This window comes from Triticum urartu, chromosome 7A (genome assembly GCF_056163025.1).
Source record: "Triticum urartu cultivar PI428250 chromosome 7A, HENAU_Tu73, whole genome shotgun sequence".
Lineage (NCBI taxonomy): Eukaryota > Viridiplantae > Streptophyta > Magnoliopsida > Poales > Poaceae > Triticum > Triticum urartu.
In genome coordinates, this window is record NC_141879.1 from 158,231,566 (window position 1) to 158,300,647 (window position 69,082).

Consider the following 69,082-nt stretch of genomic DNA (forward strand, 5'->3'; position numbering starts at 1 on the left):
GCAGGATCATCCTCATCGATCTCCACATCAGCAAAGTCATCATTGTTCAAATCCAACTATTCGAGGAAGTCACCCAGATCCGAACATGCAGCCGCGACATCGCCGCCGCCACTCGTGGCGGAGTGGGCGTCAGAAAGAGTCGCCATCACCGGTCCTGTCACATTACGGGAACAACAGAGACAAGGTTGGCGAGGGCGGATGTATCTCAGAGATGATCGGGGGAAGAGGTTGTGGGCAAGACTCAGAGGTGATCAGGATCTCCTAAGAGGAGAGAAACCCTAGCTGCCAGGCATAGGGGAAACTTCGCATAAAGCAGTTATATAGTTAACTAAGGGCATTTTTAACCGATCCTCTAAAAGGCCATAAGGGAGTAAAATTTCCGGTTTACTCCCTTATGGCGGATCTAGCCGATCCCTTAAAACTGTTAAGGGAGTAAATTTTACTCATTTCCCTAAAAATCCCCCTATATTTACTCTGTCTTTTGGCGGTTGAGTAAAAGTTTCCTTCGCGTGAAGGCCTCCTTGTGGTCGGTCGGCGACTCACGTGAAGCTTCCATGACCTCGCTGAGATGCCTCGTGCTGGACTGCGGCACGCCTGTAGGCTGCAGCGGCCAGGGCACGGCAGGGCGAGCAACTGTGTCGGCAGCGCTGTAGCGACCCGACCTCAAACGGTCAAGTCTCTATGCTTTAGTGTCATCCCTGGATCGGTAATGCTGACACACACAGTACTCAAAGGATTTATAACAGAGTAGCAATCACACACTTATTACATCGAATGTCTCAAAAGAGAACTTATTACAATAAATATGGCTTAAGGTCATCTAATACGAGAATAGTGGAAGGCTTGGAAAATAAAGTGAGTCCATCAACTCCAACGGCATAGCTGAGCGACACGGCAACGACCTAACGAACCTTACTCGTATGAAAAGTCTGCAACATAATACGTTGCAGCCCAAAACGGGTCAGCACATGGAATATGCTGGCAAAGTAACACAGTAGAGCAAAAACAGAATAATTCTATCACTATATGCATATATGGCTGGTGGAAAACTCTATGGTTATAGTTTTGCAAAAAGCCAATTTTTCCCTACAACAAAGGAATAGATTTTATTTAACTATCATGGTAGTTGAAACATCATTGAGAAGGTTCCTCCAACTCAATCCCAATTAAAAGTAATTATCAACCCAACAATATTAATTTTAGAGTGATGAGATACATATGATAATCCAAGTTCTAGATACTCAAGATTTGTCCATAACCGGTGACACGGCTAACCATGATTAGTTTATACACTCTGCAGAGGTTTGTGCACTTTTCCCCACAAGACTCGATCTCCTCCATTGGATTTCTCACACTACATGATGTTTGAGAAACGGATGACCGAGACACAGTCTTTAAGAAGCATTAACTCTCTACTCCGGATAGACTATACCACCTACAACCCACTACCTGCTAGTCTATCTCTTCAAGAGCTTCACGCAACTTACTCAACTATGCTAGAGCCCATAATAGCTTGTGGCTGCACACGGAAGTTTCTAGCATGAAATATCTCACTTCCCTTTGAGCCTAGGTGGTGGACCGTAGGATTATCACACGAGTACTCCGGGATATCCTAGGACAACACTGGATTCTCCAGGTGCCCGACAAGCAATCCACCCATATGTGTATTTAAGTTGCCACCTTAAGTTGAACCAATAATTAACAATCTCACATCTGTCATGGTTTCACTCAAACCCAATCCACGTCTACGAGCATAGCATAGCAATATAAGCAATATGTAGAAGTAACTCCCAAGGGTTTGATAATAACAGGGCAATAGGTTCTACCTCATCAACTACTTCCTAATCCCACATGTTATCAAATCCTAACCATGCAATGTTTGAGGGTTGAAACTAATGCATAAAAACTGGGTGATAAAGGGTATGATCAAAGTGTTACTTGCCTTGCTGATGATCCGCAAAACCTAGAGACTCGTAGTACCACGCTTCGCACTCCAGGTGTTCTATCGCAAACAAACAATAGCATACATAAGCAGTCAAGCAAAGAAGCACGGGTAAATCTCAAATAAGAAGATCTAAACAGAAATTTCAACTTAAGAACTCCGGTTTGCAAAAAGAATCAAATCAAACGGAGCAACGAAACTCAAACTGCGAGAGAAACAAGATCTGTTTACTAATCTGTACTAAAGTCAAATTTTATAGTACCAAAATCTTGTTTAAGTTGATAAAACAGAAAGAGGGTTTCGAGACGAAGATCTAGGCGCTTGAATCGCCTGATTCCGATAAACGAGCGAAAAGATAAACTAAAACGAAAATTGGATCAGAAATCACGATCGAAAATAATCGCGGAAAATCCGAGAAAAAGAAAAACCAATGAGCAGGCTAACGAACGAACGTTCGCTATCTGCGGCTAACGAAAGAACACCGTTCGTTAAAACGAACGTACGGACGAACGTCCTCGAAATAAACTAAACCGGAAAAAATAAAACCGATCTATTATAAAAAAACGAACCTAGGGTTTTTCTAAAAAACGGATCGGTTTTTTCCTAATAAAAAACCGGATCGGTTTTTTCCTAATAAAAAACCGGCGGCGGTGAGGCGACTACCTCGGCGGGGCTCCGGCGAGGTCCGGCGGCTCCGGCAGGGTCCAGGTGGTGGCGGGGCGGCGACGGCAGGCGGCGGCGACGCTAGGCGGTGGGGTGGCAACGGCGCTAGGCGGCAGCGGCGGCAAGCGGCGGCGGGGTTGGCGGGGCGGCTCGAGTGGTGGGGGGGGGGGGGGGGGTCGGGGCGGTGTATATAAGTAGGGGGAGGGGCGGCTTGGGGGAGGGGGCAAGGCGGCGACGCGGGGCAGAGTCCTGGTCGGACTCGGCGTGCGGCGGCGGCGGTCTCCCGCGTCGGGGACGAGGCAGACGGGGCGGCTAGGTTAGCTGGCTGGGCTTCGGCCCAGTCGGCGGAGAGAAGTTTTTTTAAAAAAATTCGCCGAAATTTATATAAATCCTAGAAAAATAAATAAATATCTAAAAATGCCAAAACAAATTTTCACCATCTAAATAAAATATTTAGAACAAGATGAACATTTTCTTGGCCCTAAAATGCAATTTTGAAAAACGTGCAAATTTTCTAATTCAAATAAAATAGCAATAAGCTCCGAATAAATTCAAATATTTGATTTTAATATTTTCCTCCAATATTTCATTTATTTTGGAGCAGTCATATTATCTCCTCTCATATATTTTAATATGAAATACTTTCGAAGAGAAAAATAATTAAAACCAAAAATCCTCGTTTCAATATTTGATAGAATTCAAATATGAAAACGGTGAAATCCCCAACTCTCTCCGAGGGTCCTTGAGTTGCATAGAATTTCGAGGATCGCGAAACGAAATGCAGCAAAATATGATATGCAGGAATGATCTATGTATAACAATCCAAATTGGAAATTTGGGATGTTACAAACCTACCCCCTTAAGATGAATCTCGCCCTCGAGATTCGGGTTGGCTAGAAAATAGGTGTGGGTGGTCTTTGCGAAGATCATCCTCTCGTTCGCAGGTGGCTTCATCCTCGGTATGGTGGCTCCACTGAACTTTGCAAAACTTGATAACCTTGCTGCGGGTGACTCGGCTGGCAAATTGAAGAACCATGACTGGCTTCTCCTCATAGGTCAGATCACTATCCAACTGAATCGCCTCCAAGGGCACCGTATCTCTTAGCGGTATATCAGCCATCTCAACGTGACACTTCTTCAACTGTGAAACATGAAACACATCATGAACTCCTGACAGTCCTTCAGGTAACTCCAACTTGTAGTCAACTTCTCTCATACGTTCCATAATTCGGTACGGGCCTACAAATCTCGGGGCTATTTTTCCCTTAACTCCAAAACATTTCACTCCTCGTAGAGGTGACACTCGCATATATGCTATGTCTCCAATTTCATAGGTTACTTCCTTTCGTTTCGAATCTGCATAACTTTTCTGCCTGGACTGAGCTACCTTTAATCTATCCTGGATCAATTTAACCTTCTCTTCTAATTCCTTGATCAGATCTGGTCCAAACAACTGTCGGTCTCCAACTTCATCCCACATCAACGGTGTTCTGCACCTTCGTCCATAAAGGGCTTCGAACGGTGCCATCTTCAAACTGGCTTGATAGCTATTGTTGTATGAGAACTCTGAAGGAAATATGCCCTAGAGGCAATAATAAAGTTATTATTTATTTCCTTATATCATGATAAATGTTTATTATTCATGCTAGAATTGTATTAACCGAAAACGTAATACATGTGTGAATACATAGACAAACAGAGTGTCACTAGTATGCCTCTACTTGACTAGCTCGTTAATCAAAGATGGTTATGTTTCCTAACCATGAACAAAGAGTTGTTATTTGATTAACGAGGTCACATCATTAGTTGAATGATCTGATTGACATGACCCATTCCATTAGCTTAGCACCCGATCGTTTAGTATGTTGCTATTGCTTTCTTCATGACTTATACATGTTCCTATAACTATGAGATTATGCAACTCCCGTTTACCAGAGGAACACTTTGGGTACTACCAAACGTCACAACGTAACTGGGTGATTATAAAGGAGTACTACAGGTGTCTCCAAAGGTACATGTTGGGTTGGCGTATTTCGAGATTAGGTTTTGTCACTCCGATAGTCGGAGAGGTATCTCTAGGCCCTCTCGGTAATGCACATCACTTAAGCCTTGCAAGCATTGCAACTAAATGAGTTAGTTGCGGGATGATGTATTATAGAACGAGTAAAGAGACTTGTCGGTAACGAGATTGAACTAGGTATTTGGAATACCGACGATCGAATCTCGGGCAAGTAACATACCGATGACAAAGGGAACGACGTATGTTGTTATGCGGTCTGACCGATAAAGATCTTCGTAGAATATGTAGGAGCCAATATGGGCATCCAGGTCCTGCTATTGGTTATTGACCGGAGACGTGTCTCGGTCATGTCTACATTGTTCTCGAACCCGTAGGGTCCGCACGCTTAAGGTTACGATGACAGTTATATTATGAGTTTATGCATTTTGATGTACCGAAGGTTGTTCGGAGTCCCGGATGTGATCACGGACATGACGAGGAGTCTTGAAATGGCCGAGACATAAAGATTGATATATTGGAAGCCTATGTTTGGATATCGGAAGTGTTCCGGGTGAAATCGGGATTTTACCGGAGTACCGGGAAGGTTACCGAAACCCCCTGGGAGCTAAATGGCCATAAAGGGCCTTGGTGGAAAAGAGAAGAGGCAGCCCTACATGGGCTGCGTGCCTCCTCCTTCCCCTAGTCCTATTAGGACTAGGAGAGGTGGCCGGCCCCCTCTCTCTCTTTTCCCCCTCCGCGAATCTTATTCCAACTAGGATTGGGGGGGGGGGATCCTACTCCCGGAGGGAGTAGGACTCTCCTGGCGCGCCCCTTGTGGCCGGCCAGCCTCCCCCCTTTGGTCCTTTATATACTGAGGTAGAGGCACCCTAGAACACACAAGTTGATCCACGTGATCTATTCCTTAGCCGTGTGCGGTGCCCCCAGCCACCATAGTCCTCGATAATACTGTAGCGGAGTTTAGGCGAAGCCCTGCTGCTGTAGTACATCAAGATCGTCACCACGCCGTCGTGCTGGCGGAACTCTTCCCCGACACTTTGCTGGATCGGAGTCCGGGGATCGTCATCGAGCTGAACGTGTGCTCGAACTCGGAGGTGCCGTAGTTTCGGTGCTTGATCGGTTGCATCGTGAAGACGTACGACTACTTCCTCTACGTTGCGTCAACGCTTCCATAGTCAGTCTGCGTGGGTACGTAGACAACACTCTCCCCTCTCGTTGCTATGCATCACATGATCTTGCGTGTGCGTAGGAAATTTTTTTGAAATTACTACGAAACCCAACAGTGGCATCCGAGCCTAGGTTATTTATGTTGATGTTATATGCACGAGTAGAACACAAGTGAGTTGTGGGCGATATAAGTCATACTGCCTACCAGCATGTCATACTTTGGTTCGGTGGTATTGTTGGACGAGACGACCCAGACCAACCTTACGCGTACGCTTACGCGAGACCGGTTCCCCCGACGTGCTTTGCACAAAGGTGGCTTGCGGGCGACTGTCTCTCCAACTTTAGTTGAACCAAGTATGGCTACGCCCGGTCCTTGCGAAGGTTAAAACGGAGTCTATTTGACAAACTATCGTTGTGGTTTTGATGCGTAGGTGAGATTGGTTCTTACCTAAGCCCGTAGCAGCCACGTAAAACTTGCAACAACAAAGTAGAGGACGTCTAACTTGTTTTTGCAAGGCATGTTGTGATGTGATATGGTCAAGACATGATGCTCAATTTTATTGTATGAGATGATCATGTTTTGTAACCGAGTTATCGGCAACTGGCAGGAGCCATATGGTTGTCGCTTTATTGTATGCAATGAAATCGCGATGTAATGCTTTACTTTATTACTAAGCGGTAGTGATAGTCGTGGAAGCATAATATTGGCGAGACGACAACGATGCTACGATGGAGATCAAGGTGTCGCGCCGGTGACGATGGTGATCATAACGGTGCTTCGGAGATGGAGATCACAAGCACAAGATGATGATGGCCATATCATATCACTTATATTGATTGCATGTGATGTTTATCCTTTTATGCATCTTATCTTGCTTTGATTGACGGTAGCATTATAAGATGATCTCTCACTAAATTATCAAGAAGTGTTCTCCCTGAGTATGCACCGTTGCCAAAGTTCGTCGTGCCCAGACACCACGTGATGATCGGGTGTGATAAGCTCTACGTCCATCTACAACGGGTGCAAGCCAGTTTTGCACACGCAGAATACTCAGGTTAAACTTGACGAGCCTAGCATATGCAGATATGGCCTCGGAACACGGATACCGAAAGGTCGAGCATGAATCATATAGTAGATGTGATCAACATAACCATGTTCACCATTGAAAACTAGTCCATCTCACGTGATGATCGGTTATGGTTTAGTTGATTTGGATCACGTGATCACTTAGAGCATTAGAGGGATATCTATCTAAGTGGGAGTTCTTAAGTAATTTGATTAATTGAACTTAAACTTATCATGAACTTAGTACCTGATAGTATCTTGCTTGTTTATGTTGATTGTAGATAGATGGCTCGTGCTATTGTTCCGTTGAATTTTAATGCGTTCCTTGAGAAAGCAAAGTTGAAAGATGATGGTAGCAATTACACGGACTGGGTCCGTAACTTGAGGATTATCCTCATTGCTGCACAGAAGAATTACGTCCTGGAAGCACCGCTGGGTGCCAGGCCTGCTGCTGGAGCAACACCAGATGTTATGAACGTCTGGCAGAGCAAAGCTGATGACTACTCAATAGTTCAGTGTGCCATGCTTTACGGCTTAGAATCGGGACTTCAACGACGTTTTGAACGTCATGGAGCATATGAGATGTTCCAGGAGTTGAAGTTAATATTTCAAGCAAATGCCCGGATTGAGAGATATGAAGTCTCCAATAAGTTCTATAGCTGCAAGATGGAGGAGAACAGTTCTGTCAGTGAGCATATACTCAAAATGTCTGGGTATAATAATCACTTGATTCAGATGGGAGTTAATCTTCCAGATGATTGCGTCATTGACAGAATTCTCCAATCACTGCCACCAAGCTACAAGAGCTTCGTGATGAACTATAATATGCAAGGGATGAACAAGACTATTCCCGAGCTCTTCGCGATGCTGAAAGCTGCGGAGGTAGAAATCAAGAAGGAGCATCAAGTGTTGATGGTTAACAAGACCACTAGTTTCAAGAAAAAGGGCAAAGGGAAGAAGAAGGGGAACTTTAAGAAGAACAGCAAGCAAGTTGCTGCTCAGGAGAAGAAACCCAAGTCTGGACCTAAGCCTGAAACTGAGTGCTTCTACTGCAAGCAGACTGGTCACTGGAAGCGGAACTGCCCCAAGTATTTGGCGGATAAGAAGGATGGCAAGGTGAACAAAGGTATATGTGATATACATGTTATTGATGTGTACCTTACTAGAGCTCGCAGTAGCACCTGGGTATTTGATACTGGTTCTGTTGCTAATATTTGCAACTCGAAACAGGGACTACGGAATAAGCGAGCACTGGCAAAGGACGAGGTGACGATGCGCGTGGGAAACGGTTCCAAAGTCGATGTGATCGCGGTTGGCACGCTACCTCTACATCTACCTTCAGGATTAATATTAGACCTAAATAATTGTTATTTGGTGCCAGCGTTGAGCATGAACATTATATCTGGATCTTGTTTAATGCGAGACGGTTATTCATTTAAATCAGAGAATAATGGTTGTTCTATTTATATGAGTAATATCTTTTATGGTCATGCACCTTTGAAGAGTGGTCTATTTTTGATGAATCTCGATAGTAGTGATACACATATTCATAATGTTGAAGCCAAAAGATGCAGAGTTGATAATGAAAGTGCAACTTATTTGTGGCACTGTCGTTTAGGTCATATCGGTGTAAAGCGCATGAAGAAACTCCATACTGATGGACTTTTGGAACCACTTGATTATGAATCACTTGGTACTTGCGAACCGTGCCTCATGGGCAAGATGACCAAAACACCGTTCTCCGGTACTATGGAGAGAGCAACAGATTTGTTGGAAATCATACATACCGATGTATGTGGTCCGATGAATATTGAGGCTCGTGGCGGATATCGTTATTTTCTCACCTTCACAGATGACTTAAGCAGATATGGATATATCTACTTAATGAAACATAAGTCTAAAACATTTGAAACGTTCAAAGAATTTCAGAGTGAAGTGGAAAATCATCGTAACAAGAAAATAAAGTTTCTACGATCTGATCGTGGAGGAGAATATTTGAGTTATGAGTTTGGTGTACATTTGAAAAATTGTGGAATAGTTTCGCAACTCACGCCACCCGGAACACCACAGCATAATGGTGTGTCCGAACATCGTAATCGTACTTTACTAGATATGGTGCGATCTATGATGTCTCTTACTGATTTACCGCTATCATTTTGGGGTTATGCTTTAGAGACGGCCGCATTCACGTTAAATAGGGCACCATCAAAATCCGTTGAGACGACGCCTTATGAACTATGGTTTGGCAAGAAACCAAAGTTGTCGTTTCTTAAAATTTGGGGCTGCGATGCTTATGTGAAAAAGCTTCAACCTGATAATCTCGAACCCAAATCAAAGAAATGTGTCTTCATAGGATACCCAAAGGAGACTGTTGGGTACACCTTCTATCACAGATCCGAAGGCAAGACATTCGTTGCCAAGAATGGATCCTTTCTAGAGAAGGAGTTTCTCTCGAAAGAAGTGAGTGGGAGGAAAGTAGAACTTGACGAGGTAACTGCACCTGCTCCCTTATTGGAAAATAGTACATCACAGAAAACTGTTTCTGCGACATCTATACCAATTAGTGAGGAAGCTAATGATGTTGATCATGAAACTTCAGATCAAGATACTACTGAACCTCGTAGATCAAACAGAGTAAGATCCGCGCCAGAGTGGTATGGTAATCCTGTTCTGGAAGTCATGCTACTAGATCATGATGAACCTACGAACTATGAAGAAGCGATGGTGAGCCCAGATTCCGCAAAGTGGCTTCAAGCCATGAAATCTGAGATGGGATCCATGTATGAGAACAAAGTATGGACTTTGGTTGACTTGCCCGATGATCGGCAAGTAATTGAGAATAAATGGATCTTCAAGAAGAAGACTGATGCTGATGGTAATGTTACTATCTACAAAGCTCGACTTGTCGCAAAAGGTTTTCGACAAGTTCAAGGGGTTGACTATGATGAGACCTTCTCACCCGTAGCGATGCTTAAGTCTGTCCGAATCATGTTAGCAATTGCCGCATTTTATGATTATGAAATTTGGTAGATGGATTTCAAAACTGCATTCCTGAATGGATTTCTGGAAGAAGAGTTGTATATGATGCAACCGGAAGGTTTTGTCGATCCAAAGGGAGCTAACAAAGTATGCAAGCTCCAGCGATCCATTTATGGACTGGTGCAAGCCTCTCGGAGTTGGAATAAACGTTTTGATAGTGTGATCAAAGCATTTGGTTTTATACAGACTTTCGGAGAAGCCTGTATTTATAAGAAAGAGAGTGGGAGCTCTGTAGCATTTCTGATATTATATGTGGATGACATATTGCTGATTGGAAATGATATAGAATTTCTGGATAGCATAAAGGGATACTTGAATAAGAGTTTTTAATGAAAGACCTTAGTGAAGCTGCTTACATATTAGGCATTAAGATCTATAGAGATAGATCAAGACGCTTAATTGGACTTTCACAAACAACATACCTTGACAAAATTTTGAAGAAGTTCAAAATGGATCAAGCAAAGAAAGGGTTCTGGCCTGTGCTACAAGGTGTGAAGTTGAGTCAGACTCAATGCCCGACCACTGCAGAAGATAGAGAGAAAATGAAAGATGTTCCCTATGCTTCAGCCATAGGTTCTATCATGTATGCAATGCTGTGTACCAGACCTGATGTGTGCCTTGCTATAAGTTTAGCAGGGAGGTACCAAAGTAATCCAGGAGTGGATCACTGGACAGCGGTCAAGAACATCCTGAAATACCTGAAAAGGACTAAGGATATGTTTCTCGTATATGGAGGTGACAAAGAGCTCACCGTAAAAGGTTACGTTGATGCAAGCTTTGACACTGATCCGGACGATTCTAAATCGCAAACCGGATACGTGTTTACATTAAACGGTGGAGCTGTCAGTTGGTGCAGTTCTAAACAAAGCGTCGTAGCGGGATCTACATGTGAAGCGGAGTACATAGCTGCTTCGGAAGCAGCAAACGAAGGAGTCTGGATGAAGGAGTTCATATCCGATCTAGGTGTCATACCTAGTGCATCGGGTCCAATGAAAATCTTTTGTGACAATACTGGTGCAATTGCCTTGGCAAAGGAATCCAGATTTCACAAAAGGACCAAGCACATCAAGAGACGCTTCAATTCCATCCGGGATCTAGTCCAGGTGGGAGACATAGAGATTTGCAAGATACATATGGATCTGAATGTTGTAGACCCGTTGACTAAGCCTCTTCCACGAGCAAAACATGATCAGCACCAAAGCTCCATGGGTGTTAGAATCATTACAGTGTAATCTAGATTATTGACTCTAGTGCAAGTGGGAGACTGAAGGAAATATGCCCTAGAGGCAATAATAAAGTTATTATTTATTTCCTTATATCATGATAAATGTTTATTATTCATGCTAGAATTGTATTAACCGGAAACATAATACATGTGTGAATACATAGACAAACAGAGTGTCACTAGTATGCCTCTACTTGACTAGCTCGTTAATCAAAGATGGTTATGTTTCCTAACCATGAACAAAGAGTTGTTATTTGATTAACGAGGTCACATCATTAGTTGAATGATCTGATTGACATGACCCATTCCATTAGCTTAGCACCCGATCGTTTAGTATGTTGCTATTGCTTTCTTCATGACTTATACATGTTCCTATAACTATGAGATTATGCAACTCCCGTTTACCAGAGGAACACTTTGGGTACTACCAAACATCACAACATAACTGGGTGATTATAAAGGAGTACTACAGGTGTCTCCAAAGGTACATGTTGGGTTGGCGTATTTCGAGATTAGGTTTTGTCACTCCGATTGTGGGACAGGTATCTCTGGGCCCTCTCGGTAATGCACATCACTTAAGCCTTGCAAGCATTGCAACTAAATGAGTTAGTTGCGGGATGATATATTACAGAACGAGTAAAGAGACTTGTCGGTAACGAGATTGAACTAGGTATTTGGAATACCGACGATCGAATCTCGGGCAAGTAACATACCGATGACAAAGGGAACGACGTATGTTGTTATGCAGTCTGACCGATAAAGATCTTCGTAGAATATGTAGGAGCCAATATGGGCATCCAGGTCCCGCTATTGGTTATTGACCGGAGACGTGTCTCGGTCATGTCTACATTGTTCTCGAACCCGTAGGGTCCGCATGCTTAAGGTTACGATGACAGTTATATTATGAGTTTATGCATTTTGATGTACCGAAGGTTGTTCGGAGTCCCGGATGTGATCACGGACATGACGAGGAGTCTCGAAATGGTCGAGACATAAAGATTGATATATTGGAAGCCTATGTTTGGATATCGAAAGTGTTCCGGGTGAAATCGGGATTTTACCGGAGTACCAGGAAGGTTACCGGAACCCCCCGGGAGCTAAATGGGCCATAATGGGCCTTGGTGGAAAAGAGAAGAGGCAGCCCTACATGGGCTGTGCGCCTCCTCCTTCCCCTAGTCCTATTAGGACTAGGAGAGGTGGCCGGCCCCCTCTCTCTCTTTTCCCCCTCCGCGAATCTTATTCCAACTAGGATTGGGGGGGGGGGAATCCTACTCCCGGAGGGAGTAGGACTCTCCTGGCGTGCCCCTTGTGGCCGGCCAGCCTCCCCCCATTGGTCCTTTATATACTGAGGTAGAGGCACCCTAGAACACACAAGTTGATCCACGTGATCTATTCCTTAGCCGTGTGCGGTGCCCCCAGCCACCATAGTCCTCGATAATACTGTAGCGGAGTTTAGGCGAAGCCCTGCTGCTGTAGTACATCAAGATCGTCACCACGCCGTCGTGCTGACGGAACTCTTCCCCGACACTTTGCTGGATCGGAGTCTGGGGATCGTCATCGAGCTGAACGTGTGCTCGAACTCGGAGGTGCCGTAGTTTCGGTGCTTGATCGGTTGGATCGTGAAGACGTACGACTACTTCCTCTATGTTGCGTCAACGCTTCCGCAGTCAGTCTGCGTGGGTACGTAGACAACACTCTCCCCTCTCGTTGCTATGCATCACATGATCTTGCGTGTGCGTAGGAAATTTTTTTGAAATTACTACGAAACCCAACAAACTCTGCGTAGGGCAAATTGTCATCCCAACTAGATCCATGATCTAGCACACAGGCCCTCAACATATCCTCCAGAATCTGGTTGACTCTCTCAGTCTGTCCATCTGTCTGCGGATGGAATGTTGTACTGAACTCCAACCTCGTTCCCAAGGTCTGGTGTAGTTGATGCCAAAACTTTGAGGTAAACTGTGTTCCTCTATCTGATACTATGGTTCTTGGAACTCCATGCAGACATACGATCCTGGTCATGTATATCTTGGCCAACTTCACACTAGTATAGGTGGTTTTCACTGGGTTAAAGTGAGCCACTTTGGTCAAGCGATCTACTACTACCCATATAGAATCATATCCTGATTAGGTCCTGGGAAATCCGGTGATGAAATCCATGCCAAGTTTATTCCACTTCCATTCGGGTATCGGCATAGGCTGTAAAATCCTACGGGCTTTTGATGCTCAGCCTTCACTCTCTGATATACATCACATACGGCTACATACTCGGCAATATCCTTCTTCATTCCAGTCCACCAGAAACGTTCCTTCAAATCTAAATGCATCTTGGTGTTTCCAGGGTGTATCGAGTATGGTGAGTCATGAGCCTCCTGAAGTATTAACTTCCTGATCTCTGTGTTATTGGGCACATAAACACGGTCCTCAAACCATAATGTGTCGTGCTCATCTTCACGAAAACCTTTGGCCTTTCCTTTGCCCATTCTCTCCTTTATCTCAGCAATCTCTTTGTCATCTTTCTGAGCTTCTCGAATCTTTCCTAACAATGTCGACTGAACTTCCATTGTTGCAACAAAACCTCTAGGAACAATCTCCAATCGAAGTTCCCTGAGATCCTCTACTAACTCTTTTGGCAATCCTATGCTTACGAGGATGTTAGCATAACTCTTCCGGCTCAAAGCATCGACTACGACATTGGCCTTGCCTGGATGATAGTGAAGCTTCATGTCATAATCCTTTATAAGCTCCAACCATCTCCTCTGCCTAAGGTTCAGCTCCTTCTGGGTGAAAATGTACTTCAAACTCTTATGGTCAGTGTATACATCACAATGGTTTCCAATAAGATAATGTCTCCAAGTCTTCAACGCATGCACTACGACAGCCAACTCCAAATCATGCGTGGCATAATTTAACTCATGCGGTTTCAGTTGTCGTGAGGCATACAAAACAACTCTTCCGTCCTGCATAAGCACACTTCCAAGTCCTAGGAGAGAGGCATCACAATACACTTGAAACTCCTTACGTATATCCGGCAGAATCAGCACGGGGGCTGTAGTCAAACATTTCTTTAACTCCTGAAAACCCACCTCACATTCTTCCGTCCATTTAAATTTGGTATCCTTCTTCAATAACTCCGTCATTGGCTTCGCAGTCTTGGAAAAATTCTCGATGAATCTCCGATAGTATCCTGCGAGTCCAAGAAAACTGCGGATCTCGCTAACTGAAGTGGGTGCCAACCATTCAGTGACTAACTGAACCTTGGTGGGATCTACTGCTACACCTTCTCCTGATATAACATGTCCAAGGAATCCGACTTTCTTCAACCAAAACTCACATTTGCTGAACTTGGCATACAACTGGTGTTCCCTGAGTTTCTCGAGAACTAAACGCAAATGCTCCTTGTGCTCCTCCTCATTCTTCGAGTATACCATTATATCATCAATGAACACTACAACAAACTTATCCAAATATTCCATGAACACCTTGTTCATCATGCTCATGAAATAGGCAGGGGCATTAGTCAGTCCAAATGACATGACTGTATACTCATATAACCCGTATATTGTGGTAAATGCGGTTTTAGGTATAACCGTCTCCCAGATCTTCAGCTGGTGATATCCTGATCGTAGATCAATCTTTGAAAACACCTTAGCTCCTTGCAGCTGGTCAAACAAATCATTGATCATCGGCAGGGGGTATTTGTTCTTGATCGTCACCTCATTTAACGCACGATAATCAACAACCATCCTTAGAGACTTATCCTTCTTCTCAACCAAAAGCACTAGGGCTCCCCATGGTGATGAACTCCGTCGAATGTAACCTTTATCCAATAACTCTTTGATCTGCTTCTTAATCTCCTCCAGATCGTTTGCGGGCATCCGGTAGGGTCTCTTTGATATTGGCCCTGTACCTGGCAATAGCTCTATCAAAAACTCGATGTCTCGATCCGGTGGCATGCCTGGTAACTCCTCTAGAAAAACATCTGGGTAATCCTTCACTACAGGCACTTCCTCCTGAACAACTCCCGTGAGGGTATTTACTTGGCTCCTCCCAGGCGCATGCCTAGATACATACTTAATCCTTTTTCCCTCAGGGGTGGTGAGATAAATCGGCTTACTAGCACAGTCAATTCTTCCTCCATACTTTGACATCCAGTCCATGCCTAATATCACATCCAATCCTTGTGACTCCAAAATTATTAGGTCTGGCAGGAAAACATGGCTACCAATGGTTAAGGGTATCTGGTCGCACCATCGACTAGCCATATACTCTGCTCTAGGTGAACTTACTAACAGAGGGGTCCTAAGGGTTTGGGCTGGTAGTTTAAACTTATCCACGAATCCCCTTGATATGTATGAATGTGATGCACCAGTATCAAAAAGAACAAGGGCGGTAAAAGACTTAACCAAAAACTTACTAATAACCGCGTCTGGCTGCTCTTCAACCTCCTCCACGTTAACGTGGTTCACTTGTCCTTTGTTGAATGGATTGGGCTTCTTCCCAGCGCTCCCATTACCGTTTCCATTCTTCGCTTCAAGGCACTCCGTGGCATAGTGTCCAGTCTTCCCGCACTTGAAGCAAGTAACGTGGCTCAGGTCTCTCTTGGTGGGTGTGGCTAGATTGGGGCGGTTCTAGTTGTTGCTTGCTCCATTCCCATTCCCATTCCTTGGGCTAGTATGATTATGGGTACTTCCTCCATTGTGGGTGTGGCCTTCATGGTTATGAACAAGTCCTCCTGAGTTCGGAGTTAGGCGAGGCTTCTGCTGAGCTCCTGAATTATACCTTCCTTGTCCATACTTCCTCTTACGGCTCTCAATCTGCTGCGCTTCCCTTCAATCATAAGAGCCTTATCTACCAACTCCTGGTAGTTGTTGAATATTGCCACCATCAACTGCATGCACATCTCATCATTCAGCCCTCCCATAAACTTCTCCTGCTTCACGGCATCTGTGGCCACATCGTCAGGGGCACAACGAGATAACTTGCTAAACTCATCCACGTACCGAGCCACAGTACGGTTCCCCTGACGTAAGTTGCGAAACTCACGCTTCTTCATACTCATAGCTCCAGCTGAGACATGGGCTGTACGGAAAGCTTGCTAAAACTGGTCTCATGTAACAGTGGCTATAGGGTAGGTGATAGTGTAATTCTCCCACCATGAGGCTGCTGGTCCATCCAACTGATGTGCGGCAAAACGCACCTTCTTAGCATCGGTACATCCTACAGTGGTTAAGTCCCTTCCAATCCTATGGAGCCAATCATCTACCACTATGGGCTCGGTGCTACTGGAAAACACCGGCGGCTGCAACCTCAGAAAACGGGCTAGGTTATCAACTGGTGGTGGTGGCGGTGGGTTGTTTTTGTTGTTGCCTTGGTTCTGTACTAACAACTGCATCAGGGTATTCTGCTGCTGGATCAACTGAGTGAGCTCCGGTGGGAAGGTGAATCCGGGGTCATGTCTCGGAGGCATCTGATGGGTTTAGAGGGAAGAGATTAGAATAGAATGAGGTCTAATGAGAGAAACACTACCCATATGAACATGAGGCAAACACAATCATTTTACTCAATCAGTCAAGCAAGGGCATACAATCAATCTAATCTATCGTTACAAAAGTGCTCGGACTATACTATAAACATGGTGGAATACTACTACTGATGTGGTGGTCTACTAAAAATATTGATCGGTCGAAGACTCCATGATGTCTGCTCCAGCTTCGTCTTCATAGTCATTATCGCTATCATCGGGGTCCGAGTCGGTGTCGTCGATGATGATGTAGTCCTCAGAACGAATCTCCTTGGGTTCTTCGTCTTCTCCTCCTGGCACGGGGTCTCCCATGAAGACTCCTAGCTTCCTTTCCAGATCGTCATTCTTTTCCACTAGTACGACGATTTCCTCCTCATAATCTTTGCGTGTAGCTTTGAGTTCTTCCTCCAGTTCCGTGATCCTTGTCATCGCCTTCTTCAGATCTATCATTCCTGCGCACATCTGGTTCTCCTGGCGACGAATGTGATGGTTTAACTCCTGGATGAAAGCGACGGTTGGTCTATCCTTCCTGGTGCTGATCATCTCACATTGCTCATCTCGGCGCCCACAAATCTGGTAGATAGTATCCTTAAGCTCCTTATGGTAAACTTCTTCAATGCGTCCCATGGTGATGTGAGCTGCCATACTCTTTCCTAGACTCCAAGTTGGTGCATCAAAGGAAAACTCTACAGGCTTAGTGACTCGTGTGAATGTCCTTCCTGGAACTTGAATCATCCATCGCTCCTCTTTTGGTAAAGTGGCATTGTAAGTCCCGGTGAAGCTTGGTATTCCAATGTTCAGGTACCTAGTGAATTCCTTCAAGTGTCGTCCAAAAGGTGCTTCTTCATCCGGTTGTGCAAACTTGTTCCTTGTGTCTGCCATCATAAAGAGTAGAAAATGGAGAGGAGTCAGGAATGAGAAGAGAATAGTGATCTAGAGATTTAGCTTAGTGGTCGTGTCCTACACTCAGCGTGTGCTCTGATACCATCTTGTAGCGACCCGACCTCAAACGGTCAAGTCTCTGTGCTTCAGTGTCATCCCTGGATCGGTAATGCTGACACACACAGTACTCGAAGGATTTATAACAGAGTAGCAATCACACACTTATTACATTGAATGTCTCAAAAGAGAACTTATTACAATAAATATGGCTTAAGGTCATCTAATACGATAACAGCGGAAGGCTTGGAAGATAAAGTGAGTCCATCAACTCCAACGGCATAGCTGAGCTGCACGGCAACGACCTAACGAACCTTACTCCTCATCTGAAAAGTCTGCAATATAATACGTTGCAGCCCGAAACAGGTCAGCACATGGAATATGGTGGCAAAGTAACAGAGTAGAGCAAGAACATAATAATTCTATCACTATATGCATATTTGGCTGGTGGAAAGCTCTATGGTTATAGTTTTTGCGAAAAGCCAATTTTTCCCTACAACAAAGGAATAGATTTTATTTAACTATCATGGTAGTTGAAACATCATTGAGAAGGTTCCTCCAACTCAATCCCAATTAAAAGTAATTATCAACCCAACAATATTAATTTTAGAGTGATGAGATACATATGATAATCCAAGTTCTAGATACTCAAGATTTGTCCATAACCGGTGACACGGCTAACCACGATTAGTTTATACACTCTGCAGAGGTTTGTGCACTTTTCCCCACAAGACTCGATCTCCTCCATTGGATTTCTCACACTACATGATGTTTGAGAAACGGATGACCGAGACACAGTCTTTAAGAAGCATTAACTCTCTACTCCGGATAGACTATACCACCTACAACCCACTACCTGCTAGTCTATCTCTTCAAGAGCTTCACGCAACTTACTCAACTATGCTAGAGTCCATAATAGCTTGTGGCTGCACACGGAAGTTTCTAGCATGAAATATCTCAGTTCCCTTTGAGCCTGGGTGGTGGACCGTAGGATTATCACACGAGTACTCCGGGATATCCTAGGACAACACTGGATTCTCCAGGTGCCCGACAAGCAATCCACCCATATGTGTATTTAAGTTGCCACCTTAAGTTGAACCAATAATTAACAATCTCACATCTATCATGGTTTCACTCAAACCCAATCCATGTCTACGAGCATAGCATAGCAATATAAGCAATACGTAGAAGTAACTCCCAAGGGTTTGATAATAACAGGGCAATAGGTTCTACCTCATCAACTACTTCCCAATCCCACATGTTATCAAATCCTAACCATGCAATGTTTGAGGGTTGAAACTAATGCATAAAAACTGGGTGATAAAGGGTATGATCAAAGTGTTACTTGCCTTGCTGATGATCCGCAAAACCTAGAGACTCGTAGTAGCACGCTTCACACTCCGGGTGTTCTATCGCAAACAAACAATATCATACATAAGAAGTCAAGCAAAGAAGCACGGGTAAATCTTAAATAAGAAGATCTAACCAGAAAGTTCAACTTAAGAACTCCGGTTTGCAAAAAGAATCAAATCAAACGGAGCAACGAAACTCAAACTGCGAGAGAAACAAGATCCGTTTACTAATCTATACTAAAGTCAAATTTTACAGTACCAAAATCTTGTTCAAGTTGATTAAACAGAAAGAGTGTTTCGAGACGAAGATCTAGGCGCTTGAATCGTTTGATTCCGATAAACGAGCGAAAAGATAAATTAAAACGAAAATCGGATCAGAAATCGCGATTGAAAATAATCGCGGAAAATCCGAGAAAAAGAAAAACGAACGAACAGGCTAACGAACGATCGTTCGCTATCTGCGGCTAACGAATGAACAATGTTCGTTAAAACGAACGTACGGAAGAACGTCCGCTAAATAAACTAAACCGAAAAAAATAAAACCGATCTATTCTAAAAAAACGAACCTAGGGTTTTTCTAAAAAAACTGGATCGGTTTTTTTCTAAAAAACTGGCGGCGGCAAGGCGACTACCTCGGCTGGGCTCCGGCGAGGTCCGGCGGCTCCGGCGGGGTCCGGGTGGTGGCGGGGCGGCGGTAACGGTAGGCAGCGACAGCAGGCGGCAGCGACGGCGCTAGGCGGCAGCGGCGGCGGCGGCGGCGCTAGGCGGCAGGGTTGGCTGGACGGCTCGGGTGGTGGTGGGGAGGGGGGGGGGTCGGGGCGGCGTATATAAGGAGGGGGAGGGGCGGCTTGGGGGAGGGGGCAAGGCGGCGGCGCGGGGCAGAGTCCCGGTCGGACTCGGCGTGTGGCGGCGGCGGTCTCCCGCGTCGGGGACGAGGCGGACGGGGCGGCTGGGCTGGGCCAGCTGGCTGGGCTTCGGCCCAGTCGGCGGAGAGAAGTTAAAAAAAATAATTTCGCCAAAACTTAAATAAATCATAGAAAAATAAATAAAAATCGAAAAATGCCAAAACAAATTTTTATCGTCTAAATAGAATATTTAGAACAAGATGAACATTTTCTTGGCCCTAAAATACAATTTTGAAAACGTGTAATTTTTCTAATTCAAATAAAATAGCAATAAACTCCGAATAAATTCAAATATTTGATTTTAATATTTTCCTCCAATATTTCATTTATTTTGAAGAAGTCATATTATCTCCTCTCGTATATTTTAATATAAAATATTTTCGAAGAGAAAAATAATTAAAACCAAAAATCCTCGTTTCAATATTTGATAGAATTCAAATATGAAAATGGTGAAATCCCCAACTCTTTCCGAGGGACCTTGAGTTACTTAGAATTTCAAGGATCGCGAAACGAAATGCAGCAAAATATGATATGCAAGAATGATCTATGTATAACATTCTAAATTGGAAATTTGGGATGTTACAAGCGCTAGTCGTCGTCGCTGCCGACCATGGAGGAGACGAGCGGGGGCGGGGCGGTGGCTAGCAAAAGACCCAAGCCGGTCTAGAACCAGTCCTTGATCTCGCGGAGCATGCCGACGTTTAACATTAGCTTGCCCTCGACCACCGATGCTCGCGCTCTGAGCCAGGCCACCATTCTTTCTCTGGAAGCGGTTGAAGAAGAATACGCCCCAGCTGCGCACTTACGCGTGTCTATGATATGTGCGAGCAGTATGTATTTTGATGCTTCTTTTGCTGTTGGGTTGTGGCCCGGCTTGTTATATAAGGATCGAGGTTGCTGGGCTAGCTCTTCCGCTTTGACCGTTGGAAACTTGGAAATTTGGAGTGGTTCGAGGCGTTGGAAAATCAGCAGCCGGAGCTAGCGGCAACCCGGCATGGTCACGATGCATTTCTTCAGTACAAAAACAAGGCGTGATCACGCGCACGTTGTTTTCATGAGTTCACGTACGTCGGCAGCGTCGGCCGTGTCATTGCGGTGTCGGCATCGTCGACGCCGCTGGCCACAGCGTTGCCGGCGTGGCCATCATGGAGGACGCTAGCCGCGGAGATGCATAGCAAGTGTTCGACGAAATATTTGAACCATACATAAACTTTACCCCGTTATATATATTGGGGATCGGCTAGGTCCGGCAAAAACTTAGCGAAGTAAACATCTACTCCCTTAACTTTTAGGAGATCGGTTAGAAATGTCCTAAAGGATATAGATTTAGATCCATTCACGAATATGTGCAGTCGTTGATATCAAATTGTAACGTGATTGGGCGGGGAGGGGGCTTAGGCTTACTGGTTTGGTCGAAGGTAGCACTGCAGCAGCGAGCGTAGAATCTGTTCCACACAGAGCGGAACTTGGCAGCGGACGATTCTTCCTCGCCTTGTGTCAGTCCAGTCTCCTCCCCATTATCATCTCTAGATTCATCTTTCGTCTCAGCAGCTTCGTCGGCCGATTTTTCAGCCATGGGCTTGGCAATAATCTTGGCCTTTTCTTCAGGCGTCAAATTTCTTATCATCGCATCCCATCCAGCTATCCTCATCTCAGCCGTTACCTGGCTGGTCTTTGAGGCTTCGCCTTTGATTTCTTCCTAGCCGCCATCGGCTTTCCTCTCTCGGTCTCAACTGCTTCTTGTGTTGGAACTTCACACAAAAACTTTTGCCAAATGGCACGTATCGCACCTCACTTTTCCTCTTTATTTCTCAACCTTGATGTGTATATACTATTCCTTCCCTTCCTAAATATAAGATCTTTTAGAGATTCCAATATATCAGAAATTTACTTTGGTACATGAGAGCATATGCTCCTGCCATAGAAAAAACATTTCAAAATGTCTAAATTTTTTGAATAAAAACTTAACGCGTACATCTCGATATTCTATGTGCACACGCCAAGCTTTGTGAAAACCAGCATTTTCTATGGCTTGTGTAAAAAAGACAAAGGAAACATCTCGTGAAAAGTCTTTTTAACCACTGATTTTTGTTCTCTTCACACGCGACACAAAAAGTGTCAGTTTTTCACGAAACAACTTTGTGAGTACGTAGAATGTTGAGATGTACGGACACAACATTTTTTGGAAATTTTCGACATTTCAAAATGCATTTAGAGCATATTTAAAAAACCAGAAGCATATGTTCCTGCGTGCCAAAACGTCCCTCTACATACGAAGCAAAATGAGTGAATATATATTGTTAAATATGTCTATATACATCCGTATGTAGTCCGTATTCAAATCTCTAAAAGGTCTCATATTTAAAAATGGAGGAAGTATGTTGCTTTTTCACTGACACTTCGCCGTCCGCTAATGATTTCCCGTCCGACTCCGACAGAGACTTCGCAATCACACAACTGTGAAAACGGATCGAATCGCCGACACCCAACGCTTTAGTTAGTCAGTTAAATAACTAAACAGGTTGGTGAGCCGCGTGGCCCACAGAGCAGACCCAATGCGTGCTGTCATGTCAAGCTTTCCATGCCGATTCTGCTGTCAAAGGAACACCTAATCTTGCTTTCGTTTAACTAATTATAAGCCTGCATTTGCCTTTGCTTCTCTTTTGCCTCAAGCCCTATCCTTTTCATCCCTCTTTTCCATTACTTAAACCGGTGGCTTAGTCATGCACCATCATGGACGCATTTGTTTTTTCCGATTCTTCCTTGTGATTAAACGCCGTGTCTGGTCCATGCAAATCCAGCAAGAAATTAATTTCCTATAGCAAGTGTACTAGTAAAATATCAATCCTCTAAATAATTTCGCTCAAAAGAAAGTGAGATATCAATCACATTTTGAATATTATCTTTTCATATATTATTGTAAGAGACTGCCTCTCTAAGTGGAATCGAGATCATTGTTTTTTTCTTTTGATTTGCATCATCATCTTCGGCTTGCATGGACCATTCCTTCAGTCCTCAAGTGTAACAACCGTGTTTTTTGCAACTTCACCATCACGGCAACTTGTTTTTCTAGAGAAAAATATAACTTTAGGTCTCTGCACTGATTGATGCATACTATCATATATTATTAATAAATGATGCTCCCTTTTGTTTTACCGTATTTATTTGTGTTTTATGCTAATAGTTATTTGTGATATTTATACACAGTGGCATCTTCGATTCAAACATTTCTTTTACGATTTCAAGTCTCTGGAATATGCCGATCCTTGTGATTAAATACATTGGGAAATTTTCTTACAAGTCACATTGAGTTATGATCCTACTATGAGATCACTCGAATCAGATACAATTGTTCGAGTAGTTCACCACAGGAAGGAGGATTGGAGAGGAAGATAGGAGATCCCAGAGAGAGAGAGAGAGAGAGCCAACAACCAGTTATATGAACTTTCCTTCCTCACAGGCATTAACTCCCCTACAAGACGTCACATCCACATGCCAAATTGTAACTCATGTCGTTGGATTCTAGACACGCAAACCCCTTAGCATCCCATCATTAGTCTTCACTGGCGCAACCAGTGTGAACACAATAGTCGTTGACGTAGTCATAGTCGTGGTTGAAGCTGCAGGGCAGATGACTTACCCTCCCCATTCATAATCAGCTTGTCCCCAAGCTGAGACATCCGGGAAGCGATGGAGCAGCTCAGTGTGGTCTTTCCAAGTCGCCAACGTCGTTGGGTGCCCTTCCCACTAGAGCAGAACCTACGAAAGATTCGCTCAGCTGCGTCGGTATATGCGATGCTCTAGGATCACAACCGATAGGGGTGCTGTAGTAGGTTCACGCAGCTCCTTGTGCACCTCAACTATTGGTAGAACCGCCTTTTGCATCTGCGACACATGGATCATAGGGTCGATGGAGCTTATCGATGGCGGCTAAAGCTTTTATGAGGTCACGCTAACGCGTGGCAACACCTAGAATGGGCCAAAGTACTGCAATGCAAGCTTTGGATTGGAGCAAGTTACCAAGGACATCTGGGTGTAGGGTTGCAGTTTGAGATTGACTTAGTCCCCAATCGCAAACTCCTTGTCTGTACACTTGGAGTTAGCCACCATCTTCATATGTTGTTGTGCGCGCTCGAGGTGTTGGCGTAGAAAGTTCGTGGCATGTTGCTTTTCTGCTAGCCAATTAGCTAAATTTGACACTTTGCAGTTCTCTAGGCCATCAAGCCAAAGTGTCGTAGATTGTGTCTGTACAACACCTCAAAGGGGGACTTGACAAGCATCGTATATGGTGAGGTGTTGTACCAAAGCTCCGCCGATGCTTATCAAGAACACCAGTTGGTTGATTAGGCATGCACAAAACACCAAACAAAGCTGTGCAAGCACTAGTTCACCCGCTCTGTTTGGCCATTAGATTGAGGGTAATAGGTGGAATTCATGTGAAGCGGGGTTGAGGAAGACACACCAAGTCCTTCCAGGGGGTACTTGTAAACACCTTGTGGCGATCCAACAAAATGTTGCTCGATAAACCATGCAATTTGTAAACATTAGCAAGGTAGGCTGGGGCGACTTGAAAGGTAGTAAAGGGATGGGCGAGGGACACGAAATGTTCATACGTATACAAGTTATCCACCACTATGGAGAGCAATTTAGTCATGTTAAACGAGGCAGTCCTCGACGAAATCCATTGTCACCGTATGCTAAAGGTGTTGTGGTACCTCTAAATGTTGAAGAATACATGGTTAATGCACACACTTGGGCTTGGCTTGCCTGCAGATTGCACACACCTCGACGAATGCACGGACATGTGTCTTCATGTCGGGCCAACCAAAGAGCAAGCGCTTACGCTGCTGTGAAGTTCTTCGAGAATCTAGTGCTATACTCTTATGTTGTTTCCCACCCAGACCACATAGTTCTAGCAACATAGTTCGATTTGGGGTCATTACTGACCCATACCACATAGTTCCAGCAACAACGAAAGATGCAAAAAAAACAGCAACGGTACTACTGGAAAGTACATCTTTTTATTTTGCATCTTTCATTATTAAGGAGGGAGGGAAGGCCTACAGGATCTTTTCACTACTCCCTTGTCCTTAATTTCTCGTTCTTCATGTTGGATAGCAACGATCCTCAAGACTCTAGGGACAGCTGGCCATCGCACTCCCCGACATTCTCAGGCGTATGGGGTTTCGGATGTCAAAACACCTCACCTATGTGTTTTGCATATCGCACTTCTAGCGAGGCTCCTTCAACGATGTCGTTTTGTGTATTGTGCTTGAGGCCGAGATACACAATGACATATCATGTACGCAAAAAATGGCATTGACATCGCCATCAAACTGCCGTATACAATTTGGTACTGTACTAGTGCTAGCAATAGGAGCAATATTTTGTCAAGAACCTTTGAACATCGGATTTGTCACTAACGAGACCTAACGGCCCCCGTATCGCTCCCGGCGACACGCGCTGCTCCCAGCCTTAGCTGCCGCTGGCCCTTCCCCTCCTCCCCATCTCACTAGTTGCCTCTGGTGGGAGCCGCCAGCTGGTCGCGCAGCCACTGGTGAAGGGGGCAGCGAAGATTTACCCCTGCTGGTGATGAAGGGTCAGGCTCCGAGGCGGCGGCCTCGACGGTGAGGGCGGCGTCCTTCCTGCAACGGGAGGCGCCCGTTGGGCGGCTGGCTGCGTGGACAGCGAGGGCACATAGGCGGTGGTCGTGGCGTGGGGGATACCCCGTTCTACCCCATGGCCAGATCGAAGGCGTCCACCTGATGCTTGCTGCCCATTCCATTCGCTGGTCGGATATATGGCGAGCTTCTCTTCGAGGGATCTGGCGATTAGCGTGGTGGGAGGGAGCTCTGTCTAGGGGATATCCTTGGTCAGCGGTGGCGGCCACGACATCGGCAGTCCTACGGGCGCCGCATCCCTCCTTGGAGGCGATGTTGAGGTACATCTCCCCCACTCCCTTCATTCACCTTTCCCTGGTGAAGACCCCAAATCCTTTGAATTGGGCGGCGACGGCGCAATGACGTCGTTTCCACCTTGGTGGCGTCATCTTGGGCGGTGGGTTGGAGCGTGTGGTGCAGAGAGCTCGGGTGGTTCCTGGAGGCGGCTCTGTCCTATTGATCTAAGACAGAGAGGGCACGTCGACAACGGGTCTCTCGGCGGCATGGAGCAGCGGGGTCTCAGCGGTCTCCGCGTGGTGGTGGACGAGCGCAGGGTGGCAGCGCTGTTTGGTGTCGTGGTCGCGTCGACGGCAGGCCTGACAAGGTCGATGCGTCCGTACCTGCTCTGAAGACGAATCGGTGGAACACGGCGGCGGCGACCTCCGTGAGTGCGTCGGACCGATGTGTGCCCCAGACCCAGTACAAAGCTTAGTTGGGGCCTCCGGCTTTAGATGTTAGGCTTTGGTGCAAGGTCTATTTGGTATTCGGCTCAAACAATCGGCACCCCTTCATCAAGTGGTTATGAGTAGTGACAGATGTTATCAAAGAGGATGGCGTCTGACTTACTGATGTAGTAGTTTATATGGTCTTTGTGAATAATTAATAAATTTTTAAAAATGGCACTTTATTACTTAAAATATTTAAGCATTACACCTGGCCTCTACATAACTAAGATGCACACAGCCAAATAAGATTCTCTCACACAAAATAAAAATAAAAAGGTGAACTACAACGAAACATGTAGAGTCCGTATAACGCCTAAAGTGGATGAGGGTCAATCCTTAGATCATGATGCCACCCATGTTGGGTAAAATTATCCCTCGTTGTAGCCTCCAATCATGTACACACCTCCGTAAACAGGTCTCGATTCTCCACGCGTTGTAGAGAGGACCATAAACGAAGAGTCCCGGTACATCTGTAGATAACCTGCAACAGAGAAGTACTTTTATCGTTAAAACCTTATCATTTGTACATAGCCAAAGCGACCAAATAATGGCAAGCACTCCCACCTGAGAAGAGTTCTAAACCTGTGATCAATCCTATGTAACCAATTGTCAAATACATTAGCAACACTACAGGGAGGATACAAGTCAGAAGCTATTTGGATGACTGACCATATAGAACGAGCCAATTTGCATTGGAAGAATAAATTTTTCATTGTCTCCTCATGATGACAAAAGACACATTGTGGGCTTCCACGCCAATTCCTATTAATAAGGTTATCTTTAGTAAGAATGACTCCGCAATGAAGATACCATGCAAAGATTTTATTCTTAAGAGGTATCTTCATCTTTCAGATCTTCTTGTTATTAACAACTGGCACATCAGACTAGATTAACACTCTATACATAGAATCCACTGAGAATTGTCCATTCCCATGGAGGTTCCATTGGAATACATCAGACCCATGTGACAATTACACCGTGGACAACCGTTGGAGCAGGATGTTCCATGATTGAAGTCTGGGTCCAATTAAGTCTATTCTGAACATCACATTTGGCAGAAATGATTCCATTACCGTGGCGATAGTATCACCTTTGTGGCGCACAATGTTGTATAGAGTCGGATATTGTTCCCGGAGTGTGGCATTTTCTAGCCACTTGTCCTCCCAGAATCTAATTTCCAAGCCGTCCTTAATCGAGAAGGATCCATAGCAGAAGAAATATTTCTTCGTAGCCATTAGACCCGACCAAAAGTGGGAATCCCCGAGCTTTCAATATACTTGGGATATCGCCTTGGAACCCACATATTTCCTCCTTAGAAGGGTTTGCCATACACCATCTTTCGTTAGTAATTTAAACAACCATTTGTCGAGGAGGGCCCTATTCTTAACCTCAAGGTCATGAATGCGCAACCCACCTTGGTCTTTGCGACGGCAAACCACACTTCATTTAGCCAGTCGGTATTTCTTTCTCTCGCTATCTCCTTGCCAAAAGAATCTTGATCGGAAGTAATCTAATTTATGTAAAACTCCTTTCGGTAACTGGAAGAAGGAAATCATATATAGTACCATATTACTAAGTACTGAATTTATGAGAACCAATCTTCCACCCAGAGACAGTAGTTTACCTTTCCAACTGCTAAGTCTTTTTTGCAGTCTCTCCTCGACGTGTTTCCATTCAATATTTGTGAGTCTCCGATAATGTATCGGTATCCCCAAATATGTGATCGGAAACTGATCCAACCCGCATCCGAACAGTTCACCATACAGGTGGGCCTCGTCTTGAGCCTCGCCAAAGCAAAACAATTCACTTTTATCAAAATTGATCTTAAGACCTGAGAGTTGCTCGAATGCTGATAAAATCAGTTTCAGATTTCTCGCTTTCTCGAGGTGATCATCCATGAAGAGAATCGTATCATCGGCATATTGAAGTATAGAGAGAGCACCATCAACTAGATGATTTACTACCCCATAGCGTGCCACTCTGCAAGAAATCCTTTCATTCTATGAGTCTCTTGAAGAAAAGGCCACTTGACTTTGTCATAAGCCTTTTCAAAGTCTATTTTAAGTACCACCCCATTTAACTTTTCCCGGTGTAATTCATGCACTATTTCATGAAGGATAACAACTTCATTTAGGATGTGTCTACCTTGCATAGAAATTGTCTGTAAAGGCCGAACTACATGTTCAGCAACCGAATTTAGCCTAATAAAATGGCTCCATGCATCGTCTAGATGCAAAGGCTGGGGTCATCCTTCTATTCGAAGAAGAAAAAAAATCAGATTTTTCACTGGCTTTACGGCTAGCACTCCTTTCCGCACGCATTCCCACACCACACACTCTGGACCAACTAGTAGCTAGTAATAATAATCGTAAACGTAGAAGACATCGGCTTCACTTCACTCTCTGTTTTTCTCTCTCTCCCCCCCTACAAGACAGAGAGGGCACTCAAGACTGAACCAGAAGTGTTGGACAGGAACACGTAGCTGAGTCTGAGAGAGAAACCCAACATATATAGCACAGCACATCCATTTGCTGCGCCTTGGCTGGTTGCTTGTTTTTGAGTTCCGCGCGTGTGTGCGTGAGAGAGAGACAGAATAAGATGGGCGTGGCGACGGTGACGGAGATGAAGCAGAGCGTGAGCGTCTCCGGGAAGAAGATGTTCCGGGCGAGCCTCAACAATCGGCACGCCAATGAATGGTACGCTAGTAATCGTCTCTGGATTCATCCTCGTTCTTCTCCTACGGCCCACGGAACGTGTCCAATTCACACGCCGCTTGCTCCTGTCTGTCTTCTAGGCCTCCCACCGACGTCTCCAGCGACCTCGCCGTCGAAGTCGGCACGTCCAGCTTCGCCCTCCACAAGGTGAGAGAAACCGCCATGTCCATCAGCCGCAACAGAGCTTAAAATGACGTCCTGATGCCCCATGGCATAGCTGCTCGCGCAGTTCCCGCTGGTGTCCCGGAGCGGCAAGATCCGGCGGCTCGTGGCGGAGGCCAAGGACGCCAAGCTCGCGCGCCTCGCCCTCCACGCCACGCCCGGGGGCGCCCCGGCGTTCGAGCTCGCCGCCAAGTTCTGCTACGGCGTCCACGTCGACATCACGGTCGCCAACGTCGCCATGCTCCGCTGCGCCGCGCGCTACCTGCAGATGACCGACGACTTCTCCGACAAGAACCTCGAGCTCCGCGCCGAGGCGTTCCTCCGCGACGCCGTCCTTCCCAGCATCGCCAGCTCCGTCGCCGTGCTGCGCACCTGCGAGGCGCTGCTCCCGGCCGCCGAGGACGCCAACCTCGTCGCCCGCCTCATCGCCGCCATCGCCAGCAACGTCTGCAAGGAGCAGCTCGCGTCCGGGCTGCTCTCCAGGTTGGACCAGAGCGCGCAGCTCAAGCCGGCGGCGGGGATCGTCGAGCTTGACTCGCCGGGGGACTGGTGGGGCAAGTCGGTCGCCGGCCTCGGACTGGACCTCTTCCAGCGACTGCTCTCCGCGGTCAAGTCCAAGGGCCTCAGGCAGGAGACGGTTACCCGGATCCTCATCAACTACGCCCAGAACTCGCTCTACGGGCTCATGGCCTGCAGGGACACGCAGGCCGCCGACAAATGCGGCGGCGTCACGGATACGGACGCCGTCAAGAAACAGCGCGCCGTCGTCGAGACCATCGTGGGCTTGCTGCCGGCGCAGTCCAAGAAGAGCCCCGTGCCAATGGCCTTCCTCTCGGGGCTCCTCAAGACGGCAATGGCGCTGTCCGCTTCCAGCATATGCAAGACCGACCTCGAGAAGCGGATCGGCATGCAGCTCGACCAGGCTATCCTGGAGGACATCCTGATCGCCACCGGGTCCGGCGAGGCGTCGACGGCGGCCGCCGCGCAGCACCACACGCTGTACGACACAGACGTGGTGGCGAGGATCTTCTCGGTGTTCCTCAACCTTGATGAGGACACCGAGGAGGACGGCGGCGGGTGCGGCGGCTTCGACTACGACAGCCCGCGGTCCCCGAAGCAGAGCTCTATAGTCAAGGCTTCGAAGCTGCTGGACAGCTACCTGGCCGAGATCGCGCTGGATTCGAACCTCGTCCCCGCCAAGTTCATCTCCCTCGCCGAGATCCTCCCTGACCACGCCCGCCTCGTCACCGACGGCATCTACCGCGCCGTCGACATCTTCCTCAAGGCACGCCGCCCTTTTCTTTTTCTCCCTTTTAATGTTACCATGAACGTTCATTAATTGGGGTGGCCATGGAACCTGCAGGTGCACCCGAACATCAAGGAGGCGGAGAGGTACCGGATGTGCAAGGCGATCGACTGCCAGCGGCTTACGCCGGACGCGTGCAGCCACGCGGCCCAAAACGAACGGCTGCCGGTGCAGATGGCGGTGCAGGTGCTCTACTTCGAGCAGATCCGCCTGCGGAGCGCGATCCAGTCCGGCGGAGGAGGCGGCGCCGGCGGCGGCGTCTTCGGCCATGACGGGGCTCTCTTCTTCGGCGGCGCGGCGTCCGCGTCGACGGTCCAGGGCGGCGGCAGCAACATGCGGTCCGGGAGCGGGGTGGGGAGCGGCGCGATGTCGCCGCGGGACAACTACGCGTCGGTGCGGCGGGAGAACCGGGAGCTGAAGCTGGAGGTGTCGCGGATGCGGATGCGGCTGACGGACCTGGAGAAGGACCACGTGAGCATGAAGCGGGAGCTGGTGCGCGTCAACCCGGCCAACCGCCTGCTGCGGAGCTTCGCGCGCAGCTTCGGCAGGCTCAACACGCTCTTCCGGATGCGCCCGGCTGCCGAGCCTGGGTTGCAGCAGCTCGGCGCCAAGGCTACCGCCGACGCCAAGGTGCTCTTCCAGCGCCGCCGCCGCCATTCCATCTCGTAAATAGACCACCGCGCGCCAGCTGATCCGGCGTCTTGCGCGTTCTCGTATGTGTGCATAGCAAGTGATAAAACGCCGTGTTTGATCTACTTTTGAGCACTTGTGCCCGACTATTTTGTGGGGATTGCATGATATTCTGTTGATAATAGTTTGTCCGTGGGGATTGCATGATATTCTGTTGATAGTAGTAGAACGCTCTTTGCTATGGGCTACAATGCATACGAATCGCGCCAAGGCGCGAGGATGCCAGTCCCAACGTTTTGGTCAAACAGTTAATGCTAAGTCGGTAGTAATCTAGGTTTAGCATATGCATTCAAATAGTTAAAAAGAAACATTCAATTATGATATGAGTGAGATATAATGATGCTCAATATCGTCATGAGACTATAAGGCAGAATATTTTTAGTGCGTTCATAAGACCACAAAAAATAGCCACTCGATAGGAAGTTTGAAACCAAAAGCGCAGCCTTGGCGCAGGGTGCCTATTCCATCAATGTGGTAAAACAGGTAATGATGAAGTTAGTAGGAAGCACTTTTACAAAAAGTTAATAAGGAGCATAGTTTATCACATGTATTCAATAGGACAGTGGATTTTCTGGCTCAAGAGAAAGAAACATTCACTTTATGAGAATCAAGACATCATCAAGTTCAGCATGGTCATGGAATTCTAAGGCCGCATCTAGTTCAGTTTGTTCATGAGACCACAAAAGCTAATCACTTGATACTAAATTCAATACTAAGAGCATAAACATGCGAGAACAAGTACTAATAGTAGGAGCATTATAAGTTGCACTTGAGACATACACCAAGTACTACATACAAAACTTGGAAGTGTCTTTTCTTTTCATAGGTACACAACCTTTAGTATATCTCAACCAGAACAAATAAAACAATCTCCTAAGAGAATGTTCTACTGACAGAATGGGTATAGTAAAGTCCCACTGTCACATTGATAGAGAATCATCTTGTTACAAGAGGAAACGCACAATCACCACCTACCAATGGCCATGATTTTGTCTGTTAATCAGTCCACACCTGCAATGAAGGTATAATAGATCTATAGGACACCAACTGTCTATTTACATAAAGCTGGGTAGAATTATGTATTTGATCAGTCAAAAGGGAAAAAATGAATCATATATTCATATTGTTTAAAAAACTAAAATTTGCATTGTGTGATGATATTTGTCCTCCGACTTAATTCCAAGCACTTACTGCCAATCTGAAGACCAAAAACTAAATGAAACCATTAGGTTTAGACTTTTGTGCTTGCTTTGTGACAATGTTAGTGTAGTTGTGCAAATATAAGATCCATTAAATTCCTCTTATGCATTTTCCTGGAACAAAACAAATATATATAGTTAATTTAGTAGACATAATGGGTTTGTTTTGTTTCTAAAAGCAGAGGTACCCAATAAACAAGGGCCTTTTTCACTACTTTGACCCTTTTAGAAAACTTTCGCACAAAATGAACTCCACACAAAACTATTTTATGATCTGACCCTTTTAGTAACGCCACAAACCGTGGCGTTTTTTCTCTATTTAAAAACGCCGAACTAGCTAGCGTTGCTCCCTTTCATAAGTAAATGGAAAAATGAGCAAGCTACTTGCAACGCCAACACCCATGGCGTTTCATGCATGGGTACCAACGCCAGCCATGCTTGGCGTTTCCAGCAACGCGAGATACTTTGGCGTTTCTGCCCTGCCACGTAGCTTCCCGACCAGGCCAGCAACGCTGGCTAGCTCGGCGTTTTCAGATAGAGAAGAAACGCTACGGCTTGTGGCATTGCCAAAAGGGTCAGATCATGAAATAGTTTTGTGTGGAGTTCATTTTGTGCGAAAGTTTTCTAAAAAGGTCAAAATAGTGAAAAGAGCAAGGATGAAATGAACCTATTGGCTATGCTCTTAGAAGACAAATGTTCATTTGTGAAACAAATCAAACTATCATTGCACATACAATTGAATGGAGTAATGGTATCAGTTCTCCCATGAGACAACCTAGTGAACAATTAATCATGGACGAAGGGGTAGGGAGAAGAGTAGAAGCATCTGGTATACCTGGAGGTGGTACAGAGATGACTCGGGAGTGAGGTCTTCTTGATGCCGAGGAGCATGGCGAAGCAGCCGCCAATGGTGCTGCTTCAACATGTCCTCCTTCTCATAGCCGCGGTTGTGTCCTGCAAGACACATGAGTTATCAGTTCCTATTTTCACGACATTACCAGATAGAAGGAAGAGAGCACCAAGATTTAATCAACAATTTTATACAACATATGAGAAATACCCCCATGAATCCTAAGAAACAACACATAGATTCTAGCATGACATATTAGTTTATTTTGAAGAGGAAAGGCATCAAACATCCAGCACCAAGAGAGATTTAGTACAATTCCCGCCTAACGAGTAGGCAAATACCAAGCTAATGTGCAAGTGTACACATAATAACACATGACAGAACTATAGAAACATAAAACATGAGCCCCGAACCTATCTATCCTCCATGAGTTACCTTTGTCAGCACCATTTTAAAACCCAGTTGGCCAGAAAAATGCTCACTTTGCCCAAAGACAAGAAGCAGCTAGAAAAGATGTTGAGAGGGCATTTGGAGTTCTGCAGGCCCTTTTTCAGTTGTTCGTGGACTGATAACCCACAAGTATAGGGGATCGCAACAGTTTCCGAGGGTAGAGTATTCAACCCAAATTTATTGATTCGACACAAGGGAAGCCAAAGAATATTCTCAAGTATTAGCAGCTGAGTTGTCAATTCAACCATATCTGGAAACTTAATATCTGCAGTAAAGTGTTTAGTAGTAAGGTAATATGATAGTAGTGGTAACGGTAGCAAAAGGTAACAGTAGTAAAAGTAATGTTTTTGGTATTTTGTAGTGATGATAGCAATAGCGATGAAAAAGTAAATAAGCGAAGAACAATATATGGAAAGCTCATAGGCAATGGATCGGTGATAGAGAATTATGTCGGATGCGGTTCATCATGTAACACTCATAACCTAGGGTGACACAGAACTAGCTCCAGTTCATTAATGTAATGTAGGCATGTATTCCGAATATAGTCATACGTGGTTATGAAAAAGAACTTGCATGACATCTTTTGTCCTACCCTCCCGTGGCAGCGGGGTCCTTACGAAAACTAAGGGATATTAATGCCTCTTTTTAATAAAGTACCGGAACAAAGCATTAACACATAGTGAATACATGAACTCCTCAAACTACGGTCATCACCGGTAAGTATCCCGATTATTGTCACTTCGGGGTTAACGGATCATAACACATAATAGGTGACTATAGACTTGCAAGATAGGATCAAGAACTCTCATATATTGATGAAAACATAATAGGTTCAGATCTGAAATCATGGCACTCGGGCCCTAGTGACAAGCATTAAGCATAGCAAAGTCATAGCAACATCAATCTCAGAACATAGTGGATACTAGGGATCAAACCCTAAAAAAACTAACTGGATTACATGATAAATCTCATCCAACCCATCACCATCCAGCAAGTCTATGATGGAATTACTCACGCACGGCGGTGAGCATCATGAAATTAGTGATGGAGGATGGTTTATGATGACGATGGCGACGGATTCCCCTCTCCGGAGCCCCGAACGGACTCCAGATCAGCCCTCCCGAGAGGTTTTAAGGCTTGGCGGCGGCTCCGTATCGTAAAACGCGATGAATTCTTCTCTCTGATTTTTTTCTCCCCAAAACGCAATATATAGAGTTGGAGTTGAAGTCGGAGAGGCACCAGGGGGCCCACGAGGTAGGGGGGCGCGCCCTAGGAGGGCAGGCGCGCCCCCCACCCTCGTGGACAGGTGGTGGGCCCCCTGGCCTTCATATTTTGCAGGTATTTTTTATATTTTTCAAAAATTTGCTCCGTAAAGTTTCAGGTCATTCCAAGAACGTTTGTTCCTGCACATAAATAACACCATGGTAATTCTGCTAAAAACAGCGTCAGTCCGGGTTAGTTCCATTCAAATCCTGCAAGTTAGAGTCCAAAACAAGGGCAAAAGTGTTTGGAAAAGTAGATACGACGGAGACGTATCATGGACCTGCTAAACAAATGAGATCTGAAAACCTTGTGGGAGGTGATGACATGTTGTGTGATCAACTGATCATGCACAACATGACCGTCGAGGATGAACGTGATGATGCTGTCGCAACTCTGGAATTTGAGAACATCGGTGATCATATCCAACTTTCAGACCAGAATCCAGCACATTTGAAGAGTTTATTCAAGTGCATTAACAAATTCGACATCGACCAACTCACAAGCAGTTGAAGGAAGATCTAATTGAGCATCAGTGGACGGTGAAAGGGGAAAATGTTGGAATGTAATATTTGAAATTCTTTAAATTTGTACTAGTGTTGCATGCGACTATTTGATCGTGTGAACTTGGAAAAAAATGAGGAAGGCTGGATGTATGCGGCTACGATTGGATGGCTGCCTCCCGCATCCGTGTCCACGGACAGACCCCCCCTATCCGTGGACGGACGCGGGAGGAAATTTGCGGGTCCAGCGTGCACCCTTAAACTGGACACCGCATTTGTCCTGTCCGCAGACACAGATGCGGGAGCCAGTCATCCAAAGCCGTCCACATACGGCCGATTGCGTTTGGGAAGAATTTTAACGAAAATGAACAAATTTGATGCATATTTGAACACATCGGACAGTATTCATTTATACTTTGATATTTTTTGAAACCGAATGGTTTTCATTTAAACCGGAGTAAATTCATTACATTTAGACATATTAGACCGGACTCTAAATCTAGGCTAAAATGACCACCGGCACCCCGTTACCCATCTCTGGCCAGCCATGAGCCCCAGAAAATGAAGCCCCGCCTCCTCCGCAACCATGAGCGTCAGAAAGTGAAGCTATCCGCCTCCATGTCGCCGGCAAGCGGCTAATCGGCCGATGATGTTGAGCCCACCAAGCTTGGCTTCAATGGGAGGGGAGGAGCCGTGACCTTCATGGGATACAAGTGTTGGCGACCTCCCATGCGCTACTCTTCCTTGCTGCCGGCGGTCCTCGTGGACGTGGGAACTTCATGGTCAGGGCGGCGGGGCGCGGCCAAGCTGGCGACCTCGTCTTCATCCTAGCTCTTGTTGAACGCTTCATCTGCCATCTCGTCAATTTCTCGTCTGGCGTTGGCGGTACCGCTAGCAGCCGCGGCAGATGTCACGGGCGTAGCGATAGGACTTGAACATCGCCTCTTGCTCGGGCATGTCCACGTCCAGTGTGATGGCCATGCCGGCGGCTAGTAGCTCCTCCGCGCGCTAGTGCTCGTCGAGGAGGCAGAGGTTGTAGGTCTGTCTGCGTTTGCTGAAACGCGCCTTCCCACTCCATCACCATGTCCATGTAGTGAGCACGAGCCTTGCCCATGGTGATGTCGGCATTGGCCGGCGCGAATGATGTCGTTGCTTGTCATCGGTCGCCTCTACCATAGGCGCGTCCGCAGCACTAGCCTATGGTGAAATCGTCTGTTTGGTGCCCTTCCAGTCAGCCGCAATGGCGGCGATCTCCTCCTTCTGTTCGTACGAGTGGTCGTCCCACAAGGCTTTGGAGCTTGAAGAGGACATGGAGAATGTGGTGCGGAGAGGAGACAGAGAGCGAAGGAGGGTGGATGGATTCAGCTGTGTTGTCGGTCTGGGGGTTAAATAGTGGGAGGAGGGCAAGCCAGGCGACGAGGTCCCTAATGGTGGGCGGCAGACGGATAGACGGGTACATCAAAGTAGGTTCATTGTTAACCACATACGTTTAATGAAGGGAGGCTGATGGACCGGAGCCGTTTGAATACTGACAAACATGGCGTGCACCTGGAAGCGGCGTGGCGGCGCTCTCGGCCGGCGCGCCGCTTCACTGCCGGCTCCTGTGAGCGATCACGTTCACTCTGGTCCGGCGTGAATGCGGCGCTGACCAACATTGGGCAAGAAAGCGCGCGGACCTGGGAGAGAGGGTTTAGGTGGGCCAAGTTAGTCATAGTCCTCGGTTTATGGGAAAAAGTGCATTCAGACCGGTCAGCAGACCCATAGAAGACCACTTTAGATGGCAAAAAAAACGTCCAGACCTCGTGGTCTAGACGGTTGCAGACGTTTTGAGAGTCGCCGTAGATGCCCTAACAAGAGTAACTAGTCAAGGAGCGCTCCTTCGGGAGCCTTCCCAATGATCACATGAGGTGGGCTGAGAGCGCGCCACTCTCAGCCACCGTTACGTGTCGTGCTCTGAACGCTCCCTTCGAATTTTTTTCCCGCACGCTTTTCTGCTTTTAGATGTTTTTTTCCGGTTGTTTCCATTTTTTGGTTTTTCATCGGTCTTTCTTAGCTTTTCGACAAGAAATAATTTCGGGGATTTTTTTTTTGCGCGGATAAACACGTTTATTTTCGTAAGAGGCATGGTTTTGCTTTCATGAGAGGCATAGTTTTGCTTCCACGAGAGGCACGGCTGTGCCTCTCGGAAACGGCTTTCGGAAAGTGGAAAAAACATGCTCCCGGTCCGGGTTTTTTCATAAAAAAAGTTCATCAAGACCTATTAACATGAAATATAGTTTTGAATATGTCGACGCGCGGAATCCAACGGTGAAAATGGTTCCAGATTTGGATGCACTGTTTAAAAGATAAAATATTTTAGATAAACGAATTTACGAAAAAAAAGAAAAACTCCCAAATTGAAAAAAGTACTCTTCAATTCGTGATTTCGTGCCCTAACACAAAACAACTTAACGAAGTACGCTGCGGCCTAGGAGAAAACGAAAAGCGTAGATCGAGGGTTCGTGTTGGCCTGAATTTTAGTAATCGAAACGCTATCGAATCAAGCAACCGTTTCCAATTCAAATTCGGCATCGATGTCGTGCATGATGGAGACTTATATACAAGTTGCAGCTTATTGGGCCGATTAATATAAACTACACGGTGGGCCTGAGTTAGCAGGTTTGTGGCCCTAATAATTTCCAAAGACACGGCATTAGCGCCCAGCTTTCAATTACTCAAAAAAAAAACACCCAGCTTTCAAGAAGCCACCAGAACTTGTACTCACGTTTAGTCCCACATCGAGGACTCGGGCATTGTCGGGAGCTAGAGCCGACTATTTAGACACCACGCAGGGCTTCTTTGGAACTCACTTACCTGGACGGGGTCAACGAGAGATCAAGAAGTCTCATGGCCTAGATCAGTGGCCTACATTGCACCTCGTGAGCGCGCACTGATTTACCATCTTCCTCCGGGAGAGTGGACGTCATAATTTGTGATAGAGGGGGAAAATATATGAGCTTCAACGCCTGCAACTGATGCAAGTTCACTTCAAATCTAATGCAATTTCACTTCAAATCGAACCAGTACTTTTAGGTGTAATTCTAGAACATATTAATTGGCATTTCCAAGGAACATAATCCAGTGCTCAACAATGGCTGCGGTCTCCTTTTCCTAGACCTCATGAGCGGTGAGCCGGTGACCTGATCTTTCCATCGAGTGGACTCAACGGCCCATCGGGCCCTGATCAGGGGCGCCCAATCGTTCTATGGTTGGTGGGCCCCTGTGACCTGCGATATATAAAGAGGTGGGAGCCAGGGCGCACGGTACGAGGTTCACCGCGCCGCCAGACTTCCTACCGATATCCCCTTCCGATCTAGGGCAATCGCAGTGCTCACGGGAAGCACCACTGCCACCTCTCCATCTCGATCTCTCTGCGATCACCGGTCTCTACATCACCATGGCCGGCTCTGGATCGAGCTCTTCCGCACCCAAGGAAGGTAGGTTACCAGAAAGATCTAGCCTACCACGATCCAAGTGGGTCTATCAGTAGCAACATTGATAGGATTAATTCATCTGGCAGAAACAGCGCGTTATCCAACTACGAATTGTTCTTAGGACGCCTGGACCAAAACTTTGATGCCCACATGAAAAGGCTTGCGATGCTGAAGGCTGTTCCAAATCCTGAGCGGATGTCCGCAATCAACTCACGGACTTCTCTGACGGTAGTAGCCACCAGTGGCTCCCCTACCGCTTTCTTCCGATTAGCCACCAGCTGAGCGGTTCCTATAAAGTGCAAGAAATGCTCAGGCAAAAAACCTTGGCCATGGTCCTTTTGACATGTTAGAAGTTAATACCACTAGAGCAAAGATCACCTTGTTGGGCAGAGGTTGCCAGCTGGCGAAGTTGAGCGTCAGCTGTATGAACAATGCTAAATGAACTCCTGACAACCTTATTCAATGCTTGACTGGTCTAGAGAATGATAATATTATTAGTTATCCATAAATTATTCCCCTATTAAGGAATTTGTGGTCTTTCACACAACACAGTAGCAATGTATATTGCAAAACTTGTCAGCATGTGCACACAAAGTTGTGATCTAGTGCTCTTGAGAGAGAGAAAAGGCAGCATCTAGTAATCAGAATACAAGCTCAGAAAGAGTCATGTCAGTGGATGGCAGATACATCAAGTGAACAATATCTGAAAGTAACTACCATAGCCAAAGTGTTAATTACTTGCCTTAGGTCGCTGAGATCAACACTCAAATCACCGATCTCCTTTCCAACTTGTCTCACTGAAGCCATAGTTTCAGGAAGCTTCTCCCTTGTGAGATCAAATGACTTTTCAAGAGACTCTGCTACCCTCTTGCAATCCTGAAAATGTTTAGCATATCCATATCCATAATTGTTACATGTTCCCTGATGTAGGGTACAACCCTAGTGGCCCGATCTTTCACGAAAGGAGCGGATCCCGCGAAGAACGCGAAGAACACGAGGAGGGAAACGAGGGGAACACAAGAGAACACTCAAACCAACAAGAATAATCACACATGCGCTAGATCCATGAACACAAAGGGAGATACAAGATCCAAAATCAACAACGGACGATACAAGAGGTAAACGGTTCTTCTCCGTGAGGAGGTCTTGAATCCACAAGGGGATCTTCTCCGCAAGGAGGTCTTGAATCCAAGATGGATCTTCTCCGAAGAGGGGGCCGCGGTCTCTCTCAAGGAGTAGATCCGATATGGATGAGCGTAGCTCTATCTCTCAAATGAGCTATCACAACGCTAACCTTAGAAAGGAGGTGGAGGTGGTATATTTATAGTCTTAGCCACGAAGGGGTAAGTGGGAGAGGGGTACAAGGCCAAAGGCCCGCAGCTGCACACAGGCAGGTACCAGACGACCGGTGGGGGTCGGACGTCCGGTGGCTCAGGACGGACCGGACGTCCGGCGCGCATCGGACGTCCGCTGATTCTTCTCGGGACAGGTGGCACCGGATTTCCGGTAAACGTCGGATGTCCGGTGCCTGGGACTTGTCGGACGTCCGGTGTCGTCGGTCGTCCGGCGGCTGTAGAGGGTCGGACGTCCGGTGGCTTCCGGTCGTCCGGTCGCTGAAGACTCTGGAGCTCCTTCTTCTTCCGTCTTCTCTTCCAGGCTTCCCTCGCGGATGGTGTACGTGTTCCTTGGCGCTTGCACTCCTCCTCGTCATCCGTGAAGTTCCGACAATACCTATGCATGCACACAAGAGGGGTGTCAAGTAGTATACCATCCTTGAAGGGGTCAAGTGAGCACGTGTAAAGGAGATGATTCACCTTTATGTATGTGAAGTAGATGTCGCACGTGTCACTTGCCAAACGGACTCTTGACATGGTGATGTCCATAGGATGCTTCGCATCATCTCCCCTCCCTTGGGAAAGATCCGACCTCGGATCGAAATCCAAATCACCATGGGAAAGAGATGGCGTTGCCGTGTAGGAGTGGTCGATCACCAAGTTCTCGTCATCTTGAAGCTCGAAATGGGCACTCTCCAATGTCGCACCGTCTAGTGATTCCTTCAAAATGAGCAAGGACAACAAACACTTGGAAAAACAAATGTGGTTAGCGTTAGTGCAAAACCAAGCATTCAATAGGTTATTCACCAAACAAGTGTCGTCATCATGCAAAGCATATGGTTTGACAAAGGATTGTGACATGGCATGGAAGCACATAAATTGAGCATAATCAAGGATATCATGGGAACAAGCATGTAAATGTGAGGTATTGATGCAAATATGTTGGACAAGTGAAGAAGCATCTACCTCAAGTTCATAGCAAGCATTCACAAATTGCTCAATGAAAGGTCTATGGTAGGCATAGGAATCATTCACAACACCAAATAAAATGAAGTGTCTAAACACATGGGTCAAGTGCAAGACAATCCAAGCATAATGTGCATGGGGTGTAGTGAATATCGTGTGGCACTCAACACAATGGAAAGAGCAATTGTTCATCATGTGTGAGGCAATCAAGGCAAGCATGTAGCAGTCAATGGGACATGGCATATGTGAAGTGATGACATTGTTGCAACCAAACATGTGATAGGAGCAAGTAATCCAAGAATTGGATGCAACACACAAGGCATATATATCATGATGCATGGAATTGTGAAAATGACAAGTGGAAGCAAGATCTCTAACATGTGCGCATGAAAGGGGTCCAAGATGACAAATAAGTCGCATGGTGCAAGCAACACAAGTAGTATGATCCACAATATGCATGCTCATGGTTTGGGGGTTCTCAAAAGAGAAGGATATCACCTTGAAAGCATGTTCTTGTGCGTCCTTCACAATGCCGAAGTACAAGCAAGTGCGATGTAGAATCGTCGTGGTAGAAGGTGGTTCGCTCTTAAGAGCTCGGATTGTCAACTCACGTGACGTGGAAGTTGACACGAAGTCCAAGTATCCTACACATGCACACAACAAAAGAAAGAATGTATGTGCATGGTAGATAAACACATCATCCATCATGATGGTTCTCTTCTCTTGCACATAACCATTAGAAGCACAAGTGCGTGAAGAATATGATGCAAAAATGGCAATATTCATGGCACTAGGTATATGGTGCAAAGAGGTAAGACAAGCATGCTTCATAAGGAATATGTCAAAATCTCCCAATATATGTGAGAATGCTATGGGGGCAAACTCATTATCAAGACTAAATGCATAATTGCACTTAATACATGGCAAATCATCTAGCATGAGAGAGGCAACATATGGAGAGATATGACAAGAAGCAATAACAATCATGTCGTGCAAACTAGTGGAGCGAAGATGCAACACACTAGAGGAAATCATGGCAATGATGTCATGTGAGTAAATAATAGGCATAGGCAATGCACATGACATATCGCAAGCATGAACACAAAGCAAGATCATAGTATAATCATAGGCATGGGGCACAAAGCAAACATGGCAATAATAAGTGATATCTCCACCAAGCTTGCAAATACACAGAGAAGTTCTAGAATCAATCATCATGTGTAATGCAAAGCATGGGTCACAAATGCATGGCAAAGGCATAGGAATGAGCATATCATGCAAAGTGAACATGGCAAGATGGGCATATAATATGTAATGTACAATAACCCATAGCCAAGTGAGGGCCATGTAGAAGAAATGCGCGAAGTATTTGCGCGAAGAGAGCGGTGGGAAAGACACTCCATGGGATCCCAAGCCATCATTGCTCTCTAGAGCTCGTTTTGTCAACTCGTGGGATTGCGAGGTTGACAAGAATTCATGGGTACCTACACAAAAGAGACACAAACGAAAGAAATTGTGTGTGTGGTAAATGTACACATCATCCATCATGATGTGTATTTGCACGTGAAAGTTAGCACAAGATAAGCATCGCTCAAAGAAATTTGATGCATGGTATAACAACATGTCATCCATCATGAAAGAATAGTTATTGTGTATAACATGATGGGGATGCAAATTGAGCATACAAGTATATGGCACACCAATAGCTTGTTTATTCATGGGAAGCATATTGTGCACATAAGTATGAGGATCATGCAATGGATGGGAGTGATAAAAATCTCCTAAAATGTATGAGGAAACTATGGGGGTCTCCTCATGAGCAAGAGTAGCAACATCACATGGAGAATATTGACAACATCCAAAACAATGCATATTTGGAACAATGCGATCATGGCATGGTATAGTAGATGAATTGCGCAAATCATGTAAAGGAAGCATGGCAATATCATCACAAGAGAAGCAAAAGCCAATGACCATCATCTCGTCATCTATGCCATAAGTGCAAATGGGATGTATTTTAATGGGGCATGCATAGTTACTATGTTGAGATTGAAATGAGGCTATATGGGAGATCTCACTCATAGCATATGACAAGTTCAATGGATTTTCAAACATGAAGTGACCAATAGAATTTTCACAAGATATCCTATGAAGCATAGCATCACAACTAGGCAATTCAACATGCTCATCATCATATTCATCATAAATAGGTAAGTCAAGGCATGAAGAAGTCTCACTTGCGTGAAGCATGGTATAGGTAGGTCAACATCATGGGAGCAATCGATGTCAAGATAGTCCACTAGTGGGACAAGAGAAGTACCATCACCTATGTTACCTTTGGAGCGTCGCTCATGTGTTGTAGGTGAGGTGTTGAAGACCAAGTCGTGGTCATCTTCATCATGATGGAACCATGTGGGTGGTGCATCTTCTTCCACCATGGCCATCGTCGTCTCCATTGGAGGTATGGACTCGTCGAGGATAGGCGTGTCGTCATGTAGGAGACCTAGCACCAAAGAAGAAAACACACTAGAAGTAGAGGTTAAGTCATTAGAAATCAAAGTGGCCTCACATGTCGTGTCAACTACCTCACTCACTAAGTGTTGTGGCTCACTCACTCCCTCTCGGATGCTCTCACTCATATGGTTGGTGGAGTCACTCAAATGGCTCTCAACCTCACATAGGATGTGAGGCATTCTCTCAAGTGTGGGGCTAGTGGTGGTCACACTCATCCTCTCATAGGAAATGCTCTCAATGTCATGTGTGGTGGAGTCACTCATATCACTCATGGTGGGGTGGCTCTCCTCACATGGCAATTGGGTCATCTCTTTATATGTGGGTGTCGGAGAGATGTTGGTGCACACGTCTCCATGCTCAACTCCTATCACTGCCTTGGTTGAAGGGATAGTCCCATGCTCAACCTTCTTGTCACCGTGTTGTTGTTGGAGGCCCATATGATATGGCACCTCGTAGCTCGTCTCCATGACCGAAGGGAATTTCCCATGCTCGGCCATCTTCCTTGGGGGGCTTCTGAAGATGGAAGTGTTGCCCTCGCTCGTAGGTAGTCGCCTTGGACTTGATGAAGTCGATGTAGGCGTACACGTGGGAAGTAGGCGAAGATGCCGTACATCCAAAGGCGAAGATGCCTTGAGAACACTTGGCAAATATGCCGAAGTGGTTGATGTAGCCATAGCGCCATCTTTGTGGTGGTCGTCTCGCGATCTTCTTTTGTGCTCATGAAGCGTCGACTTGGCGTGAGGTAGTGCTTGTTGGGACTTGTGCACTTGCGCTTGTGGAGCATCTTCATGATGATGATGTCGTTGTCGTGCTTGAGCTCGTAGTAGATGTCGTTCGTCGTCGTCGTGCACATGATGCTTGGAGGTGAATTGCCCTTCATGACGATGTGTATCACGAACGTGATGGTGGTCGCCATGGAGTTGTGGACGTGGATGACTTGCGCTTGTGTTGCTTGGGCGCTCCGAAGAGGATCGATGTGCTTGCTGCCGCCTTGAAGATGACGAAGGGGAAGTAGACTTGATCAATGCCCGAATCTCCTCCATCCTTGCATCTTGCTCCTCTTTATGTGCGGAAAGCTTCTTGTCGATGTAGTCCCTTTTCCTCGCTTCGGAGTGGCGAATGTCAATGGAGAGGTTCTCGATGCGCTCTCGCAATCTTGATTGTGTGCCTTGCATTTGTCGTTGTAGATCGAAGATTGACGCATTGGTGATGTAGTTGTTCACGCCGTCGTTGTTGTCGAAGACCGGAGATGAAATGCCTTGCGTATCCATCACTCCAAGAGAAAAGTGTGAGTGGTAGAAAGAGAAGAACGAATACCAAATGTACCTTGATCGAAGTTGAAAGTGGATCAATGATCACTCCAATATGGACAAGGAAATAGCACAATTGGTACCAATTCTTGTCGGTTTCTCACACCTACACAAGTAAGGCTTATGGTGGAGCTCGGTGAGGATAGTGGCACAATAATTTAATGCAAAATGTTAGCAAGAGTCAATAATGTTGAAAGAGATTCACAAATTCGCAAGTGAAACAAGTAGACCAATAGCAATATGGGTGGCACACGGAAACGCACACACGGATAGATAAATGGGGTCGTGCAACCAAGGATGAGCTCAAAATGTGGAATCCACGGAAAATGCTCTTGTTGCACAACTCTAGAGAGACGCTAGCACGATTGCTCAATAGGCGGATACGACACTTGTGCACAACCTATAGGAGACAAAAATGCAACGACTTCTATCCCAAATATGCTATGTATATATGGTTCCCGATGTTATGATCCAAGATGATCTTATATGACAATGTTATGCAATGTGGTGGATGCTATGGCTATTGCTTACAAGCTCTTTGTTCATTCTTTTGCTTAAAAGCTTTATTCTCTCTTTTTTTTGTAAGGCCACTTTGCGAAATGCACAAACTAAGGTAGCAATTGTATATATGCGGGAACAAACTTGAAGCACACGCGATGATATGATGATACCAATATGATATGGTATGTATGCGATGTATGGTGTAGATCACTAATGTGCACAAGTAACGTTGCCGGCAATACTCAAATGGCTAGTCTCGATAGGCAAGTGACGCAAAATGGGTTAGGGGTTAACAATGCAATTGCAAGGGGGATGTACAATGGAGGGGTACCACGATACCAAGATGATATGGAGGTTACCGTCCTTGGCGATGATGAGTAGCGGTGTTTTTGATGTAGATACCAAGATGATGGAGACTCGTCCCTAAGTAGCCGAAACACCTTAGGAAACGGAAAAACCGCGAACTCAAAATCTCAAACGTCAAATGTCAAAATGGTGGTAGCGGGATGCGGTGGTGGTTATGGTGGTGGACTATGCACGGTGTCGGAGTTGAAAGCACGGTCCCTAAGTAGCCGAAACACCTTAGGAGACACAGCTCACAACACAATCAAAACTGGGTTAAGTTGGGGGTGACGGAAGTGTATAGTGATCAAAACTATGCGGAAATGGTGGTGGTGGTTGAAGAAGAAGCAACCGTCCCTAAGTAGCCTAGACACCTTAGGAGACTCAAATCACTCCCCTAGCAACCACTAATGCGATGGGGAAAAAATTGGTTAGCCTGCGGAAGTCGGAGATGGTGTAGCGGATGATGTGGTGGAAGCCCTAGGCAAAGATGCCAATATTGTCAAAATTTGACAGAGTTAAAAGATTTTGGTGGTATATTTGTGGGAAGGAGGATGTCAAGAGCTTCAAAACGAGCTAAAGAACGTCAAAATCGGAGTTTGGATGAATTAGTTATGGCCGAAACAAAAATCAGCCGAAGTCAGTTTTTACAGGTAGCGGACGTCCGCTAATGGACGGATGTCCGGTGACCGGACGTCCGGTCGGGTCGGAAATCCGGTGATTCTGCTCGGGTTAGGGGTTCCGGTCGTCCGGTGGATGACGGACGTCCAGTGCTTCCTGGGTCTCCGGACGTCCGATAAAGTGACGGTCGTCCGGTGGGTCTGGGTCAACGCGAGATGCGAGTTTCGGGACGCGATTTTGGGCGGAATTTGGGGATTTTGGGGTCAAAATTGATGAGATTTCGTGGATGAAAGATGGGGAAACTCGGGGAGATGCTAGATCCACTTGAAACCAAGCAAATCCATGAATCAAAATCAACAAAACATCATCAAACCAACAAATCACAAAAAAAATTGAGGCTATTTTTGGTGGGATTTTTGAATTTAGGACGAAATCAAGCAAAAGAAGGCTAGAAAACGGTGGGGGAGGCTCCGAAATCATGATCAACGTGGCTCATGATACCAAGATGATGTAGGGTAGAACCCTAGTGGCCCGATCTTTCACGAAAGGAGCGGATCCCGCGAAGAACGCGAAGAACACGAGGAGGGAAACGAGGGGAACACAAGAGAACACTCAAACCAATAAGAATGATCACACATGCGCTAGATCCATGAACACAAAGGGAGATACAAGATCCAAAGTCAACAACGGACGATACAAGAGGTAACCGGTTCTTCTCCGTGAGGAGGTCTTGAATCCACAAGGGGATCTTCTCCGCAAGGAGGTCTTGAATCCAAGGTGGATCTTCTCCGAAGAGGGGCCGCGGTCTCTCTCAAGGAGTAGATCCGATATGGATGAGCGTAGCTCTATCTCTCAAATGAGCTATCACAACGCTAACCTTAGAAAGGAGGTGGAGGTGGTCTATTTATAGTCTTAGCAACGAAGGGGTAAGTGGGAGAGGGGTACAAGGCCAAAGGCCCGCAGCTGCACACAGGCAGGTACCGGACGACCGGTGGGGGTCGGACGTCCGGTGGCTCAGGACGGACCGGACGTCCGGCGCGCGTCGGACGTCCGCTGATTCTTCGCGGGACAGGTGGCATCGGATTTTCGATAAACGTCGGATGTCCGGTGCCTGGGACTTGTCGGACGTCCGGCGTCGTCGGTCGTCCGGCGGCTGTAGAGGGTCGGACGTCCGGTGGCTTCCGGTCGTCCGGTCGCTGAAGACTCTGGAGCTCCTTCTTCTTCCGTCTTCTCTTCCAGGCTTCCCTCGCGGATGGTATACGTGTTCCTTGGCGCTTGCACTCCTTCTCGTCATCCGTGAAGTTCCGACAATACCTATGCATGCACACGAGAGGGGTGTCAAGTAGTATACCATCTTCGAAAGGGTCAAGTGAGCACGTGTAAAGGAGATGATTCACCTTTATGTATGTGAAGTAGATGTCGCACGTGTCACTTGCCAAACGGACTCTTGACATGGTGATATTCATAGGATGCTCCGCATCATTTCCCTTTTAGAATTTTAAATTCTACCGAATGGACCAACCTACCAACATGGAGGGAACCGCCGAAAAGAATATGAAGCTGGCAGATATTGCAACCTACACAAGATAGTAACTGTGATCAGCAGAAACAGTAGGTTCCTGAAACATGTATTCCCGGACTAAGCATAGACGCTGCAAGCACAAATTATAGATGGGAGCCAAATTGTCCAGAATAAACCTGGCAGGACTGGGTACTTCTTATAAGAGCCAAATTGAGCACCTGCGCATCTAGAAAAACCCAAATATGCATAGATATCATTTACAGACTGGGTCAGTGACTGAATTTTCTGCAACTTAACTTGCGGAATGCTGTTTTCAGATTGGCAAACGGAGAGCATTTGGCTTCCGTTTTTTCGCGCAGGGAGGACTTTTGACTTCTTTGATATGTCAAATAAAAACTTAAAAAATCAAACGTCTAAAGTCATTAATATTCAGTGTGATTAGAGTACAAAAGTTCTAGATATTGATATATTCTCCGTAGATTATAGAGTGATTTGTTCAAACCGAGTAAGTTTTCCACCCTAAATCCTGCTTTAAAGGAGACCCGTTAGGCACAAAAACATAAGCTGGTTACGAATCCGGACGTGCCATGCCTTCATTATTTTAGTGCAGTAACACTAGTCTACCACAGGACGTGGATTTTTAGAACATCTGCACCCGGGACTTGCTATCCTAGCTGTCCAATATTGCTTTAAGATCTGTGCAACACAATTAACTTTCTATCTGAAATTTTTTCTTTTTTGTTTCTCTCGCATGAAACATGTTTTGAAGTTCAAACCTTTGCAGCATGGCAAAGCTTTCTATCTAGAACCTAGGATAAATCTTTCATATTTTTTGGTCAAAAATAAATATACAAAAAATGATTTTTAAATCTAAAAAAACATTTTTTGTATATTTATTTTTGACCAAAAAATCTGAAAGATTTATCTTAGATTCTAGATAGAAAGCTTTGCCACGCTGCAAAGGTTTGAACTTCAAAACATGTTTTATGCGAGAGAAACAAAAAAGAGAAATGTGTTTGCACGAATCGCGAAGCGTAGAATGGATGGCTAGATAGGAAGGGCCTGGTGCAGGTGTTCTATTATATATTTTCGGTCTACCACATGCAATCAGCTGAGTGAGTGGCTTTCGATAAAGCGGCCCCGGTTCCAGCGGACACTCGCTGGGTTAGGAGCTTGATATGAGCTTTAAAATGCGGAGCACGGGGCAGGGGGGCGTACCGCAGAAGCAGCGACGGAGAGGACGAGGAGGCCGTCGCCGTCTGGGCGTCGGACAGAGGCGCGCGGGGAGGGCGCGGCCACGGAGGCGAGGCGCAGGCTCGAAGCATCCGGGGAGGCAGCCAAGAGATTCTTCGTGGCAGCTCTGCTGGACCTGGACCCGAGCAGGAGACGGCCGCGCGGGCGGAGGAGGCAGGCGGAGGTGGTCGGGAGCTTGGGGTTGGGGGCTTCGGCATGGGGAGGAAGAGGAAGGGACAACATTTGGTAGTGGCGAGTCCGAGGGATGGAAACGGAAGCGGAATGTACTGTAATGCCAAACGGAGGCAGAGCTCGTTTTGATAAAAAATACACATATACACATATTACTATGGGGCGACACTAGGCGTCATCCGACTGATTTCTCGCAGAAATCAGCCGGGTGGTGAGCCTTTGGATCAAGCCCAATCAAGCATCTAGCATCGGCTTAGCCTCACGATCGAGTCTCCCTTTCGGCTAAAACATGCAGGCCACCAGCCTCAGCATTGTCACAACTCACAACGAACATCCTCGGCCATGCCCAACGCGGTTACAACCAAGCATCCCACAGCGTCCGCATCAATGAGCATGTTACTGAAGCACCGGCCATGTTTGCGCAGCACTGGCCAAGTTGCCGCATCACCAGCTATGTTGTCTAAGCAACGGCCGCAAGAACTAGCATGCTGCGGTAGCGCCGGTTATGTTGCCGCAGCACCGGCGAAGTACCGGCCATGTTGCTGCAGCCCCGAAAAAAGCACCGGCCATGTTGTTGAAGCAGCGGCCGTAGCAACGAGCATGTTGCGGAAGCATCAGCCATGTTGCCGCAACACCGGCCATGTTGTCGAAGCAGCGGCCGCAGCAACGAGCATGTTGCGGAAGCACCGGCCATGTTGTCGAAGCAGCGGCCGCAGCAACGAGCATGTTGCGGAAGCACCGGCCATGTTGCCACAGCACCGTTGAAGCAGCGGTCGTAGCAACGGGCATGCTGTGGAAGCACCGAGCCGTAGCACCGGCCATGTAGTCGAAGCAGCGGCCACAGCAATGAGCATGTTGCGGAAGCACTGGCCATATTGTCGAAGCAGCGGCCGTGACATTAGGGAATCCGGTAAGCTCGCAACATCGGTCATGTTGCCGAAGTTGCGTCCGCAACATAGGAGATGTTGTGACCCGGCGAGTTCGGAACACCGGCGCCCGGCAGCACCGGTCATGTTGCCGAAGCAGTGGCCGTGTGATTGCTTACAGCGTCCCCACCACCTGCTGCATACGGTGGTCGCCTGCAGCGGCGCCCATCTCGGCTTGCAAAAGCAGCGGTGACATTGTCGGCGGCCTTATAAGGATAGCTCGCAGCGTTGGCACTTGAGGGCAGCAGGTTTGCACTAACGGTTGCATTTACAATGGCAGATGGGTCAATTGACAACTGCAACTAGCGAGAGACCGAGAAAGAGAGAGAAGCGTGAGAGGGACATAGGGGAAGAAGAGACAGCGACTCAAGCAGTGGGCAGATAAAACGAATGGAAAAAAAAGTCGGGAAAGGAGACAAGGATAAACCAGCCCAGGACACGTGCCAAACGCTGGAGGCGACGGACGCAATCGCTGGGATCAGCCGGCTGAATCAAAATGTTTTCCTAGTAATATACTACTTCCTCTGTAAACTAATATAATAATATTTAAATCACTATTTGGTATTTTAAACGTTCACGGAGGAGTACATGTTTGTAAATTTTCATTATGCAGGAGGGTCCGCCTGGAGAGTAAAGGAAACAAAAAAGATCTCGAGGAGAGAGCCCGCCCCCCCCTCCCCCTCCCGCGCCGCTGGCCGCTCCGGTAGCGGCGGCCACCCACGCCCTAGCCCCTACTACTGACCGTTGGGGATTCCGCCCCTGGCCATGCCGCGCTACTCCCACGCGGGGGCCCCGGCCTCGCCGACCGTCAGCCTCGCCTGGAGCACCCAAGAGAAGGGGGAGATCCGGGCTGCGTCCAGCGGTCCGTCCCAGGTGCCGGAGACCCCTGCCGCCCTGTCGCCGCAGATCTGTGCCTCGGCCTCGTTCTCCCCGTGCGAATCTGACGCAGATTGGCATGCTGCGGCCTCTATCCCGGTGGACAACTCCGTGCCTCCCCAGTTTGGGGGCAATCGCCTCAAATCCATTGTGGTGATGCCGTCCCCCCGAGTTCGGCCGGCGGATAGAGGCATTGAAGATGGCCGGACGCTTCATAAATCCCGCAAGAACCGGCGCACGTGCTCTGATCCAGCGGGCTCCGGACGGATCCGGAAACAGCTCTCCTCTCCCCGTTGCCATCGCTACAACTCCGTCCGCGAGGCCTTTTTAAGCAGGTTCAAAGGTCTCTGTTTCCGATGCCTTAGCACTCGCCATCGTATGATAGATCGTAGAGACCCCCTGCGCTGCATCATCTGCAAGCGGCAGGGGCACTAGAGCTGGGAATGCCCGTAAAATCCACGCAACAAGAGAGGGGGGGCTCTGCTAGAGAGCGGTTGGGTGATCTTGGGCGCCCGGTCTCCCTGCCCGCGGCTCCTCGCCACGACTGACACCTCCACCTCTGCTGCCCGCCCCTCACCACCCCCTGTGGCTATGGAGCTCGCACCGGCCATCGACCACGCCCATCACCTGCGCAACAGCCAGAAGGTCATCGCCTCCACCCCTGCAATGGACCACCAGTTGTTCCTGCTGAACCAACACGCCGTCGTGATCACCGCGGTGGGCGTTGGAGAGGGAGCTCAAGATCCCGTCCCACCTGCTGAGAGTGACCGCCCATGATCCCGAAGACTTCTTCATCTTCTTCAACCTACCGCCGCACAAGGACCTGGCAATGCGGCACGACTCGCTCACCGTCGATGGGGTGTCGTTCCTGCTCGAGCCGTGGCGGGAGGATGCCCATGTTGTGCACCAGAAGTGGATGCTGCACGTCCGGTTGGTCATCGAGAAGCTTCCCATGCAGCTCTAGACGCTCGAGGGCGCCGTGGAGGCCATTGGAGACAAGGTGATCGTCGACCGCCTCGACAGCCGGACCTTTAAGCGCATCGACACTAAGCTTTTCGCGTCCTGGGTCTAGGTCTGGAACCTCTCCCTCATCCCGACCAAGTGCACGATCTAGAAGCATGCGAGGGGGCGGGCCGCATGGAGGAGATGCACGGCTACTCGCCACCGAGCCCCCCCCCCGCCAGAGCTGCTGCAGTACGACCTGCTCTTGCATGTCGACAATGCTGAAGATTGGATGCCTCTCTCGCCGCGCTCCTCGCACTCGCCGCAGAGAGGCCTCCCCTCCGACGACGATGATGAGGATGACCGGCCATACCCCCGCATCGAACTTGGGGTCTCGACCATGCGCGTCAAGGATGGGCGGCCCGCGCAGGCCCCGGCGCCCCTGCTGCGCCCGCTGCCGCGCGTCACCTCCTCCGGCTGCAAGGGGATGCCGTTGGGTGGCGCACGCAGAGAACATGACGGAGATGACCCGAGCTACCACCGGCGCTCATGGAAGGACACGCTGCTAAGGAGGGGGCGCGCGTGCGACCATGGCAAGGCGTCCGCGGCCAGCACCAGGCACCGCAGCCGCACCCCGGTGTTGAGGCACCGCCAATGTGCACCTGGGGACCGGCAGCTCGAAGCCAGTGCATGCAAACAACCCGCCCGAGAGCGCGCCCCTGGCGGATCGAGGGGCAAGAGCAGAGAGGGCGCCCGCCCATCTGCCTCCCGAGGCAAGGAGCCCGCCAAGGAGAGGCTGCAGCGCCGGGGCAGGGGGACTGTGTCCCTTCTCGCCCCGCCATGCAAGCTGCACCGTGACGCTGCATCCTCCTCAACCACGCCGGCGGACAATCCAGTGGCTGAATTCTTTGAGGGGGCCAAGAAACAGCTGACTCCACCCAAGCGCCCCGACGCCGTGGCTTCGGTGCTGGACGAGGTGATCACGGCCAAGTTGAACAAGCCTCTCAATTTTGGCGACGAAGACGGAGCCAGCGAGGAGTCTCTGGACATGGAGCCAGCGCTGTCCGTGGCACGCCACACCCCCACCACCACGACCTCACACGCGCTCCAGCTGGGGGCCATGACCAGGCAGGTGACCGAGCTGCAGCTTGGAGGTGGAAGTGGAAGCGAGGTTCCGCGGCCACCAACCCTCCCCTTCTTCACCAGCGTGCCTACTCTGGTGGTCAGCAAGCCTCCAGCAAGAGACAAGCCCCCCCCCCCAAGACCAGAGCGACTAGTGTTCCAGTCTGGGCCAGCGCTTGCCAAGCAAGCAACCCGTCGTCAGTGCCCCACGCGCAGAGAGCAACGTTACGCCTCGTGCATGGCCTCGGGGTCCTGGGACCGAAGGAGAAGATGACGGTGGCTGCGGCTGAGGCGCTCATCCTCCGTTTCGACGAGCCTCTAATAGATGATGACATCATCACGATCGCGTGGCTGACCCGCCTGGACGCCCAGGCCCTCAAGGCAGCTACTGGCATGCTTGGCCCTGACGGAGAGGCCTCCGGCCGTCCAGTCTCCCCATGTTAGTTCACCACTATAGTCGACAACGACCAACCATGGGCTGGATGAAGTTAGGTTGTAGTATGTTTGCCTTAGGGCTCGCGAGTAGTAACAGTAGCTGGGCATGGTTGCTAGATGTTTGCCGGCGGGGTTATTGGGCCTATTGGTGGCTGCCGGCAACCACCGGATGGTAGGATTGTGTACTCGTCTCTATTTTTAGTAAAACATAGTCGTCGTCGTCCATGTCGGGCTCGTCTCCATGGCCAGCCTCTTGCGAATGATCTTGGTTCCGAATGACTAGCACAACCTGCCCGATCATGAGCTGCAATGTCTGGGGCCTAAACAACCCCGCTCGATGCTCTGTAGTGCAAGACACTGCAAACACACACCGCCTCACCATTCTTTGCATTCAGGAGACCAAGCTTGAGGAGTGGACAGCCGCGATTGCTAGGGAAGTAGGGGGCAGAGACTTGATGAATGCATCGTCTTGCCAGCTAATGGCACAAGAGGAGGCGTTGCCATCTTCTGGGATTCGACCTCGGTCTGAATCCAGTCCCATGCGATCGGCGAGTTCTCCATCACGGTCAAAGTTTCAGTCCTCTCCTCAGGGTCTAGTTTTTGGCTGACAACGGTCTATGGTCCATCTGAGGGGGTGCGAAAGGATAGTTTTCTGGCTGAACTAGTGAGAAGCGCCCCTCCCCAAGGCGAGCGCTGGATCCTCAATGGTGATTTCAACATTATCTAGGAGACCCGCGACAAAAACAATAGCAACATAAATAGGAGGATCATGGGAAAATTTAGAGCGGCAATCGTCGCCGGTGAGCTAAGAGAGATCAAATGCGAAAATGGGTGTTTTACATGGAGTAGCGAACGCCAGGACCCAACTCTTGCGAGTATAGATAAGTTTTTCTGCACAGTCGAATGGGATGGCATGTTCCCTGATTTCATGCTGCACGCGGCTTCCACCTCATGCTCGGATCACTGCCCGCTGCTCCTCGTAGCAGCTGCAACCCCTCGCCAGGCGCCGCGGTTCCGTTTCATTCTAGCCAAGGTTCCCTTGTTTTCACGAGACTGTAGAAAGAGCATGGCAACGCCCAGCCCCAACAACTTGTGCTTTCGCTCGCCTGAACATTAAGATGCATCGGGTAGCCAGAGACCTAAAAATTTGGAGTAAATAGTTGTTTAGTGATGCAAAAGTACAACTGTAGCTGGCAACGCTGGTTATGCTACGCCTGGACATCACACAAGAACACCGGCCCCTCACAGAGGGAGAATTCCACCCGCGAAAGCTTTGGAAACTGTGAATCCTAGGGCTAGCGGTGGTGGAGAGGGCTCGGAAATGCCAGGCATCTAGGATAACATGGCTGCGAGCAGGCGATGCCCAAACGGCCTTCTTCCAGGCCAAGATCAATGTCAGGCGCAGAAAAAACTTCAGTCACTCATTGCAAGGACCGGCTGGAGTTGCCACAACTCATGATGAAAAGGATGAACTAGTCCATAGACATTTCAATAGATCTTTAGGGACTAGACAGGGCCGAGCCAGCATAATTGATTGGAGCTACATCGACATGCCATGGGTGCAAGGAGGCAGGCTAGACAACCCTTTCATCGAGCATGAAGTGTGGCAAGCAATCAAACAATCGCCGGAGAAATCACCTGGCCCAGACGGGTTCTCCGGCGTTTTCTTCAGAACTTGCTGGCAAACCATAAGGAGGGATATCATGGAGGTTTTCCATCAGTTCTACCACCTCGCCAGAGGAAATTTCCAGATGCTCAACACAGCTGTTGTAGTGCTACTTCCAAAGAAAGACAGCGCCGCTACAATCACCGACTACAGGTCCATTAGTCTGATACACTCCATAGCAAAACTGATCTCGAAAGTGCTCTCCCTCCGCTTAGCTACGGTGATTCAAAACTTGATCTCTCCGCCGCAGACGGGTTTCCTCCGAACCAAATGCATACATGACATCTTCCTCTACGTGCAAAACTGCGTCAAGTCCCTCCACGCCAAGAAGACGCCGGTCCTGCTACTCAAATTAGACATCTCAAAGGCCTTCGATAATGTGTCTTGGGATTATCTACTAGAGCTGCTTCAACAGCTAGGTTTTAGCGCGCGATGGCGAGATTGGATTGCTCTCCTCCTCTCCACCTCCTCGTCGACCTTCCTGCTCAACGGCATCGCAGGGCCAAGGATTAGACACCGCAAGGGGCTGCGGCAGGGTGACCCTCTCTCGCCGCTCTTATTTATCCTAGCCATTGATCCACTACATAGAGTGCTCAAAGTGGCAGTGGAGCAAGACCTGATTGCACCATTGCCAGGCTGAGAGATCAAGCTCAGAGTCAGCCTCTATGCGGACTACGCGGTCATCTTCGCAAACCCGGACCGGCATGAAATAGACCCCATCATGGAGATCCTAAATGAGTTCGGAAAAGCCATTGGCCTACATGTCAACCCGGCGAAATCAACAGCAACACCGGTCAGATGCGAGAATTTTGATCTCACTAAGATCCTCGGTAGTTTTGGAGGCTCCATTACCTCCTTCCCTATAAAATACTTAGGCCTCCCCATGACGACCGTGCGGCTTAGATTAGTGCACCTGCAGTTCCTCATCGATAGAATTAGAGCTAGGTTAGCAGGATGGAAAGGTCGGCTACTCCCTTTTGCCAGTAGAAGAGTGCAGGTCCGGAGCGTCCTCAGCGCGATGCCCACCTTTGCCCTCTTAGTGCTGCGAGTGCCACCAAAGCTTCTCAAGGAGATTGACAAGTGCAGGAGGAGATTCCTTTGGAAGCAGGAGGAGGCAATAACAGGGGCGAGCTGCAAGGTAAACTGGCCAACGGTGTGTACTCCAACTAAGAGGGGTGGGCTCGGGATCCTGGACCTTCAAAGTTTCAGCCGAGCCCTTCGGCTTCGTTGGCTATGGATTGCATGGAATGACCTGGATAGATTATGGGTTGGCACACCACCGCCATGCGACAAGGATGACAGAGAATTATTTGCCGTAGCAACAACGGTGACTGTTGGCGATGGCAAAACAGCGATCTTCTGGCAATCAACCTGGCTGGGACCAGGAACCCTTGCTCAGAGGTACCCAAACCTGTTCCACCACTCCCGGCGCAAAAACAGGACTGTCTATGAAGCGTTGCACAACCACGCTTGGATTAGCGACCTTGAGCATGGTGATGTCAACCAGCTACTACCAAATTTCCTGCAGTTGCACCGAAGAATTCGAGAGGCAAACATCACACTCAATGGAGAGGAAAGGGACCAAATTCGGTGGAACCTAGAGGCGAAAGGACGATACACAGCAAACTTTGCTTACAAAATGCAGTTCCAAGGCCGACACTTTGTCAGATTTTGATGACATCATATGGAAAACTTGGGCTCCAGGGAAGATAAAGATGTTTTTTTGGCTGCTACTACAGGACCGAGTCTGGTCCAACGACAGGCTCCAGCGTCGGGGATGGCCGAACGGCTATTTCTACCAGCTCTGCCACAGAAATCTTGAGACAAGCAAGCACATATTGTGGGAATGCCCCAAGGCATGGAGCGTGTGGCAACAGGTGGCATCATGGCGCGGGTTCTCCACCTTCACGCCGAAGGATGAGTGGCGCCAGAAGCGGCTGATGTTGATCATCACAGAAATCATCAACAAGGCAGCGCCAAAGGAAAGGAAAGGAGCAAAAAACCATACTGCTGGCAGCATGCTGGGAGATCTGGGAAGAACGGAATAGATGCACTTTCCAAAACAAGGCAACCTCCACCTCTGGCATTGTGAGGGATTTAAGAAACTCGATGGAGTTATGGAGACTCGCTGGAGCAAACTGTATTGCGAGCCCCTTCGGGGAACCACCATGAGATTTTTGGCTTCTAGATGCCTTTTTATGTTCTTCTCCTTTTCATCCTTGGTCCCGACTGAAAGATCGTGGATGTCGCCTAGAGGGGGGGTGAATAGGCACTTTAAAATAATTACGGTTTAGGCTTGAACAAATGCGGAATAAACCTAGTGGTTAATTTGTCAAGCACAAAACCTACAACAACTAGGCTCACCTATGTGCACCAAAAACTTATGCTAAGCAAGATAAACTACTAGGTGAAGCAAGATATATGATAAGAAACAATATGGCTATCACAAAGTAAAGTGCATAAGTAAAGAGCTCGGGTAAGAGATAACCGAGGCACGCGGAGACGATGATGTATCCCGAAGTTCACACCCTTGCGGATGCTAATCTCCGTTTGGAGCGGTGTGGAGGCACAATGCTCCCCAAGAAGCCACTAGGACCACCGTAATCTCCTCACGCCCTCGCACAATGCAAGATGCCGTGATTCCACTAAGGGGCCCTTGAGGGCTGTCACCGAACCCGTACAAATGGCAACCCTTGGGGGCGGTCACCGAACCCGTACACTTTGGCAACCCTTGGGGGCGGTCACCGGTACCCGTCAAATTGCTCGGGGCGATCTCCACAACCTAATTGGAGACCCCGACGCTTGCCTGGAGCTTTACACCATAATGATTAAGCTCCGAACAACACCAACCGTCAAGGCGCCAAGGCACCCAAGAGGAACAAGCTCTAGGGTGCCCAAACACCCAAGAGTAATAAGCTTCTCAAACTTCACTTCGACGTATCACCGTGGAGAACTCAAACTGATGCACCAAATGCAATGGCAAGGGCACACGGAGTGCCCAAGTCCTTCTCTCTCAAATCCCACCGAAGCAACTAATGCTAGGGAGGAAAATGAGAGGAAGAACAAGAAGGAGAACACCAAGAACTCCAAGATCTAGATCCAAGGGGTTCCCCTCACAAAGAGGAGAAAGTGATTGGTGGAAACATGGATCTAGATCTCCTCTCTCTTTTCCCTCAAGAACTAGCAAGAATCATTGGAGGGATTGAGAGTTAGCTAGCTCGAAGAAGGTCAACAATGGGGGAAGAACACGAGCTAAAAGGATTAGGTTCATTGGGGAAGAAGACCCCCTTTTATAGGTGGGGAAAAATCCAACCATTATGCTCACAGCCCGCACAGAGCGGTACTACCGCTCCAAGGAGCGGTACTACCGCTAGGGCGGAAGTACCCCTTTGAAAAACAACAGCGAGGAGGCAAAAGGCCAGAAGAACCGCCGGAGCGGTACTACCGCTCGTCCTCACGGTACTACCGCTCGACCTCACAGTACTACCGCAAATGGTAGCAGTACTACTGCTTGCGAGCGGTACTAAAAAAATACATCCGGGCCTACCACCGCAAGACTTGGGACGAGTTTTTGGTTGGGAGCGGTACTACCGTTGTAGGAGCCGCGGTAGTACTGCTCTGGAGCGGTAGTAAAAAATTACATCCGCTCCAATTCGCGGTAGTACCGCTGCAGCCTTTTCAAAACACCAAAACTGCCACAACTTTTGCAAACGGACTCTGAATTCGATGAAACCAAGTTTGTTGGAAAGCTAGCAACAAGGGCTAACACAATCTTGAAAGAAATATCAATAAGAAGCAAATGAGAAAAGGCCCATAAGAAAATGGTGAGAACCCTTCCTCGGAAAAGACTGGTAAAACCTCCAACACCGAAAACATCATAGAAGATGCATGCGAACTCCGTTTTTGATGAACTCAAGCTTGTCATCAAGATGACCATAAGCTCTAAGACTCACAAAGAGAACCAAACAAGAACCAAGAAATATGATGCAAGGATGCAATGGTTTGAGCTCTCTACTAACGATACGATCAAGCTACCAACTTGAGAGCCCCCCTTGATAGTACGGCAAACGATCCTATAACCCGGTCTCCAAACTACCACCATGAGACCGGTAAAATAGAAAACCTATCAAGGGCAAACCTTCGCCTTGCACATGGTCCACTTGAGCTAGATGATGACAATCTTGACTCCCTCAAGTTGGACCACCTTTCTTGATTGCGTTGGCTCGATGAAGACTAGATGATTGCTCCCCCATAGTCCACTATGGGTGAGCCACTCTTCGGCACATCTTCACAAGTCCATTTTCACCAAATGGACGGCAAGCTTCAAGCACTTGATCTCTTCGCGATGATCCACTTGAACTTGCACACGGCAATCTTGATGACGATCACCACTTGATGTCATCCTCTCCATGGGTTGAGTGATATCTTCCTCTTGACACAAGCCCATGAACACGTACCTAACCCCACGTAGAACTCTCACATAAACCATGGGTAGTTCACAAAGTGCAATGGACAATGCTTACCATACCATGGGATCACTTGATCCCTCTCGGTACATCTTCTACTCTTTGTGAGTTGATCAACTTGATTCACTCTTGACTTAGTCTTGATCAACCTTGAATCTTTCCAACTCTCTTCGTTTGGATGATGTCTTGAAGGTAAACATGAATGATCACACAATATTCTTCTTCAAGACATGCTTGCAATAAGCTCAAATCTCAAATGACCAATCTTTGGATAATTCCTTGAATAGCACCTTGGTCGACACAAACTCTCCTTGAAACCAACACATGTACTCCAAGAAAAGCCTATGGACAAAACCTTCAAATATAACTCAAGGAAACCATTAGTCCATAGAGATTGGCATCAATTACCAAAACCAAACATGGGGTCACTGCATGTTCTTTCAATCTCCCCCATTTTGGTAATTGATGACAATCACTTTCACGAGAGTTTATATAAGGAATTATGCATCACCAAGCAATGCAACAACCAATAATGTATGTGTATGAGATGCAAATGCTTAGGAAACATAAACCAAAGCTTCTCCACAAAACTCTCTGAAACTTCTCCCCCATTGGCATCTATTGCCAAAATGGGCGAAAAGCTTAGAGGGCCAATATATATTGTGGTCCTCCATAAATTGTGTATTTCTCAACAAGAGAGTGGAATGCAATACACATATCCAACAGTAAATACTTGGAGGAAGACAAACTATATTGAGGCCCAAAGATTTGAAAAGGAAGATATGCCACAAAGACATAATCAAAGAGAGAAACAAGCAATCAAGCAATCAAAAGATACCAATTGAAGCAAGCTATCAAAAGATACCAATTGAACCAACTAGGCCAATGATCCTACGAGCCACATGAATAAAGGATATTATGATAAGAGCAGAGTAGAGTTCTAAAGAAACTAGAGAAGCTCCCCATGATTTGTGCACATCAAGAATTTTTGTATTTGGATACAAAGTGCACAAAATAGGATCATAGCTCTCCCAAAATCAATAGAAACTTACAACAAGTGCAAGTGAGCATATAGAAAACTAAGCCTAGTACATGTAACAAACACATGGTTGAGCAATAAGTGAAAAAGGCAACTTAAGAATGGGCTCAACCAAAATGATGTGTGTGAGTCAAGGCAATGCACTTGAGAAGACTAATGTACGGATGAGCATTAAGCATCAATAAAGTCTTGAAAAAAATGAGGCAACACAGTGCAAGGCCTATCATTCCCACATACAACTAGCAAATGGGTTCACAAGCTAACTAATAAGCATATAAAGAACCTATGCTTGTGACAACCCGCGGTGAAGATAGAAGATGAAAGGAGCATCAAGACGAGGGATGCCAATTAAGATGGCAAAAACCTCGTCAAGATAAGCATGAGGAAAATAATCTTCACCACACAAGAGCGCATCAAGATGCAACGATAGAAGACACACACTCAAGGCAAAAGCTTTCACGGAGCCACCAAAGAAATAACATAAGAAAGACAAGGTGGACGTGAAAGAAAGGATATCATCTAGATATGCAACTTCTCTCAAGTGTATAAGATTCTAGGTAGACGAAATCATGATGATATATATATTTACAAAGAAGGATGTACACCCGAAATAGTTACAACACGAAGGAACAAGATATCCAAAAGGAAGTCATACATATACCAATAAGATATTTGCTTGAGAGCATAGCACATGGCTAGATATGGTCTTATTGTGTATAAATGAATTCCAACCACACGAACATCAAAGACATCACAACTAGCAACAAGACATCATTGTTGGGATGCTTTGAGAAAGGAAACAAGTATCACAAGAAAGAATGGATAACATGCCATGATACAACCTACACAAGGTTGATGCAAGAAATGTGTGCATGAAGTATATGAAGATACTTGTTACCGAGATAACATTGGAAGGATGTAGTAGATACCAATTGAAGGTACAAAGTAGTTCATTGATCATCCTAGCTTGACTCCAATAAGCACATGGTGACAACACCTTCCTTGTGAGTGAGCCGAGCATCCAATGCATCTCCACTTTGAAAGTGCGTTATATCGACTAGAGGGGGGTGAATAGGCGATTTTTATGAAAGTCTTCAAAACGTGGAAGTTATGAAGACAAATGATAGAAATAAACCTATTACCCTGCAGCGGAAGGTAGACTACACTAGGCAAGCCATAGTCAAGTATTCAATAGAGTGAAAGCACAATGACTAATAGCAGCAATGTAGTAAGGATCAGGTAGGAAGATATTGTGAAGCCACACAGAACACGCAGTCACTCAGTGAAGACAAAAGATAGTGCGAACATACAATGACTTCACAAGGAGTAACAATAAGTAAAGGGAAGGGAAGATGAAACCAGTGACTCGCTGAAGACAATGATTTGTTGGAACAGTTCCAGTTGCTGTGACAATTGTACGTCTGGTTAGGGCGGCTAGGTATTTAAACCTTAGGACACACAGTCCCGGACACCCAGTCCTGAACACGTAGCTCAGGACACCCAGTCCTCACCGTATTCCCCTTGAGCTAAGGTCACACAGACCTCGCCCAATCACTCTGGTAAGTCTTCAAGGTAGACTCCCAAACCTTCACAGACTTCGTTCACCGGCAATCCACAATGTATCTTGGATGCTCAGAACGCGACGCCTAACCGGCTGGAGGATGCACAGTCCTCAAGTGTAATAAGTCTTCAGATCACACAGACAAGAAGACTTAAGTGATGCCTAATTCTCTTTGGCTCTGGGTGGTTAGGGCTTTATCCTCGCAAGGAATTCTCTCTCAAAGGCTTCGAGGTGGGTTGCTCTCAAATGACAAAAGCCGTACTCTGAATCTGAGCAGCCAACCGTTTATCGTTGTAGGGGGTGGGCTATTTATAGCCACTTGGCAACCCGACCTGATTTGTCCGAAATGACCCTGGGTCACTAAGGAACTGACACGTGTTCCAACGGTCAGATTTCAAACTCACACGGCAAATTTACTTGGGCTACAAGCAAAGCTGACTTGTCCGACTCTGGACAAGATTCGCTCTCATAGTCTTCACTCGAAGACATAGGTTTTGGTTAGGCATCACTTCAGTCATTCTGACTGGTTCTCTTGGACCCCACTTAACAGTACGGTGGTTCCTATTACTCAACAAAGAAGAAAAAGAACTACGAAAGATCTAAGTCTTCGAGCTCCATAGGCTTCATGTGATGTCTTCTCTTGTCATAGTCTTCAATGTGAATATCTTCATATACCACATTTGACTTCAATGTCTTCATACATTTTTAGGGGTCATCTCTGGTAGGAAAACCGAATCAATGAGGGACTTCTACCTGTGTTATCCTGCAATTCTCATAAACACATTAGTCCATCAACTAGGTTTGTCGTCAATACTCCAAAACCAACTAGGGGTGGCATTAGATGCACTTACAATCTCCCCCTTTTTGGTGATTGATGACAAACTAGTTGAAGTTTTCAACGGTGAATATAATCTGTGAAATTGTAAAGGATAAGGAATTGTCTTCATAAGTTGCAAGGGCTCCCCCTGAAGATGTGCATATAAGTAATTTGCTTTTGGAATGCAAATGCACATGGCAGGTTGTACTTGTGGAGATCCACTTCAACTTATGATGACAATCCACTATGCATGTGAAAGTATATGAAGATAATGACATGCATAATGGAAAATGGACGTCTTCAGAATGATCTAAGTGCGGAATTTATCGTCGCACATGCGGAATTTATCATCACAACACAAGGTGGCAGATAAGTAGCAGACGACCATCGAGTTTAAGTGTTACAACTCAAAGAACCAAATGTAGCAAAACGAGAGTTGTAAGCACGAAGAAAAATATAAAGCACCCGCCCATATGGACCCGCTTGAAGACTATCAACCTCATATGCTTCTCCCCCTTTTGTCAGTAAGGACCAAAAAGGTTTGAAGACATAGAGCATCTACTCGTTCCCATGAGGAGTAGGTGAAGCAGCAGGGTCGTTGGTGGTGTTTGGCGGTGCTGAAGAGCTTGGAGCAGAGTCGAAGCGTGCTGAAGGAGGTGGCGGTGAAGTAGCATCGTCTTCATCCTCGATCACTCTGGCATTCACAGTTGCAGCAGAGGAAGAGAACTCAGAGTCTTCAAGGGACGGAGTTTGTCGCAGCACTGCCCTTCGAGGAGGTGTGGAGTCAAACTTGAATCGCTTAGTTAAGCCATCCTCTTGAAGATCATCTTCAGAACACATCAGCGTTAGCCCTTTCCATGTGCGGCGAGAGGTTTCATGGGCAACAAAAGCATTCTTGGTGGCAAGATTGCGAATACGATTAACATCCACCAAGAGGCTTTGCATCTGACGCTTCAGCCAGTCATGATGCCTATCCTGTTTCTGATGAAGAGGCACAAGAAGCTCTCGGTCGTTGAGAACACGAGTGCGCTTCTTGGGTCGTGGAGCAGTTGTACTGTCAGTGGCTTCAGTGAGAGCAGGATGCGGTGCATGTGTAGTGCCAGCCAAAGGATACACATGAGTTACGGCTTCCACGCCTTCAACGTTCTGAGTGAAATTTGATGCTCTGCATTCTGAAGACTGAGAGGTTCCTTGGCAGGCTCAGGATAGATGGCTTCAATAGACATATCCACATCAGGCAAAAAGATCCGATGGTTGCGGGCCGAGGGCTGATATGAGATAGCAGAGTGAAGTTTGATCAGCCGCATCACCCAAGGGGTGTAGAACTTCAAACCAAACAGATCAGAGCCAGATGCAGCAAGTTGGCGAATGAAGAAATCCTGTGTATTAAAGCATTTTCCATGAAGAATGTAGAAGACCAAAGTATTCATTACACCTTCCAGCTTGGCATGGGGAGAATGTCCTTTGATTGGCCAGAGAGTTCGCCTTATGATGTGATAAATGGTTCTTGGCAGATACTCAAGGTCTTCAACAAAGAACTCCATGGGATAAGCAGCATCTTGGGGCAATGGCTTCATCATACTGAGCATCTGACTCATATTAGGTTCAGTCTTCTGAAAGATGCTCTCAATAGCTTCACTATGAAGCTGACAGCCATGCTCGTAGAGATCGCCAGGAGTGGGCAAACCAGTGAGCTCAATGATGTCAAAGGCTTTGGCTTCGTGATGAACGTTTCCTGTCATCCACTCCAGGACCCAAGTCTTCGGATCTCTGTTATACCCGCGGATGTGAAGTGTGGCATAGAATTGGAGCAGCAACTCTTCATTCCAATGCTCTTGGTCAGTGACGAATGGCAGCAATCCAACTTCTTTGAAGCAATCCAGAGCTTCTTCCAGACAGGGCAGACCAGCTATAGCTTCAATGTCAAGACGCTTGTGGGGGAAGATGCGACCTTGATTGTATAGAATGCAGGAGTAATAGCTTCGCTACGGATAGCTCCAGAACCGATCAGATGATATCCTTTCCCTTGAGTAGGGGTTCCTGGAGCTATTGAAGAATGTGTTGTCTGCTCTGAAGCCATTGATATTGAAGGATCCAGGTGCTGATGCAGGACCTGGGAACCTGGGCAATCTTGGGATTGGCTTCTGTACCTGAGGCCTGTGCTCAACATGATAGTCGAACTGGGGACCGGCAGCAGGTGCAGGAACAGGAGTAGTGGGATCAGTGACTTCGCTGACTTCTGATGCTTTTGTTGGGGAGGGCTCCACATTAGCTTCAGCCATGACAGCGTCAGTGGCTTCATTGGTGGTGGTGGTGGCAGCCTCAAGATTTTCAACCTCCACTTGATGAGCTGGAGGGTCGGTCACAATCACGTTCTCCTCGAGAACCGCTTCTTGGTGGGACAGGGGAGTAGCAGCTTGTGGGACTTCTTCTTCATCGGCTGATGCAGCCGGAATGTCTTCAGCAGTTTCAGCTTCAGACGCAGAGACTGGAGGCCTAGGTCCTTTGCGAAGCCTGCGCAACACAGGCGATGCCTGTGTAGTTGGAGTTGGCTGGGCCTCAAAGTCTTCTTCCTCTTGTGGGCGATCAGCCCATGAAGCATCCTGAGCGATTGGCGCCAGAGGACGACCAATGCTGATGAGTTCGCTGTTCTCGAGCTGAGGAAGGACTGCACCATCTTCTACATGGTCATGTTGACCAATGTCTTCAGCAGCGATGGGATCAGCTGCTGGAAAGTCTTCAACTTCATGAGCCTCTGTGAAAACAGGCTCATGGATTGTCAGTTGGCGTTTAGCGTCAGGACGAACCATGGAAATGGGTTCAACTATCAAAGGCTCTGTGGGAGCAGCCCGATCTTTCTTGGTCTTCCTCTTCTTCTTGGAGGGGGCAATAGGAGAGGCTTCAGGATGTTTCCTCTTCCTGGCTTCAGCCTCAGCAGTCCTCGTCTTCTTGAGCTCTGAAGCGGTTGACCGGCTTTTTGGCTTCGAGCCAGTCATTCTAGTTGGGAAGACAATGGGATCTGCTTCCTGCCTTGGTGCGTCAGGTTCAGCCGTAGCGGGCTTCTTCATCTTCTTTGCTGCCATCCTGGGTCGATGCCAGGACGCCCAAGGGCCTTGCGCTTCTCAGCCTCATTGTAGGCCTGCACACATTTGTCAGCCAGAACCTTCATGCGCTCACGAGAATCTTGAGCTTCTGCACGTTTCTTGAGAAAGGCTTCCTTGAGCTCGTGCAGCATAATCTTGAAGTTCTTCACCTCTTGCACGCTGAGCTTGGCCATATGCTTCTTGAACTGAGACTTTTCATAGTCAATCTTTTGCTTCAGTTCAACAATGCGCTGGGCGATAGCTAACTCTGAAGCAATGGCGCCATGGAAGGCGACACTGAGGCCAATGGGTAGTTGCAGATCTTCGAAGCTGATGTTTGGCGTGTCAAACCATTCATCAATGAAGTTGTGGATGATTGTTACATCAAAGAGAGGCAGATCATTGAAGATTTCTGCTTCTTCTTTGCTCTTGATGAGTTGCTCAAGAGCATCATCTGCAAGATCTTCATCACTTGACAGATCAATGGCATCATTGCGCAGAATGGCAGCAGCTGTTAGCTCTTGGCCGGTGTGAGGCAGAGGCATCTTGACCTTCTGGGGCTTGGAGATGTGTGGCAAATCTTCAGACTGCACACTGTCTTCAGGAGGTGCAGTTGCCAGTGGCTTCGCTCGTGAGAGTTTTGGAGCAGAGGCAGGCTTTGAAGCTTTTGGCTGCTTCTTTGGCTTCGGTGCTGCAGGCGCTTCATCTGATTCAACGACATCTGCAGGCTCATTCACGGCTGTCCCTTGAACCAAGATATGGGTGATGAGACCTTCAAGGTTGTAGAAAGGACCGACGACATTGGGTTCTGCATCACGTGTGCCGTCAACCCTTGGAGCAGAAGGACCAGGGTTGAAGTCTAGTCCCAATGTCTTCTTGTTCTGCTTTGTTGAGTTCTAGGCAAACTGGAAGTTGCGCTTGAACAGAATGTCGTCACGACACCATAGCAGGGACGATGGGTCAGCATCCGCAGGTTGTGGTCCACGGACCATGCAGGGATAGAAGCCTTATTCAATGGCTTCATCTCTGGTCCTGGGTTGAAGATTTTTGTAGAGGATGTCTCCCCATGGTCGCTTGATGGCATTCTTTTCAGCATATTCCTTGGTCACAAATCTGTACTTGAATCACTGTTCTGCCCAATAGCGTCGAATCCATTGGATTCGTGTCTTGTGCTGATTGTAATCCTCTTCGGGATCTATCTTGTACAGCTCTGAGAGGTCATCGGGCAGATCTCTTGATGTTTCTCCTCGACGCTTTCTGCCACCCTTCCTTGCTGATTTTTCTGAAGCCATAAACCTTAATCTGAAAGGCTTCAATACGTTCAGAGGCTTCAAAGGTTTTCGCTTGCTGGACAAACAGGAACTGGCTTCGGGAGAATTTATGTGATGCTATAAGAATTCTGCAAATGAATGCAGACTATGAGAACCAAAGGATTCTCCCACGGACATGTACCTGTGACAGCATTAAGGTGTGAGGGAAGGGGAAGAGGTCATATGCATTCTCAGAAGATTTTGAAGATAAATCAGTTTAGAAGACATTGACCTCATCGTGCGAAGACATTCACTCATAGATAAGGAGTTGGTTCCAGATTTGTACGAATCCACAGATCAATACAAGTGAGGAATCTAACTACTTTGTGAAGCATAAGTGAATATACTAGGCATGTTATGAGATGCAGTATGAGAGAGATCTAACTTGTGTGAATAGAAACTGCTTGTGGTAGAAAGTGACAAAGCCATAGGATCAACGGTGTCGTAAAAAGGAAGTTTTATTTACCACACTAAGAACTGCTAGACGGAGTGGAAGATGAGGCCGAACAGTTCGATCTTCCATGCCCTAACTTGGCGATGGAGTACACCTACGGCGATGGCGGAGAGGACGATGTCCACGGTCGGCGTGAAGACGGCGTCGGAGAGGTTGCGGCAGTGAAGCGCTTCGTCGCCGGCGTCGTCGAGGGCTAGCGGTGGCACTAGGGTTCGTGCAAGAGTGGAAGAAGAGATAATGACCGTCGTGAAGTGTGTATTTATAGGTACAGGGGCGGGACTGCGTTATTACACAGGTGCCCCTAGCGATTCGCATCTGAGGAACACGTGGCCATCATGCAGAATTTTGGGGTTTGTTCCACGTCCCACGCACGCCTGGATTGCCGGGTGGTCGTTCCTACTTCTCCGGGTTTCATGTGGAGGAATGAGCATTGAAAGTGGACTTAAGGTTTGTCTTTGTATCTTCTGCTGACAAGGATGCAGAGAAGACATTCAACAGTTTCAATAGAATGCATATGATTTGGAGAGATAGAGTTTGAGATAGATAGCATAGAGAGGTTAGGGTCCGATCACATTCACTTAGTTCAAAAGATTCAACAAGAAGACATAGCTATAAGTGAATGCTGTAGAGGACAGAACACTAATATATATATATAATCAACATAGTGAAGATAATTATGAAGACATGTTGAGATTGAAGCCAAACCAAATGTGAAGACATAGCAAGGTAACGCCACGAGTGAAACACTTCAAAATAGAACATTTGGTGGTGGCGTTACCCACCGTATAGGAAGTATTAGACCCAGACACGGCGCACAATTATCGTGACGCTCCGAAGTCAAATTCCACATTAATGTATTCACACTTAGAATGTATGTCTTCATTGATTGAAGATATACTTTACTTCGTGTGTTGCACATCTAAGTCATCAATATGCATAAGGGTTAGGATGTGTGCCTGGTCACAGGACATTTGAGGATTACAGGATATTTAGCTCACACCGTAACTTGCAAAACCTCT

The 69,082-nt window shown here is 47.2% G+C and overlaps 3 protein-coding genes, 1 non-coding gene and 1 pseudogene across 5 annotated transcripts; 2 read left to right on the forward strand and 3 right to left on the reverse strand.

The window, feature by feature from the left end:
• The first annotated feature begins 28,632 nt into the window (after positions 1 to 28,632).
• On the forward strand, positions 28,633 to 31,245 carry LOC125521269 (BTB/POZ domain-containing protein At1g03010). 2 transcript variants are annotated; one of them, XM_048686332.2, is made up of 4 exons: positions 28,633 to 28,920; positions 29,019 to 29,085; positions 29,156 to 30,385; positions 30,464 to 31,245. In XM_048686332.2, the coding sequence occupies exons 1-4, from the start codon at positions 28,823 to 28,825 to the stop codon at positions 31,073 to 31,075; spliced, it is 2,007 nt and encodes a 668-aa protein (XP_048542289.1). In that variant the 5' UTR covers positions 28,633 to 28,822; the 3' UTR covers positions 31,076 to 31,245. The 2 variants fall into 2 exon arrangements, with proteins under 2 accessions (XP_048542289.1, XP_048542290.1); XM_048686333.2 differs by having other exon boundaries at positions 28,634 to 28,920; positions 29,168 to 30,385.
• Positions 31,246 to 38,203: 6,958 nt separating this feature from the next.
• LOC125526219 (U1 spliceosomal RNA) lies at positions 38,204 to 38,366 on the forward strand. The gene has a single exon (XR_007291630.2). It is a non-coding gene; the product is annotated as a U1 spliceosomal RNA (small nuclear RNA).
• Positions 38,367 to 38,935: 569 nt separating this feature from the next.
• Positions 38,936 to 49,417, reverse strand: LOC147958730 (uncharacterized). Its single transcript, XM_087537949.1, has 5 exons — positions 49,160 to 49,417; positions 47,946 to 47,996; positions 39,574 to 39,707; positions 39,210 to 39,301; positions 38,936 to 39,120 (listed from the first exon to the last, which is right to left on the reverse strand). Exons 1-5 carry the CDS (start codon positions 49,415 to 49,417, stop codon positions 38,936 to 38,938), a joined length of 720 nt encoding a protein of 239 aa, XP_087394075.1.
• Positions 40,888 to 41,917, reverse strand: LOC147958731 (uncharacterized). The gene is made up of 2 exons (XM_087537179.1): positions 40,950 to 41,917; positions 40,888 to 40,912 (listed from the first exon to the last, which is right to left on the reverse strand). The coding sequence occupies exons 1-2, from the start codon at positions 41,915 to 41,917 to the stop codon at positions 40,888 to 40,890; spliced, it is 993 nt and encodes a 330-aa protein (XP_087393305.1).
• LOC147958732 (uncharacterized) lies at positions 42,060 to 44,688 on the reverse strand (annotated as a pseudogene).
• Positions 49,418 to 69,082: the final 19,665 nt, after the last annotated feature.

Bases quoted from the DNA above. Each gene is read 5' to 3' on its own strand.
- LOC147958730 (XM_087537949.1), bottom strand. From the start codon at position 49,417: ATGTTGTCCCTTCCTCTTCCTCCCCATGCCGAAGCCCCCAACCCCAAG. The intron at 47,997-49,159 runs GTACGCCCCCCT...TATCTTGTGTAG, and splicing joins TCTCCGTCGCTGCTTCTGCG to GTTGCAATATCTGCCAGCTT. The intron at 39,708-47,945 runs GTAGGTTGGTCC...AAACATTTTCAG, and splicing joins CGGCGGTTCCCTCCATGTTG to GATTGCAAGAGGGTAGCAGA.
- LOC147958731 (XM_087537179.1), bottom strand. From the start codon at position 41,917: ATGAATATTGCCATTTTTGCATCATATTCTTCACGCACTTGTGCTTCT. The intron at 40,913-40,949 runs GTTTTGCACTAA...TGTTTTTCCAAG, and splicing joins AATAACCTATTGAATGCTTG to TGTTTGTTGTCCTTGCTCAT.
- LOC125521269 (XM_048686332.2), top strand. From the start codon at position 28,823: ATGGGCGTGGCGACGGTGACGGAGATGAAGCAGAGCGTGAGCGTCTCC. The intron at 28,921-29,018 runs GTACGCTAGTAA...TCTGTCTTCTAG, and splicing joins AATCGGCACGCCAATGAATG to GCCTCCCACCGACGTCTCCA. The intron at 29,086-29,155 runs GTGAGAGAAACC...CCCATGGCATAG, and splicing joins CCAGCTTCGCCCTCCACAAG to CTGCTCGCGCAGTTCCCGCT.